The sequence below is a fragment of the Vipera ursinii genome, assembly GCF_947247035.1.
Source record: "Vipera ursinii genome assembly, chromosome: 1".
Classification (NCBI taxonomy): Eukaryota; Metazoa; Chordata; class Lepidosauria; order Squamata; family Viperidae; genus Vipera; species Vipera ursinii.
The window spans coordinates 240,402,696-240,474,784 of NC_139512.1; the positions used below are offsets into that span (position 1 = coordinate 240,402,696).

The 72,089-nt window shown below is 38.6% G+C and overlaps 3 protein-coding genes across 15 annotated transcripts in view; 2 read left to right on the forward strand and 1 right to left on the reverse strand.

Annotated features, from left to right (window-relative positions):
- Nucleotides 1-9,847: 9,847 nt before the first annotated feature.
- CYB5R4 (cytochrome b5 reductase 4) lies at nt 9,848-43,934 on the forward strand. Of its 10 annotated transcripts, none has more exons than XM_083377352.1 (17): nt 9,903-10,015; nt 11,452-11,544; nt 13,204-13,357; nt 16,210-16,310; nt 17,355-17,439; nt 21,336-21,377; nt 29,477-29,531; nt 31,596-31,653; nt 32,145-32,238; nt 33,563-33,595; nt 34,581-34,703; nt 36,115-36,255; nt 36,817-36,969; nt 37,254-37,404; nt 38,883-38,969; nt 40,722-40,886; nt 42,385-43,934. In XM_083377352.1, the coding sequence occupies exons 3-17, from the start codon at nt 13,231-13,233 to the stop codon at nt 42,437-42,439; spliced, it is 1,470 nt and encodes a 489-aa protein (XP_083233478.1). In that variant the 5' UTR covers nt 9,903-10,015; nt 11,452-11,544; nt 13,204-13,230; the 3' UTR covers nt 42,440-43,934. The 10 variants fall into 10 exon arrangements, 9 of the variants coding, with proteins under 9 accessions (XP_083233475.1, XP_083233477.1, XP_083233483.1 ...); XM_083377354.1 differs by lacking the exon at nt 9,903-10,015 and adding an exon at nt 10,194-10,300; XM_083377356.1 differs by lacking the exons at nt 9,903-10,015; nt 11,452-11,544 and adding exons at nt 14,694-14,745; nt 15,357-15,467 and having other exon boundaries at nt 13,332-13,357.
- An 11,510-nt stretch (nt 43,935-55,444) lies between these two features.
- MRAP2 (melanocortin 2 receptor accessory protein 2) overlaps nt 55,445-72,089 on the forward strand; it is a gene marked incomplete at its 5' end in the record, with an annotated part of 869,028 nt that continues 852,383 nt past the window's right edge. The window contains 3 exons of one of the 2 annotated variants that reach the window (XR_014494211.1): nt 55,445-55,574; nt 55,691-55,790; nt 57,448-62,228. Coding sequence is in view for 1 of the 2 variants with exons in the window: in XM_083377688.1 (XP_083233814.1) it covers nt 55,445-55,574; nt 55,691-55,790; nt 57,448-57,814 (597 nt within the window). Of the gene's footprint in view, nt 55,575-55,690; nt 55,791-57,447; nt 64,808-72,089 lie in introns of those variants that run through there. The other variant, XM_083377688.1, reaches the window with a different exon arrangement.
- CEP162 (centrosomal protein 162) overlaps nt 65,281-72,089 on the reverse strand; it is a 41,923-nt gene continuing 35,114 nt past the window's right edge. For all 3 annotated transcript variants that reach the window (XM_083379808.1, XM_083379806.1, XM_083379807.1), the window contains 4 exons: nt 70,922-71,063; nt 69,189-69,287; nt 67,215-67,349; nt 65,281-65,763 (listed from right to left, as the gene is read on the reverse strand). In XM_083379808.1, the coding sequence (XP_083235934.1) occupies nt 65,554-65,763; nt 67,215-67,349; nt 69,189-69,287; nt 70,922-71,063 (586 nt within the window). In that variant the 3' untranslated portion in view covers nt 65,281-65,553. The remainder of the gene's footprint in view (nt 65,764-67,214; nt 67,350-69,188; nt 69,288-70,921; nt 71,064-72,089) is intronic.

The window sequence follows — 72,089 nt, forward strand, 5'->3', positions numbered from 1 at the left end:
AAAACAGATTTTGAAGTAGAATGTTAACTCGTTGTGAAATGACTTTTGTCCCCTTTTCTGAGCTTTCTTGCCACGGTTGTTAAGTGAATCACTGCAGTTGTTAGCTTAGTAACACGGCTGTTCAGTGCATCTGGTTTCCCCATTAGCTTTGCTTGTCAGAAGGCTGAAAAAGGGGATCGCAGGACCCTGGGGAATTGCAACTGTCATAAGTACATGCCTGTTGCCAAGTATCCAAATTTTGATCACCTGACCATGGGGATACCGCAGCAGTGTTAAGTGTGAAAAACTGTCATAAGTCACTTTTTTCTGCGCCATTGTAACTTTGAACAGTCACCAAACAAAGGGTTGTAAGTTGAGAACTACCTGTATACTCATTCTACAAACGGCCCTTTAAGTAGTCTGGTTTTTAATCTTGATGTTGCAATCCTGCAAGCTCCTAAATCCACTTCAGCTGAAACACGGGTATAGGACTTTAGACCAAATTGGTAACTTTTAAATTCAATGATACCTAATTTTCCTTAGTGCTGTGGAAAATGTTTTAATTACAACATCTTTTTTTTAATCTATGTACAGTATTAGTATGGCTGTGAAAGTTGGACCTTAAGAATTGCTAAGCGCCAAAGAATTGAGGCCTTTGAACTATGGTGCTGGAGAAGACTCCTGCAAGTCCCTTGGACTGCAAGGGGTTCAAACCGGTCAGTCCTAGAGGAGATCAACCCTGACTGCTCTTTAGAAGGCCAGATCCTGAAGTTGAAACTCAAATACTTGGGCCACCTAATGAGAAGGAAGGACTCACTGGAGAAGAGCCTAATGCTGGGAAAGGTTGAGGGCAATAGAAGAAGGGGATGACAGAGAATGAGGTGGCTGGATGGAGTCACTGAAGCAGTAGGCATGAGCTTAAATGGACTCCAGAAGATGGTAGAGGACAGGAAGGCCTGGAGGAACATTGTCCATGGGGTCGCGATGGGTCGGACACAACTCGCAACAAACAACAACAACAGTATTAGTTCCACATGACGTTTCAGAGAGTACAGTGGATTGAGTGGGTATTTCTCCTGCACAGACATGCCTCAATATATAGCTCTATCCAATATAACAGCTGAGCAGTGTTTCAGAATAGGAGGGAAAAATAGTGTTTGAGGAGTGTGCGAGGTCATGAACTTAGCACCTGTCAACAGTTCCTTAGAGCAGATGCAGCTTTTCCCACGATCATGTGGCTGCTCTCCACAGGTGAAACATGATACTGTATTCAATTTAAATACTTCCAGGCAAATGCTATAGAGACACTAACACCCTTCAGAACTTCTATTTTGTCTTCAAATCTGAAGTGCTGCAAAATACGGTATTGTTTCCTTCCATTTGCAGTGAGATTAATAATTAACAATTGAATGCATTCTACTCAGATTCACTTAACAACTGTGTTATTAACTGCAGTGATTCACTTAACTGGCAAGAAAGGTCATAAAATGGGGCAAAATTTGGCAACAGAAATTTTGGGCTCAATTGTGTTCATAAATTGAGGACTACCTGTACTTGTGCTCATCTTGTATTTCCAATATTAAAGATGAATCTTTTTTGCTTGATAAATCTGTTGGTCATATAGGGATACATACATTTTGTTCAAACGCATATGCATGTCTTTATGGTATTGATGTGTGCAAACTGTATTAACAAAATGGGGTTGTTAACATTCAACAAGTGCAGGGTATAATAGGAAAACCCCATATCATATAAGTATCCTTCACCAATTTTATACTTTGAACATAAGATTCATACTGAGCTCTTTTGAAATAATTTTTGGCATGACCAATAGACTTAAATCTTTTTCTGAATTAATCTCAATAGCATGATAGGAATATTCTTTAAAACCCTTAACCATTGATTTGTTAATATATTTTAGAGTTCTTGAAAATAACTAATATTTACTAATATCCTAATTTTCATTCTTAAAAATACATGCAATAGATGTTGTATCCTAAGTTGGGACCATAATCATAAATCAAATTTGTTTATTAAAGTACTTAAAGTGCAATATTAAACAATATCCTACTAGCTTACTTAGTTTTGGTTCCAGCACAAACTTTGAGTGTGTATTAATTAAAAGTATTACACTTCTGGCAGAAGTTGTATTTCCATTAATATATACTTAATCATGAGCTTTCCATCCTTTATAACACGGCTTTTCAACCTTTTCACCCATTGTACCACTTTTAGGATATGGCAACATCCGAGTACCACCAGTCACCTAGTAAGGTGTCAACTAGATGACCAAAAAAAAGAAAAAAAGGAAAAAAACTGATGAAGTACAGGTAGTCCTCGACTTACAACAGTTAGCTTAGTGACTGTTCGAAGTTACAATGGCCCTGAAAAAAGTGCCCCCCAAGCCACAGCTGAGCAAGACACCTGCCTGCCCACCCGGCAGCGCTCTTCCTCCTGTCCAAGGTTTTCATTGTTGTGAGCATTTCTGTTGAGGATTGACAGTGGGAGTGGGATGGGGGGGTGTTTGGTTTTATTTCCCCCGTCTGCGGGGTGGTTGCAGCAGGTTTTGGTCACTTCACATGACCCCAGGACACTGTGACCGTCATAAATATGAATCAGTTGCCAAGCATCTGAATGTAAATCACAAGGCCCTGGAGATGCTGCAACATTCCAGGTGATCGGGGCTTCTTCTGGGCTCAGCAGAAGCACCAGAATCAGTGCCGAGCTCCAGCTGGAGCCTGGCACTGATCTTGGCGCTTCCGCTGAGCCCTGACAGCCCTGCAGCTCCAGCCATCTCTCGCTCAGGCTTGTGTGGTGCTGCCACCGGTTCAGCTCATTCCCCTCCCCTGCTACCACTTTTCTAGGATGGTCGCGTACCACCTGCCAGGTGCCAATGTACCACAGGTGGTACCCGTACCACTGGTTGAAAAGCCCTGCTCTATAACAACAGTGCTTTCCAAACCTGGATATATTATCAAAAACTGGGTAAAACTGCTTTTTCTTGGGTAATAACACACATGCCCATTATCCAATCACAACAGAGACATTTACTGTAAGTAAAGAATTTCTGATAAATGGTAAAAAAGAACTTTCTGATAAGCAGTTTTGGATAAGGAAATAAAGCTCGGGGACATTGCTCTAGATCATATTCAACCCACAGCCCACAGGCTGCATGCAGCCCTGACAGCTAGTAATTGTAGCCCCATAACACTCCAAACAATAAGGAAAGTTTGCTATTTATCCATTAACTATATTATATATTTTATATGGGGCCCAAGACAATTCCTCTTCACTCAATGCAGCCCAGGCAAGCCAGAAGGTTGGACATGCCTGTACCTTTTTCTGAGTTTTAGAAGTTTCTTTTAAAACAGCTGCATCCACTTCAATGTTACTCAACTTAGCAGCTATCTATTTCCTTTTTAAAGGATATCTAAGACTAAGGCCTTTTATTTTCTGCACATACACACAATTTTATGGTACAGTAAGTTGGTGGCAGAACACAGTGGTTTAGTTGATCTTCAAATCCTGGGTCAGATCCCATAGACTACCAACCTCCACAGAGGTGTAGGTCAGAATATAATAGAAAAAAAGCATCTTTAAAAAAGGCAATGAAATAACACCTGATACTGTTGCCAAGAAAACTATATTGACAGTTACTATTATTAGATTTTTATCCCACTTCTATATTTACATGGCAGGCCTAGAACTCAGTTTCTTGTTCTTATTAGTTATCTAACATTGCTGTTGTTGTGTATGTAAATAGTTAGCAATAAGCCATGGAAGAGATTGCAAACACAGTGCAGCTTTGCAAGGTTTAAAGCGGGAAAATAAGGTGCAATCATTGGACGCCACAACCAAGGAGCGGGAAAACAGACTGTTTGTATTGGTTACAGTTCAAACGCTTTCTCTATAAAAGGGTTGCAACATTTGACAGTTGACAGTTGACTTTGTGTATTCAATAAACTCGTTCAGTGTTAACCACTCTGAGTCCTCGTCAATTCGAACCAAACAACTGGCGACGAAGGTGGGATTGACAGAAGACCAGAGATTAGGAAGAATTGTCGTGAAGGCGGCAAATTCAGAGCGAGTCACAGTCAACCGAGCGGCCGCGGCAGAATAGGAAAAAAATTCTCCGAATGGCGCAAATCGGGTCACTGAAGGAATTCGACCCTAACTTCCCCGAAGATTGGGAAGAATACATCGGTCAGGTCGAAGGATTCCTGTTAGTGAACGGAATCACTGACGACCGAAAAAAAGCGGCGGCACTTTTGACAATTTGCGGCACACCGGTCTACAGAGTTGCTGTCGGGCTGTGCCAGCCACAACCAGTCTCCAGCGTGCCCTATGCCGACCTCCTCGCAAAACTAAAGGTTCACTTTACTCCCCGAAGGTCCGAACTCTTTTGGCGGCGCATCTTCGAGAAGAGAAATCAGAGACCGGGGGAGTCCATACAGAAATTCGTCGCTGCCGTCAGGGAAGCCGCAGTACGTTGCAAATACGATAATTTAGAAATTAGAATTCGGGACAGAGTCGTGCTGGGCTTACGTGATGAACAATTACAAAATAGAATAATCGCCAAACCTACCGGCGATTTACAGGAAGTGCTCGACGAACTCCTAACGTATGAGTCAACCGGGTATCGCGACCCCCCCCGCAGTAGCATGGCAGCAGCACCCGAAATTAACCAAGAGGGCTATGTGGACTGCGGGGAGGTGGATCAGCAGTGGGAGGAAGAGATCGCCGAAGTCTCCAGGCGATTCGGGAAGATGGCACCAAGACAACTCAGAAGCGAGGGGCCGGAACCTGGCCGCCGGCAACAACCCGCAACACCGCAAAGACCACCAACCGGGGCACAACGACCGTGGCGGGACACCGCAACCAGACCGCGCGACAACGACACCCAGAACCGATGTGGCAGCTGTGGCGGCAACCATCCCCGCGCTTCCTGCCGATTCCGCACCGCCAAGTGCAGGGCTTGCGGCAAGACCGGCCACATCCAGGCCATCTGCAGAAACCGCGTTCGGGACTCCCGTCTGAACGAAGTCGATGTGTGGCCAGAGGGTAAGGTAACCCCCAATGCTAGTGGCAAGGAGACCCCTAGAACCCGGGTGAAATTTCCAAACCTAAGGGAGGTGGCCCGAGTCAATCGGAGACGGCGGGGAAGGGGGCACAATTTTCCGGACGGAAAATTAAAAATCACAGTCCTTCTGCAAGGGGTCCCTTGCAGAATGGAAATCGACTCAGGGGCTTCAGTGTCGATAATTTCCACTGAAACCCTTGAGAAAATTGAACAACTAAGCGGAAAAAGAATTCCACTTAGTCCAACAAATATTCAATTAATGGACTTCCAAAAAAGTCCAATAATCGTAAAAGGAAAGACCAGCCTTAGAGTAAACTTTAAGGGGTTTAAGGGGGTCTTAGATTTGATAGTTACGGAGGGAAATAGGACCAGCTTAATAGGGCTTAATTGGTTTCCTGCCCTGGGAATTTGGATAGGGGGAATAAATTCAGTGATTAGAAATAAGACCCTCGAATCCGTCTGCAAAGAATTTGCAGACGTATTCGATGGATCTCTAGGCAAGTACAAAGGGCCCCCCATTAATTTTAACCTAGACCCCTCAGTAAATCCAATCAGGCTAAAGGCCCGGAGGGTACCTTTTGCCTTAAAAGAAAAAATCGAGGCCGAGCTCGACCGGCTTGTAGGCCTCGGAGTTTTAGAACCTGTTGAGGGCGGTTTGTGGGAGACGCCGATTGTCACACCCCTCAAACCCAATGGGGATGTGAGAATCTGCGCCGACTACAAAGCGACCCTCAACATTGGAATGAAAAAGCATGCTTACCCGGTCCCGACAGTGAAGCAGGTCCTCGCCACGATCCAGGACGCCGCCATCTTCGCCAAGCTCGACTTGGCGCATGCGTACTTACAGTTGACTGTTTCCAAAGAGGCTGCAGAGGCACAGACAATTGTTACCCACAAGGGGGCGTTCCGAGTCCACAGACTGCAATTTGGAATTGCAGCAGCTCCAGGCATCTTCCAAGAAGTGATGGAGAGGACCTTAAAGGGCATACCTGGAGTATGCCCTTACTTTGATGATGTCCTAATAGCTGGAAAAGATGAAGGAATGTTAGTAGAGCGGCTGGAACAGGTACTGGGTAGATTTAGAAAGGCTGGATTAAAATTAAAAAAGGAAAAATGTAGCATAGGGGTTAAATCCACTGATTTTTTGGGGTTCAGGATTGACAAAAGCGGAGTCCACCCTACCCCTGAAAAAATTAAAGCAATAAAAGGGGCTCCTGAACCAAGGAACAAGGCTGAGCTACAGGCCTTCCTAGGCTTGGTAAATTTTTATCACACTTTTGTGCCACATAAGGCTGCCATTGCAGAACCACTGCACAGGCTTTTAGATAAGAAGACCCCTTGGCATTGGCAAGACAAGCACAAAGCGAGTTTCCAGACCTTAAAAGACATCCTTTCCAGTAGCTCAACTGTAACCCACTTTATAGAAAACAGACCAATCTACCTGGCGTGCGATGCTTCGCCTTATGGCGTTGGGGCAGTAATCAGCCATTTAGACACCCAGGGAATGCAAAGACCCATTGCTTACTACTCCCGCACACTAACCAAGGCAGAGCGGAACTATGCTCAAATAGACAGGGAAGCTTTAGCCATAGTGGCAGGAGTTAAAAAGTTCCACGACTACCTGTATGGCAGGAACTTTACAATACTGACAGACCACAAACCCCTGCTGGGACTGTTTACCACAGATAAACAGACTCCCCAAATTATGTCTCCCAGGATGCTGAGATGGTCCATTTTCCTCTCAGCATATTCATTTTCCCTCCAATACCGACCAGGTAAGGACATGGGTCACGCAGACGCTCTTAGCAGATTGCCCCTTAGCACAACAGAGGAGGACCCTGCCCCAGTGGGACAAGTAATGTCCCTACAAGATATTCCTGATCTGCCCCTAACTGCTAAAGACATAGCTGAGGCAACCAATAAGGACCTCATCTTAAGGAGAGTAATGGCCTGGGTCATGAGCGGTTGGCCCAACGCCAACCCGGACGTAAAATACAGTCCATTTTTCAGAAGGAAAGATGAACTATCAGTTCATATGGGTTGCTTACTCTGGGGAACTCGTGTAGTAATTCCAGAAATCCACAAATCAGCTATTCTATTTGAATTGCATGAGGGACACCCCGGAATAGTAAGGATGAAGGCCCTGGCTAGGAGTCACTTGTGGTGGCCAGGATTGGACCACGACATTGAGGAATGCGTTGCCAATTGCCATCTGTGCCAACGTTCCAGGCCTGAACAACAACACATCCGCACACATAAATGGGAGCTAGCTAGGAATCCTTGGTCCAGGATTCATATTGACTTCGCTGGACCTTTCCAGGGGTTAACGTTCCTTGTAGTGGTCGACAGCTACTCTAGATGGCTAGAAGTAGTACCGGTCAGTTCAGTAACGGCAGGCAGAACAATACAGGCATTAAGGGGCCTCTTTGCCACTCATGGGTTGCCGGATTTAATAGTGTCTGATAACGGGCCACAATTCACATCTATTGAATTTCAGGATTTCCTCAAGGCCAACTCGATTAAGCATAAGACTTCTGCACCCTTCCACCCCTCCACCAACGGATTGGCTGAAAGGAATGTGAGGACCACGAAGGACGCGCTTAAAAGAATCATTCGAGGTGACTGGCATCAGAGACTAGCTGAGTTCTTGTTGGCTCAGCACACAACCCCTTGTTCGGCTACAGGGAAAAGTCCAGCTGAAATGAGGTGGGGCAGGAAAATTTTGACCAAGTTGGACAGACTACACCCCGACAGACTCCAACCAAACATTGAATTAGACATTCCTAACAGAACATTTGAAGTGGGGGACTTGATTTGGGCCAGGAACTACGCCCAAGGGGACAAATGGATTCCAGGGGTGGTAACTGAAATCTTAGGTCCCCTATCATACATCATTGAGGGGGAAGGGAATAGGATCTGTAAAAGACACATAGACCAGCTGAGGAAAAGATCTAGTGGGTGTGTGCCGGCTGAGGGGGACCAAAGCTCAGTAAGGGGAAACAGTACAGACAACATTAGGCCAGAAAGTGGTGTAGAGGTTGGGCAAGATGACACATTCCCTGATGCCCAACAACAACAATTCAGTCCAATTGATTGGGAAATACCCCTGCGAAGTAGGCCAGTGACCACTGAATCCCAAACACAACCTAATACAAAAGGCAGTACATCTGAAGCCAGTAACCCTGAGCCCAGGTCTAGTAGTAACCAGCATAGTAACCAGCAGCCAAGCAGTCAACCAGGAAGAAGGGTCCCTAATAGCCAAAGTAACAGATACCCGTCCAGAATACATAGGCCACCAAAATACCTAATGGATTTTGTAAAGAAATGACACCAACTGGGGGGTAAGGGGTGTTGTGTATGTAAATAGTTAGCAATAAGCCATGGAAGAGATTGCAAACACAGTGCAGCTTTGCAAGGTTTAAAGCAGGAAAATAAGGTGCAATCATTGGACGCCACAACCAAGGAGCGGGAAAACAGACTGTTTGTATTGGTTACAGTTCAAACGCTTTCTCTATAAAAGGGTTGCAACATTTGACAGTTGACAGTTGACTTTGTGTATTCAATAAACTCGTTCAGTGTTAACCACTCTGAGTCCTCGTCAATTCGAACCAAACAGCTGTCATCCAAAGCAAACGTGTTATCCGATGCCAAAATAGCTACACATGCAAAAATACAATTACATACTGTCAGTGCTTTTTTTGTAAAAGAAAAAGGTGCCGGAACTCACATGTCATACAACCTGCCTTGCCTACCCTACAAGGTTCCATCCAAAAAAGGTGCCGGAACTCCGTTCTGAGCGTTCTATGAGGAAAAAAGCCCTGCATACTGTACTTGTCATTACCGATTCAAGTAAATCACAATACTTGAATGAGTACATCACGTAATGTCCGCTGCCCCACTCCTGCCCCTTTTTCCTAACAGCAAACATGTTTGAAGCTCAGCTTAAGAGATTTCATTTTAGCCACTGATCCTTTGCAGTAAAAATAAGAGACCCTTCTTACTCCATCCTGAAATGTCAAATAGATCAAATATATTTGGGAGGGTTCCTTCGTTAACTTTGTTGTCACTGCTTTGAAAACAATACGCAACCATTATATAGCAGCCCAAATGTTAGTTTATTATGACTGCCTTCCATTTATTAAATTTATTTTATTTAATATTTACTTATTTTAATTCTTAATTTATTTCCGTTTAATTACTTTCTTCCAGTCAGGATGGGCTCTACATTAAGGAATCTCAAAGCCTGAAATACGATATACAGTTACAGAGGTTAAAAAATGATTTCACATTAAAAATGCAAACACATTCTCCTATTTCGTTCAAAGCCACCCGCTGACAACTGGATTTTAGTTGGGGTTTTATATTTATATAAATTTATATTTATTCAAGGTTTAAACGTAATTATTTTAACTGTTCTTAATTTTTGTAATTGTTGTATTGTTATTTTAAAAACCCTGTGAACCGCCCTGAGTCGTACGGGAGAAGGGCGGTATATAAGTTTAATAAAGATAAAGAAAATAAAGATAAAAGAAAGCAGAAGCGGGTAGCGCGCGCGAAGCAAGCACGCAACAGGGAGGGGCCAGAATGTGAACTCAACGGAAGGCGACTTTCCTGCGCGGCAGCCAACGCCGCCGCCACCTTTTCCTCACGTCAATCAATGAACAAACTCCAGCGCGCGCCCTATCGGGGCGCAAGAGTGGCTGCCACCCGAAACCGCTCGCGCGTACTCCTGGAGCGCGCCTGCGCACTCTCCACCCCGCCTCTAGTCGGGGCTACTTTCACAGCAAGCCGAACCCGGAAGCGGTTTAATCTCTCTCCGGCTCCGTTTTCCATTCAGGGAAGTGGAGGATTGTCGGCCTCCCGTCTGATTGCAGCGGGAAGATGCTGAACGTGCCTTCTCAGTCTTTTCCTGCCCCCGACTCACAGCAGCGGGTGGCCCTCGCGGGACGCAGCAAGGTGCGGGTCTGGGTAGCGGCTTTGGAGTCCCCTACTTGGTGGGCTGCTCTGTCTCACGTCCCACGAGAGTCTGAGGGTGGTGGTGCCGGGTGGATTTGCGGAGCAGCGCTTGTAGAAGCGAGGTGGGGAAGGAGGGCTGTTGTAAATCACCAGGTGGCGCGATTTTGTAGCGGGAGACGTCGCACCTGTTTAATTTCTGGCTGCCGTGGGGAAACGGTCCAACGGAAAAATCGTGTTGGCCAATGAAGCAGAGAAGTTTCTTGTAGCTATGTTGGCTTCGTAATGGTGGGTGCTTTTTGTCGGTCACGGAGATATAAAATATTCACTCTTGCGTAATCAGTCTCATTGGTAAAACAGAAGGAAGTTGCTATATTTCGGCTTGCTTTGGAAGTTTACTGCAGTTTACCGCATCCGGTATTCTGCAAATCCTGATTTACAAGGACAATATCTGGTTGTCTTTCTTAGATGCTTGCAATTAATTTTTTCCCCGCATGTCTAGATTTGGTATTCTTGGGTTAAGTTAAAGTGAGATGGGGGAAGAGGAAAAGCAGATTTTGAAAGTGGTGAAGAAGCAGTATGATTATGTGCCATCAAATTGTTTTTGTATGTGAGAAGATGAGCTTTAATTATGCTATTTATTAATACGGCTGTTGATTTTGTGATTATGAAACTGGGAAGCCAAGTCATTGATCTGATTTGCCTGTAAAGTCTGGCAAGTGGAATAGTGGAGAACATAAGATTTCTTTAAGTAGTTTGATAACTGTACCAATTGTCAGCTGCTTCCATTCCCTCAGAGACTGATGGAGGAGCTCATCAGGATGCAGTTCTGATAGAGTAGCCCACATTGCAGAAAGATCATGAAATGTGTGAAGCCTCTTCTGGGAAAATGGAGTCAAATAATCATTTCCTTTTTTTCCAACATTGAACTTAGAATAGAATAGAGCTGGAAGCGACCTTGGAGATCTTCTAGTTCTGCTTGAGCAGGAGGACCTATACCCTCTCAGACAAGTGACTGTCTAGCCTCTTCTTAAAAATCTCCAGTGATGGAGTGTCCATGATTTCTGGAGGCAAGCTGTTTCCTCTGGTTAATGGTGCCTTTAATATCTTTGGCCCACTCTTACTTACTCAATTTCTGCTCTTTATGTAACACTTACCTTGAAAAGTTGAATTGATGTAGCATTTAGCTTTGTGTGTCAGTTACTAGATGAATAAATACCTGTTATGTGAGCTTTGGAACATTCCAGTATTTTCACAGTTGCTTCATATAAGAACTGAAGTTTATGTGCTGAGAAAAAAACAGACCAAAAACATATTGTAAGGCAATTATATAGTGACCCTTGTATATTCTGAAAACAGCACTTTTTGACCATCCCTCAGTTTCTTCATTTATCTAAATTAGGGCTTTTCAACCTTTTCACCCATTGTACCACTTTTAGGATATGTCAACATCCGAGTACCAACAGTCGCCTAGCAAGGTGTCAAAAACTTGATGACCAAACAAAAGAAAAGAAAAAAGTGATGAAGTACAGGTAGTCCTTGACTTACAACAGTTTGCTTAGTGACTGTTCAAAGTTACAATGGCACTGAAAAAGTGCCCCCAAAGCCGCAGCTAAGCAAGACACCTGTCTGCCCGCCTGGCGGTGCTCTTCCTCCTGTCCGAGGTTTTCATTGTTGTGAGCATTTCTGTGGCAGCGGGGGTGGGGTGGGGGGTGTTTGGTTTTTATTCCCCCCCCCCCGTCTGCTGGGTGGTTGCAGCAGGTTTTGGTCACTTCACATGACCCTGTGAGACTGTGACTGTCATAAATATAAATCAGTTGCCAAGCATCTGAATGTAAATCACAAGACCCTGGAGATGCTGCAACATTCCAACTGATGCTTCTTATGGGCTCAGAAGCGCCAGGATCAGTGCCAAGCTCCATCTGGAGCCTGGTGCTGATCCTAGAGCTTCCACTGAGCCCTGATAGCCCTGCAGCTCCAGCCATCTCTCGCTCAGGCTTGTGTGGTGTTGCCACCGGTTCAGTTCATTCCCCTCCCCCGCTACCACTTTTCTAGGAAGGTCGTGTACCACCTGCCAGGTGCCAATGTACCACAGGTGGTACCCGTACCACTGGTTGAAAAGCCCCAATCTAAATTGTATCTCATTTATTATTTCACTGTCTTTCCCAGTGACGGAGGGCTATTGAGTTTCCCTATGTAGCAGAACAGTAGCTCCAGCTATCATGGCTAGTGGTGTTGGATGCTGTAGTTCAGTTTTATGGAAAGCCTAAGTGTCTTTATTGATGTGTTGATTGATTATTTATTTATTTTATTTATTTATTTATTTAATTGGATTTGTATACCGCCCTTTCCCGAAGGACTCAGGGCGGTTTACAGGGAATTAAAACAAGCAATACAAAAATTAAGAACAATTAAAAAGAATATAACAGTCCCTGAAAGAATTACATTTTTATTGCAGCTTATGTATAGGAACTCGAGGTAGCATATGTAGTGCTTCCTCTGTTTAGATTCAATACTTTCCAATTTTTGTTGGAAAAAGACTACATTGCCAAATGTAAATAAATGAAGACATGGAATTTATACTTTATAAATAACTAATCCATCTTTTCACTATAGCCTATATGTCCTTCTGAAGCTTACTCTCTGCTATTGTGTATAGCTTTGGATTCATTATGTGTAACTTCTCTTGTGGCAAATTAGAACTAAAGAGAAATTGTATTTACTATATAGTGGGCTATATGAATGTAGAGGGAAAAGGGCTAGACCAGGGGTAGGCAACCTTGGCTCTTTTATGACTCATGGACTTCAACTCCCAGAATTCCTGAGTCCCTGACTCAGGAATTCTGGGAGTTGAAGTCCATGAGTCATAAAAGAGCCGAGGTTGCCTACCCCTGGGCTAGACTGATATTTAAAAAATAATTGTGAACCACAAAAGAATAACTGGTGTGCTAATCAGCAGTGGAATGGCAGCATTAGTGAGGCAATGGAGGGTATGGCACCATGTCCTTCAGGAGGGAAGCAGTTGTGAAAATCTGGCAGCAGATCCTTACTTGTGACATTTAGTGGCAGTGGATTTTTTTTTAAATGCAGGCTGAACAAGGCAGCCTGACATGCCACATGTTGTCCAAGCATGCATTGTCTATTTTATTTATTTTGCCAATGTTCTTTTTTTTTCTCTCTCCTCTTTTTAGGTACCTTTGAAATCAGGTCGAAGTCTTATGGACTGGATACGGTTAACCAAAAGTGGAAAAGATCTAACTGGTCTAAAAGGGAGATTGTTAGAAGTTACTGAAGAAGAGCTTATGAAACATAATAAAAGGGATGACTGTTGGATATGTATTAGAGGTGGGCTGTTTTGTTGCCAGTTCTTATAAATACAGTTAGTTCTCCACTGTAACTGATATAGGATAATAAATCTTAGTAATTTGAAAAAAAATATGAGGAATGGAAGCTTGTTAAAACAAGGTACAATATCTTGTATTTTATGCATAGCTAATAAAACATCCTAGCATTTGCTACAGAATCCCATTAGATATCCTTTGCAAAACTTATTTCTGTGCTTAGAAATATTCACAAGATCTACTTTGTAGGGTTGCGCATACTTTTCAAATGATTCAGAAGTGATTCAGTCCTTTGTGAGTAGTGTGGAGCCCAAACTAGCCTCAATTTGGGGACAGATCTTCACTAGCCTGTCAATACAGATAATGTTGCTTTAAGAACCGTATTTTTAATATATTGATTCTTTAAAGAAACTTTTTTTCAAGCTCTTGCAGAAGCTTGAAAAAAAGGAACCGTTTTAATGAAAAAAAGAGATGTGGTTTGCTCAATTCATGGACATCCTGTTTTTTACTAACCATATTTTTCTCTGGTCCTTTTGAATTCCGTCTGAGAAATTGAATTTAGCATGGGTATTGTTGGTTTTGGTGCTTGAGTTCTTACATGTTTGCCTGTCTGGCTTGTATCATATATCATCTAATGTCCTATAAAATATAAAACATAAGTGTAATGGGAGAGGTGGTAATATCACTTAGAATTTTGGGGGGATGAAGGAAAAGCAGATCTTTTTTATTAGATTGAAACCCTACCTTTCATTCGGAAACAATAGATGGCACACATGTTTCATATTTTCCCTATAATAACCATGAGATAGGATGGGGTCAGAGACACTCAGGGAGCTTCTGTGCAGCATATGCAATCAAAATAATCTCTGAATTACAGGATCAGTTGCAGCACTGATAACCGTATAATTAAAATACACAGAGATAGCTGCACCTAGTGAAGTGCCATGATGAAAAAGCTGTTGATAAAGCTGTATGATGGTAAAGCACTGATTCCTAGATAAATAGCAACATACATTGAACATTTCTTCGTTTTTCTTGAATTATTCAGTCATTTATTTAAGTACGGTAGTTAGAATATTTTCTATGATATCCTTGATGGTCTGGTTGTTTGGTGGCAGACATTTCATTACCTGAATAGGTAACATCATCACTGCTAGTGAGTGTGGAGTTTGCTCATAGTTCCTTTCAAGCATCTGCCAGAATGTGTGGACAGTTCACAAATAGGAAGAGAACTGGAGTGTACATAGTTGTCAGCTGCTTATGGATCATGTGGAGAATTGTGCTGGTGATCCAGGTTGTCACAAAATCTTTTCAGCTCTCTCATTGTATTCCATATGCAGTTTGCAGCCTTCAGGTAAAAACATGAAAAGGCTTGCAGTAGATATTGTTCAGGTAAGGTCAGCTGAAGTGAGTTTCAGCTTTTAAAACTTTTAAAATGTGGAAATTTCCTTGATTTCTGTTTGCCAGAAAAGAAGCCAAATGAAGAAGAAAAGACATGGGACATTATCTGTACAAATATGCAGCCAATACTATTCGCCATTATTTTCTTTTATTATCTATCAGTAAACAATATTTTGATCTTTAACCAACATAAAACATTATTTATTTCTTTATTAAACTTGTATGCTGCCCATCTCTCCAAAGGCAAATCTACAGTATTGGCTGTAGGATTAATGACTATAATTTAAGAATAACCTCTATTTGTAAATTACATAGATGCCAGCTATGAGATTGTGAAATAGTTTTTTATATTCTCTGTCGTTATGAAATTACTATTGAACGTAAATCTATAAAAATATAAAACTTTATAAGATTAAAATTATGAAATTCAAATTAAATATATCAAGCATATTTATCATAATAAAGGCAGTCCTCTGTATTAGGAATTATTGTACCATATTATTCCTCTTCGGTAGAGGAATGTCTGCATAGGGTTATCAAGTGAAGTTGCTTCTCCTATATGTGCTCATTTATGTATGTGACAATTTTTTTTTCTTGAACAGACAGGTACACTGATACGTTCTGATGCTTTATGACGAAAGAGGTGATAAAATTCATTTGTCAGCACAGAAAAGTAAATGAAGCTGACCTTAGAGATAATGTATAATGCTAATGTAAGCCGTTTTATATGCAATATAAATATTTTTCACTAGATGGCATTCCTAGTACAAATAGCAAAAAAAGCAAATACTATATAACCATAATCTATAATATTTTTTGCCAGCCTAGGAAACGGGAATATTTTGCCAATTTATCTTCCACTGTTGTTTTCAGACTTAGTTCATTAGGAGGTCATTCTTTTTTTGTTTGTTTTTTTGTTTCTTGTGTTGTATTGTTCCACTTTTTTAACTTTTGTATTTTTGTACTTTTATATGTTTGCCCTGTTCACCGCCCTGAGTCCTTCGGGAGAAGGGCGGTATACAAATAAAATTATTATTATTATTATTATTATTATTATTATTATTATTATTATTATTATTATTATTATTATTATTATTATTATTATTATTATTATTATTATTATTATTACTGTGTGCTGTATGCAGAGCCCAGAGATTACTTGGAAATGAACTGTGGCTTAACATTTTTAAAAATAAATAAATAATAAATGTATACAGGATTATGGTTATGTACCTGCTTGAGGTCCATTGTCATGGATGAAATGTTTTGATAACTATTTTTCGAATGAGTGGGTTTTTTTATGCCATTCAGTTCAGCTAACACAATCAGCAGAGCATAAACAGCTTCATCGTTTCAGTCTGTGTTCAAAATAAACTTGACATTTTATGCCACCTTTAGTTTTCAGCAAACTCCTCATTTAAGTGGTATTTTTAGTCATTGTTCTTTGCTTTCTAGGGCTTGTATATAATGTAACGCCATATATGGAATATCACCCTGGTGGAGAAGATGAGTTAATGAGAGCTGCAGGAACTGATGGCACAGATTTATTTGATCAGGTAGCAGCAAGAGTGCAGTTGGTGTTCAGTTTCTCAAAATATTGTGTTGCACACTAAGCTGTCTTGTTCCCTGAAGAAAAGGCTGCTGCTTTGTAATGTGTCTCATTAAAACATTACATTTTAAGAGATACTAATTAATTTATAGCATAAACTCAAAGCATTCCAAAGGAAGTGAACCAGTGAGGTTCACAATCTTTCTTTCTTTCTTTCTTTCTTTCTTTCTTTCTTTCTTTCTTTCTTTCTTTCTTTCTTTCTTTCTTTCTTTCTTTCTTTCTTTCTTTCTTTCCACAGGCACAGATACATAGATAAACTTACCTACCTTACCTAGGAGACATTCATCTCAGATTAAAGTGAGTCTTGTGAACTGAAGTTCTTTTAAAAAAAAAACAAATTGTACGGCATAGTTATGGTTAGTTTTGAAATAATACATTATATATTTAGAGTTCATGTGAGGAGGAAAGGCGTAATTCCTTTTCTTACGTATTCCTGCTATAAATTAATGTGTAGAATAGGAAATGTTATGTACAGCCCAGGAGTTCTCGATTTACAATTGATTGTGTATCTTATGATCCAGCTTCAAAGTTACGACGGCTATAACCCATCCTGCCCACTCCCAATCACATGATCACATTTTGGGTGCTTGGCAGTTGGCTCACTTTTACATCCATTCGTAGCATCCTGCAGTCATGTATCTGCAATTTTTGATGTTTGGGTTTTGGCTTTTTTGCCAGTTTCTGGCAGTGGGTGTAATGGATTTGCTTAAAAGCCAATGGTGTCACTTAACAACCTCTTCAAAAATAGTTGTAAACTTGGGTCTGGTGGTGCGGTGACCCACTTAATAACCGCAATGAAGTACGACCATAATTCTGGGCTCAATTGCAACTGTAAGTTGGAGATTGCCTGTATGTTTGTTTTTGTTCATTTAGCAGCTGGGTTATTAATGTTTGCTTAATTTATGGGATTTAGAATGTTTTCACGGTTGTTTAGAAATATGTTATCATTGATGAACAGCTGTCAAATATAAGCTTACATTTTTCCTGGCAGGTTCATCGCTGGGTCAATTATGAATCAATGCTGAAAGAATGTCTGGTTGGAAGAATAGCCTTGAAAACTACAGCTTCTCTAAAAGGTACACACTCTTTATTCCGTAAGATGTGCTCAATTTCAATGATCTGAGTCGAGCATTATGGAAGTGGTCTTGTATAACATGTCTCAACAGCAGCAGCATCTGTCTGACTTTGTCTGGGCTTAGAAACTTAAGTTGGCCATTAGGGAGTTTCAGATATATAGACTGGACTGGTAAATGGAAACAATATTCTGCAAATAGACAATGGCAAGCCTCCTTCTGTGTTGTTGCCTGTAAAATTCTATAGGTTTGTTTGTGGGGTTACTAGGAGGTGAACTTGAAGATGTTTTTATCCTTAGAATACATACTGTAGATGAACCAGGATGCCTATCTGTACGACGAAGAATGAATGATATTAACTTTAAATATATGACTGAATGTAGATAAACTCTCCAAGATGTTATTTAGAAGATATGTGATTTCCACTTTATAGTGGGATTTTTAAAATGCTGGAATGGAATATATGGCAATTTATTTGTATTCAGGGTATTGCTGTTAGTACCTACAAGATAATCAAGTAATTGGCAGAGATTTGTTAGTGCTTCACTACTAAATAACTGTGTAGATTAACCTCAATTTCTGCAGTGTTGTTACTATTTTGCTGTATTATATATTTTAATATTCCTAAGAAAGTTATTCAGAATATTTCATGTTTGTAATCTGATTCGTTTCTGATAATCGATTAGCGCATGCTAATCTTGCATTCCACTAGGACAGTGGCTCCCAATCTTTTCTGTACCCCACACTCCTAGAACACTTCTCGCACCCCTTACAAAAGTTTGAAATAACAGCAACGAATTATGCATATACACTATAATTTTGAAAACCCACGTTTTCGCACCCCCTGGAATATCATCTCACACCCCTAGGGGGTGTGAGCACCCCCGCTTGGGAACCCCTGCATTAGGAGATTTACATTTTTAATAAGAAAACTCTAAATAATAATGGAATTTCTAACATGTACTTTCAAAACAGCAAAACAATAATAAAAGTGCAATTAATCAAGTCAGACATTTTAAAAGATTTTTTTCACTTTTTAGAATGGAGAAGGATGGTGGATATTATTAGGGATAAAGTACTGCAGTATGACCATAATGTTTGGAAAAGTATCGGTTTCTTCAGTCATATTTTTTTACATAGTATATTATGCATGGGTTTATTATGCATATATTGGAAAGCTGTGACTTGATGATTCCTAGGGAGGATATGGAAAGCCAACAAATCTCCGTGTCTTTTTTGCATAATAGCTGTGAAATGACCTTTGCAGAAGTACGTTATACTACCTAACAAAGAAAAAAGACAGATTCCACAATGCACATAAGTATGGGTACTTGCTTCCAAGGTGTTCTGTGCATAAAATCGACTTTCTGAGCAATCCTGTACAGTTTCATAGAGCTGAAGCATAAATTCATGTGTGTTGCTACCAATTCCTTGTTTTACTAACAGTTGGCTTCAAATTAATTCCTTAACCCCTGATTTTGTTGAAGAGTGGATGGTTCTGAAATACTTCCTGCAGATGTGTATGAACACCTGTTTAACCTGCAGCATTTGAACACTGTGGAAGAGGGGTTTTGCTGGCTTAGAAATATTTAATGTTTCATAATTAAATAGCATTTTGAAATTTCATGATGTGAAATTATGAACTTTCCCCCTTCCAAATTCTTAATATAATCAGAAAAACATGTGTTTGAAGTTGATACTTCTTATCCTGTGATCATACTGCTGAAATAGACTGTCCTCTTCTTTAAAATTGAATTACCTAATCAATTCAGAGAAACCTCCCAAACTCTGAATTTTGCCCTCTGGGGAATGTAGAATCAATATTTGACTTAGCATAATAATGATTTAATTGCATCAGAGTCATGATCATCAGTTGGTGAACATTAAGAACAACACAAACAGCTTAAAACAAACCAATTTTACCCAACTTTGATATGATAAGGTTCAGGGAATAGGATTCTTAGACAATACTCGGTTGTGAGTGATTATAGTTTGTTTTTTTCTCAGCTGTTGCCTACTTCCCCCTTTAATTGCTTTGCTCTGCATCTGATCCTTGCTCCAAAGCAGTTCTGTGCAATCTTGCCCTTGGGCCTTCTCGCTGACTACTGTAGGATGTTTGAAAGTTTTTATTTTTTCCTCAATTTGTGCTGCTTGTAATGTCATTTCAAACTCCTAAATTAGTGTTTCTCAGCCTTGGCAAATTGAAGATATGTGAACTTGACACTGCTGGCTAGGGAATTCTAGGAATTGAAGTCCATTCATCTTTACACTGTTAAATTAGATTTCCTCATTTTGACTATTCCATTCCTTAATCTGAGAAGAAACACTAGGAATTGTAAGGAATTGTAATGGTGTAGTAGTTTTTAGAAAAATAAATAAATTACATAAATCTCTTTCTTTGGATGCTGTTATTACCCGTTAGGAGGAATAATAATAGTGCATTCCACGCTAGTCAACCGCACAGTAATGTCGTCAAAATTTGTCAGTGTTTTAAAAAGTATTTTTTATGTTGAGGGTACATAGCTTCTGACACTCATGGGTTCTATTGGGGTTGGTAGGGTGTGTATTCAACCCAGTTTAATAGATTGCTTTTTAGTTAATATTTTTCATATTCATATGATTAGAGCACGGGTGTCAAACTACCAGCCTGCGGGCTGGATGCATCATAGCGAAATCGCCCCCACCCCATTGCCAGCAATGGTAAAAAAAGTCGTGATACGCTGTGACACGTCACGTGGCGAGTTTGACATCCCTGGATTAGAGGGTTCTGGTGACCCAAGACACCTTTTTCCGCAGTACAGCTCCTTCTTTTGATATAAAAGACTGCACTGTATTTTTTTCAAGAGATGGAAGAACTCTGAAAAAGGAAGTCATCAGAGTAGATGTGTATGAACATTTTGATTCTGTTTTTCCATATTTTGGGAGGAGATATTAAAGAGATAAAAATTGGTGTCATTAGCCTTGGGGAGTTTTGAGGATAGTTCAGTAACACAAGGCTTTGTAAGGCTGCACTCCCCCTCAGAGCCATTCATCCCTCCATATATTTTGACTTTATCTTCTCTGAAAGGGACTCATTTCATGGCTCATTTTTGCATCTGTGTCCTATTGATGCTTCTTGTGATGTTGCCACAGTAGGACAAACTGTCTATGAGTATCATCTTAACCACGAGATGGTATTTCTGCACCTTTATAGTTACCATCTAAGGGCATAGAGTAAATAATTTTCCATTACTGAAACATAAAATGTTTGTGCTGTTTGACTATCATGATTTTGCATTCTCCAGTAGATACCAAGTATATTTATCATTTGCTAAATGACATCCTTCATATTAGTGGGTAGTGCTGGTATACTTTTTATGGATACAAGCACTACTCAACATTTCATGTACTTAAAATGATTGCAGTTCTGAAGGAAGTATCTCCATCTTGTTAGAAATAGCTTTCTCTTCACTTTAGTAGGAGATATAGGAGTATAGCCAGCCGCACCAACAGGCTGAAAAACACCTTTTATCCATGGGCTGTTAGGCTTTTGAATGAGAAATAACTTGTGTGAATTTTATGCAGAATTGACTTGGGAGGCCGGTGTGTGGTGTAGTTGGTTCACATGATGTAGTAAGATGGAGGGTTTGTTGTCACTGTGTGTTGGGGGGTGGGAGCACAAAGGGAGGCTCAGCTAATCTCAATGTATACATAGTGGTACTTTGACAATAAAGATTCATTAATTAATTAATTTAGTGCTCACATTTCTTAGAGCTGATATTTTGTGTGCTTAAAATTCAACCCTGGTTGAATAAAGCTCTTGGTACTTTTTTTTGCCCAGAATGATTGCACATAGTATCATAATGAGAGAGCTTTTCTCTATTGTGATCACTACAGCATTTTTTTTGCATACTTTACAGAAATTTGTCCCCCTGTAATTGAAGAAAACAGGACCTTGAATGGTAAGTATGATAATATCCACCATTTTTTCCCATACAATATAGAAAAAGAAGTATGTATTCATCTATGGAGCAGCAAAAACTTGTACTTGTTATATTTCACCCCTTATTTCTTACCGCTTTAATGCCATGTTCTAAAAATAATGGCATTATTAAAATGAGAAAGAATGAGAATGTACTGATCTGAATTTTTTGGGCCTTTTTAGAAAAAGTCTGTTCCAATGACACTGATCTTTATTCCCCCCCCTTTTTTTACTTCCATTTATTATATTACTTGCTTGAATATCATATAGCGGAGTTTATTTAAAGCTCAGCTTCTTCGCCACCTCTTCTAAAAATGGGGGGGCGGGAAACTAATACATAGAAATGTCCTTATGTAGGAATGTGACATTGTGGTTAGTGCTGTTTGGCAAAGTTTTGCATCATTGTAGAAGAGTCTTCTAGTTTGGGCTTTCTTTGGATTTCTGGATGGCTTGGTGATAAATTGGTACTAGATATTTCCTAGGTTAGGAGTTTATCTGCTAAACAGAAAACCTCTTTTGTCTTTCTTCATTTATAATACTGCTTTGTGGTGATAAATTGTTGGGGCTATTAATTTAATTGTATTTTAATCTGTATATTGTATTTTTTTAAAATTTGCCCTGTAAACCGCCCTGAGTCCTTCAGGAAAAGGGCGGTATATAAATCGAATAAAATAAATAAATTGTGGCTCACCTCCCTCCTGAGGGAAAAACCATTTCTTGAGCAAACTGAAGAACAGCATAAAGATTTAGTTTTGAAATTATTCCTGACTAGAAAAGGCAAGTGAGAAAACTTGGTGGGACTGCTTCACTTCAGAAGCAATTTCCCATCAATTACAGCCTTCTATAAAAATTTCAGTGCATTATGTGAAACAGTCTTTTCAGAGATGAAGTGGATATTTTAGGTCAGAAAATGGTGGCACCAAATCCCTTAATTATCAATTCACACAAAAAAAAGGATGACTCAGCTTGAAATATATAGTAGAATGAGAAACACTTTTAAAATGTAGACATTCAGGAAGATGTTACAGGTTTATGATTTTTAAACATTCCTTATAGTGCTGAGCAAAATTAGTTTGTAACTGCATTTATATCAATCCGTTTTTTTAAACTGAAGCAGGAACAAATATAAGCCAGAAATTGAAAGTGAGGGTGAGATGGCAGTATCTAAATTTGATAAATCAATAAAATAAAAAGTGCTTATTGTAGAGAAATCTGCTTCTATTCACTATAAACTCCCAATCCTATTTTGTGAGATTCTTGTGATTTATAATATGGGTTTATATTCTGTATTTAAAAGGGACGCGGTGGCTCAGTGGTTTAGGACGCTGAGCCTGTCGATCTGAAGGTCGGCAGTTTGGCAGGTCGAATCCCGAGTGCCGCGTAACAGAGTGAGCGCCTGTTACTCGTCCCAGCTTCTGCCAACCTAGCAGTTCGAAAGCACGTAAAAATGCAAGTAGAAAAATAGGGACCACTACGGTGGGAAGGTAACAGCGTTCCGTGCGCCTTTGGCGTCTAGTCATGCCGGCCACATGACCACGGAGATGTCCTCGGACAAGCGCTGGCTCTTCGGCTTTGAAACAGAGATGAGCACTGGCCCCTAGAGTCAGAAACGACTAGCACGCATGTGCGGGGGAACCTTTACCTTTACCTTTTATTCTGTATTTATCTTGCTAAGTGGGATCTTAGCAAATGGAACTTTGGTAAAAAATTATTTTAAAAGATGTTTTTTCCCAAAGCTGCCCACACAGATGGTTTAGAAGCAGAAGCTATTCAGTAAAATTCATTTAGCAATAAAACAAAAATGGAGTAATTTATTTTCTTTTTCCAATGATTCCTGTGAAGTTGGACAGAGGCTTAGTGTTTTAGAATCAGCTGAAGGAAATAAGTGGTAGGGTTGAAATATTTAGTATTTTTCTAGAGGGAGATGGAATTCGTTGTTTTTTTTCAGTTTCCTTTTTTCATTGTATTTTCCTTTGTTTTTAAAAATCTTTTAGTTTTTAGGTTTTTATTGGGGGGGGTTTCCTTTGTGATTGTTTATGCTTCATTTTCAATTATTTTAAACATTTTTCACAGTTAAGTAAATTATTTTTGCCTTTGACCCGTGACTATAATAACTGGTTAATGTGCATTTTTTGACATATTTTAATCATTTTCTGGAATGTAAAAGGTCTTAGATGCCTTTCTAAGAGGAAACAGATGTTCTCTAAATTAGGCAATTTAATACCTAACATTGATTTCTTTTTCAAGAAACTCATTCTTTCCCAAGAGAAGGATTTTTTATCTAAAATATATTCATATCGATAGAAATTCAAAATTTGGTTGGCAGCATTTCTAAAGAAGCAAAGAATAAGTTATCTCAAAGATTTTTTTTTAAAAAAATGTTTATTAAATAGGTTATAACTTTATTTGTTTATATTCGTCTATTGCAGACCATCCAGTTGTTTTACAGATGTATTTTAAATATCTTTTACATTAACTGGGGGATTAGATAATTAGTGGCTGAATTTTAGATCCTTTGCTAGACCATACTGCTGTTTTAGCTAAATTAAATTCCTGAGCATGGAAAGAAAAAAGAGCCTTGGTGGAGCAGTGGGCTAATGCCTCCTTAAGTAACACCAGCTGCCTGCAATTAGTGCAGGTTCAAGTCCCACCAGGCTCAAGGTTGACTCAGCCTTCCATCCTTCCGAGGTAGGTAAAATGAGGACCCAGATTGTTGGGGGCAATTAAGCTGACTTTGTAATAATGCCGCTTGGGGTGTGTGTGAAAGCCCTAATAAGCAGGCATATACATAGAATGAAGGCTATTGCTAAGCTTGTAAGCCGCCCTGAGTCTTTGGAGAAGGGCGGGATATAAATGGAATTAAAATAAAATAAAAAAAATAAATAAAGGGCTGCAGACATGAATATCAGAGTTTGATTTGGTGATTCTGTGTGCAGAAAAGAACTCCAGCACTGAATCAGAGAAATGAAGCTCCGATCCCTAAGTTTCATTTCTCTGGTCTACTGGTCTTTCTTTCATGTGCAGAAGAGAACAGCACTGAGCCGGAGAAAGGAAACTTTGGATCTTCCCCACAGGAGTTTCCCTCCGTTCTGTGTGCTATTATCATCTTTCTTCCATTCAGTAACATTTCTGGCTAGAAACCTAGTGAACACAATGTTTCTGAACTATAGGATGCAAACTTCTTTTCTCCAGCCCAGTGTTGGAGTTGTCTTCTGTGCATGGAGGGGAGGAGGGAAGAAATGCCAGTCTTGGGCTGAAGAAAAAAGCTTGCATCCTGAAAATCCAGGCTTCTTTTCTGTAGCCCAGTGGAGGCAAATCCTTTAGCAGGCAACAGCAGTTTGAAAACTTCCCTCCTGGCTTCCCCATTGACTTTTTGGGGAAGCCAGCAGAGAAATTGCAAATAGAGACCACAGGTTTACAGGATGTTTGGCAACTGGTTGCAAGTGTGAACAAGTGCCAATGGCCCAAAATGCGATCACGTGACCATGGGAGAGTGCTGCAGTTGTAACTTTGAGGGGGGGGTATAAGTAACTTTTCCTGTGTCTGTCATAATTTTGAATGGTTGTTAAGTGACTGGTTGTTGGTCGAAGATTACGTGTAATGAAAAGGGAGGGTAACCCTTTAAGAGGCCATGCATAATCTGATTTTGCATCCTGTTAGAGAAAGAGAATGTCTTCTGGATGGATTAGCTCTGAAATATATTGGCTTGTTTAGTGTAGTGGTGGATTGATAGTTCAGCATAACTGTCAATTTGAAGTATCCTATATTTTTAGTATTACAGTAATTTATACAAAGAGAGGCAGAAATACTAATCTGAATTTAATCTGATACAATAATATTGTAAATATCCAGTTAGTTTCCAGAGATAGCCAGGTAACTGAATTTATTTCTAAACCTGTTTTATTGTGGCTAAAATCATTAGATGACCTTTTGCTATCTTCTATTTTTCTATCACCATTTTTCTATTCTTTTGCAAAATCTCAAAAAAACACAATAAAATAGAATCCCTGAATTAATCAAATCAGATGCTAAATTTTGTAAAATACTTTTGTTCATAAATATAGGTTTCTTTCCTTTCTTCCAATACAATATATAAAGTACAAAAGTCTCTACGGTATCTATAAATTTCTGTTTCAGCTGAATTGGATAGTAGAAATTAATTAATAGCTTCAGTAATCAACCTCAGATTTATTTTAGAATTCTCATATGTTCAAAATGGGTGAACTTAGAGTTCACTAAACTTGATTTAGGTGAAATTAGAGATTAATTAGAGATGTATAACTAAATTTTGACCCACAAGAGAGAGCTATAATGGAGTGAAAGTATCATTTATATTCAGCTGAGCTATGATTATTAAGATATCAAAGATTTTTGAGATATGATTATCTAAAATGATACTGCAAAAGATAAAATATGATATAGATTTTTCCAAAATTCTAATAATGTGATAATATTTTTTTCTGTATTACAATAAGAAATTAATATTTCCAATAAGCTTTCCATCATAATTTCTGAAGTTTGACTTTGTGAATCAAGTATTACACTGAAACTCAACCAGGCTACATTTACATAAAAGAATACAGAAATAACGATTCAAAGTGATGTAAATTTAAAAAACAGTAACTGGAAAGACATTCTTTTAATGTCGAATGAATGCCAGACTTTTAATTGAAATTGCGAACTTTTTGTACATGAGCAAAAACATAAATTTTAATCAGTAAAAGCTGATATTTTGTAGCTTATATGCAAAAATATGAACACTTAGAAATACTTGATCATTTCTGGTTGGTTAGTAAATGTTATTGAGTCTTCTTGCGTGTTGGGCGGAAGCGTGGGGGGTGCAGGGGGGACCGGCCGCACCGGGCGCAACATGGGGGGGCGCGCTTGCACTCGCGGCTCCCTGCCCCTGCCTGGCTCACTCACTCTATCTCACTGCAGTGCTGGCTGTGCGAATCCGATCCGAGCCGCCGGGTCGCCGCCCACTGTGGAGGGGGGGTGCCAGGCGTGCGGTGCGGAGAGAGTGCGAGGGACTATCTGGGGGAGGGACAGTGCAGACTCGAGTGCTAAAATCCACGGGTTAGGGGGCGCAAATTACTTGCCTTGCCCCGGGTGCTGACAACCCACGCTAATTGCCTTCATCAGAGGAGGTGCATCTGCTGGGGAAGGGGCGTGTTTGACAAGATTCTACTGAAGTAGAGTTCCACTAATAGCAGTGGGGAAAGGGGTTTTTCAGAAATAAAAGAACACTGAATTCCTCAGTTTCTATAAAGAATAAAAGCAGGTCATGGTATACTTAAAAAAACTGCAGTCGTTCATAAGTAGGAGCATCTTTTACTGTGAATGAGGATGTACAGTATTATGGTATATTTTACTGTGGTGGAGACTTTTCTTCAGTAAGAATGAACAATAATTTTTATGTTGCCGGTACTTTTTACTGCAACCAACGTGGCAGGTGTATTCCTTTCTGTGGTGTGCTTGTCTGTTTTCTAAATGGGTTTATTTTGGATTTGTACTTATGTTTGGATTTATTCTGGGCTAGATTATAGACTGCATATTTTCTGGAGAGGAAGAGGAAGGAAGAAGCTTCCCTTTTGACTTCCTTCTAGAAACAAAAGAAAAAGAAATAGTGTCAAGGATCAAGACCAGAAACTTAAGTGTTCTACAGTTGTTCTTTACTAGCAATTGATAGCATCTTCCTGACCCATTTAGACTTCATTATGCCAAAATAACTACAATAAGGACAAGAACAGCAGCTATGTGATACTTTGAAGACATTGTAACCTACTAGTGGAGAAATTGCTTATGTTAGTATCAGAGGTGTTATGAAGAAGTTATTAATAGAAGGTATTCAATTTTTATGATGTACAATACTTAGTTACAGTAAAAATAATTTATTAAAAGTCATTAGAAATAATACTAATATTAATAACATGTCAAAACCAAAGTAAAAGGTTACCTTTATTATCTTTCATCTATATAATAATTAAAACTTAGGTTTGTTTGTCTGTTTATAATCTTCCATTGGGTGAAATGGTGCATCAGAGGGCAACAGTTTTTGAACCAAGGTACCTTGAATGGTCCAATAGAATGTATACAAAATCCCATTCTCCCATTACTTCTGTTGCATTGAAATTTGGAAAAGTTATAGCCGCTTCAATGGGCTGTGCTGCTGTGGTCAGTCACAGTCACATGATTGTTATTTGCAATGCTCCTTGACAGATTCCCACAAGTCAACAGGGAAGTCGATAGGAATTCTAAACCCAGTTATGATTGCTGACACTCCCTGCCAGCTTTCCACAGGCAAAATCAGTGGGGAAGCCAGCAGGAAGTTGCAAGTCCAAGGCCAGCAGGTAGGTTAGTAGCTACTGCCAAGATGGGAAGGGAAAGAGAGGATGTGTAAGAAGGTAAGGGTTAGAGACATTGCATGAGGATGTGAGGGGAGGGCCTGAGAGGAGAGGCAAGAGTTAAATGTGTGAGGGGCAATGCAGATGAGGCAGGTGTGTGACGGTATAGGTAGGAATGATGTGCAGGATAGCAGCATGGATTAGGGAGGGTGCCTAGCGGTGCATGAGTAGCTGGCATGGCACAAGTGCAGAGGGCCTTGGGGATGGCCTTAGGTGGGGAAGACTTAGCCAAGCAACCTGTGACCCCTCCGCATTGACTTTCTGCCTGCCAGGTTCTCACAAGCAAAGTCTGGGGAAGCCAGCAGGAAGTCAGAAATTGTTCCTGCTCCCACTGTTCTTTTGCCCACACATGGTAATTTGGTTGATCTATTTGGCTAAATATCCCACCGGTGGTAATTCTGCTGACCTATTTATCTCTGAAATTATGACACAATTGAAATGATAACATGTCATAGGCTGTCTAGTTCCCTATAATCCCATAGATAAAAATCAATTTCTATTTTTTTGTTTTTCTGCTTTGTTATTTCTTATCCAGGGTTGTTTCTTTAGACCAGCAGTTTCAACAACACATTTGTGCTTATTAGAGCTTTATAATTTCTCTTTGCTGCCAATTTATGGTTGTTTGAATTTTTAGAATCTAGATCTGATAGTCTTACTAAAAGAAAAATATGCAAACACAATTTTTAAGACTCAGAGAAGCCTAAAAGTGAATCTTTATTTGACACACACAACCCCAATACACCAGGACAATGTAGGTTTTTTTCCCCCCACCCCTTTTAAAGTCGCGGCAAACTAAATAGGATTATGTAAGGAAATCCAAGATACTGAAATAAGTTTTGAAAGTTATATTTAGCTGATTATAATAGAAACATTACTAAGTATTTTGGTTTGCACTGGTTTGTCCCCTTACATGTATGTATTGGAGCTACTGCTCTTTTTATCCCTCCACTCAGGAGAGTTTGTGCAAGTACAAATAAGTGCTGTTGTATAGTCAAAATTGCTTTTCAAGGACGTGTAGGTTCTTTTATGGGTTCTTCAGTAAGAATTGCTTGGCAACCTTGTAAGTGATTTCTTATGTTTCTGAATTTGCATCTGCTGTATTCAATATTTGCATATTGAAAGTTGTATTTACAAATTAAAATGACAACATATAACAATTGATATGCAAATACTCATGATTCATCTGATCTAAAAAGAAATTACATGCCAAGTTTTTTCCATTTCGTGTGGCTTTTTAAAAAGTGACCTGCAAGCCAATAATTTCCTCATTTCTGTAGTTCTGTATATTTCTATGTCTGAAAAGGCCACCCAAGACATTTGGAGTGGGCGGTCGTAATAAATTTAAATAATAGTTTAGTGAAAGATGTTCTGTGATGTCCCTCCTACTTCTTATGCTAGGATTGTGTAACCAAATATTTATCTTAAACAGACAAATTTGAAATTGGAAGCTTTGAATTATTTCCAGTAGCCATCTCCATCAGCTTTTATGATTATTTGAACGAAATGATAAGTAACAAAATTAATAGTATTTTTCGTCTAACCCTTTGTTCATGAAAACCAGGAACATATTTCCCCCATTATTTTCCCTGCTGTCCTGAGAAGTGAATTAGGCTGATAAATCCTTAATGCTAGAATAATGTTAACCATTGTGCATTACTGTACTTATATTTTACAGGCTTACTTCCGAAAAAAAAAGATTTGGATGACTGTTCCAAAGAAATAGTTCCCAGGTATTGTCATATTTCAGCATTAAGTGGGATTCTATTTATTTTAAGGAAGGACAGAATGGAAATATATTAGAAGTATATTATATAATTTATTTAGTAATTGGAACGAATCAGACAGTATTGTAGAGACTAATTTTTCCCCATTTTAATAATTTTGTTCTCAAAGTCTGGTCTGCTAATGCTTGGGTGGGAGATTGCCCAGGGCTATAGAATAGATTTAAGAGGTCAGAAGAAAACAAGACATCAGGAAACCATTCTGCATTTTGTCAAGAAAGATACATAAGTATTTTCCATGAGGTCTCTTGGAGTTGACTTCAACTGGAAGGATAATTTTTTTTAAAAAAAAAATAGACTTGTGAATGTTCATGTTGGAGTAGGTAGCTCAGGATTGCATAAATCTATTATTTGCTAGAACACAGAAGCATTCTCCTGCCTGCGGGTATGCCTCAGAATAATGAATAGATAAATATTTGGTTCTTCTGTCCAGGGTTGTTTAGAAAAGTTCTGGTCAAAGCCAATATGTCAGATAAATCAGTCTAAGGATAAACATTGAGCAATGGCAATCCATTGTTTCAGATGCTGCACAATAATTTTGATATAGTAGCATGTTCAAGGTTTGCTGGTCATATACCTGTGGTGATACCAGGATTGCTTCTAGCACTTAGCTGTTTCAGACAATCAACTGAATATGTATAGTTTCAAGCCATTGTCCAGATCTGGGGTTAAGTCTCACAATTTGTAGATTGGCTCTGATGTAAGTAACATTTTTGAGTTTGGTTCTCTGAAGTGTCAATGACTTCTACTGGCTCAGAGTCATCAAAACAGATCTACCAGTCAGAACAAGTCACATAATGTTGATTTGGGACAGAATTAATTCTCCACTCTACCTGTCGAACTTAGTGGGGTATAGGAATCTAGAAAGCCACTTCATACGGTCAGGGTTCATACCTTGAATTAAGCATTGGTTATATAAATAGTGGTTTGATAAGCCACAATTGCCTAAAGATCAGATTGGTTTCTTGTTAAGGTTATGGTTAAGTTGATATTAGTAAAGGTTATAGTTAAGTTGGATATTAGTAAACTGTTATGGTTATGGTTAAGTTGGATATTAGTAAACTGTTAGTATTGTTAACATTTTAGAAAACTCACCATTAGAGTTGTATTTGGTGATACCAGGGATTGAACTTGGAAAGTTTAGCATGGAGAGCGTGTGTTTTACATATCCAAATGTATATAAGTAGTTGGCGATTCTAGTATAACACCTCAGACTGGCCAGCAAAGCAAGAACTTACTGAAACAAACAAAATAGCATTTCTGTTTTATAACTGAGGAATAGTGAAACCCAAGAATAAAGTAATAGCACTTTCCCCCTTCTTCGTCTTTTAAAAATAAGTTATTTCAGCAAGTCACCTAACATATTTTTCAATTGACCTTGATTTACTTTTTCTTTTCCTAGATCCCCTGCCAAAAAAACCCACTCCAAATTCTTTGTTTTCACAACTCAGTTGCAGTTCATAGTACTTAAATACCGTGTTTTCCCCAAAATAAGACCTGGTCTTATATATATTTTTGCCTCCAAAAGAGGCACTAGGTCTTATTTTCAGAGGATGTCTTACCCGCTTACCTTAGGACTGCCACAGCCAGGCCTCCCATGCCCTGACACCTGCCTTGCCTTGCTGGCCCACTTCTGCAGCCACTCGCCATCACTTGTGCGTGTCACCCCAGCCTCTGTTTTGCCAGCGGAGGCCTTCAGGAAAGGCCCCTGCAGTTGAGAAACGAGCTCCAGATTGATGCAGGTGGTGCCTCCCACGGCCTCTGTTTCACCAGAAATGAGCCGAGAAATGAGGTCCAGATTAACTTGCGCAGCGTCCCCCAGCCTCCATCTCAATATCCTATTTCTTTATCAGAATTCTTGTGATGTTTTCCTTCAGTTTAAGAAAACCTAAAATTATTCCTATGACAGTCTCACAATTAAATATATTTAATAAATCACACATAAAGAAAAATCTCTGTGGAGGCACATATTTTTTTAAAACAAAAATTTACAGTTTTCTCAATTTATTTCAGTTATGACTGGTTCCAGACACAAGATTCAGTCACTGTGGTAATATACACTAAACAAAAGGTAAATAAATTCAACTGCTAGAAAATATTTGCAATGTTGTAATCTTCTCTTTTTTCAGTATAGGCTTTGCCTTTGTTTCTTTTCTAGCTCTGTTTTTTTAAAAATATTTAGATGTATCGTACTTCATTTCTTGAGAACACTTATTTATTTATTATATTTATTTATTTTTCATATTTATTAACTGCCATCTCCCTCAGACATCTTTTTTTGCTGTCTCACATGTGTAAAATTTACTTGGACTATTAGTATGGCCCTTCTCCTACTACTGTAAAAATCACCTTTCTATGATTTTTAAATCACCTCCTGAAACTAAACATAAATATTAAATTGAACCAAATATGCATTCTTCACTTAGTTTCCTCATCTTCACTTTCTTCTTGTTGCTTCTTATTACTTTGTGAAATGCCATTGATTGTGCCTAGTGATAATAATGTAGAACAATGTTGTAACAGCTGTTTGTACCCCATCCCCATTTTCCTTCCCTCTGAAAGGATATGAGTTCTGAATTGGTGATAGCAGATGTTCAAGAACATACATTAAGAGGAGAAATAATTGTGAAAGACTTCTCGTACCTTGTACATGTTGGTAAGCTCTTTATTGGCATATTAATTTTGTTCACACTTTATCAGTAAATAAGTGGATTATGACTGCATTAACAACACAAGTTCACCTGATGCCAGTATTATGTACATTTGTCAGCTTTTGTGAATGGTGAAGGCTGCATTTATATCATAAAAACGAGGATCCAATGATGTAAAATGTGCTACACTGTGTGATAGAAGAAAAAGTCTTGGAGCTTTTTTTCTTTGTACTTTTTCCTGTTCTTGAGCAAGATGTTTAAAAAGCATCTAAGCTAAATGAAAAGTCTGATTATAAAAAAGTTTTGAATCCCTCAATACTGAATTTCAGTAACTGGAGCAAATGGAAAATGCATCTCTGTGTTTTTTGCATTAGGCACATCTGATGAGTGGAAATGTAGTAAGCATCAAAATACTAAGATGTATTGTTTGAAATAGGTCAGAAATTTTTATTTTATTTATTTATTTATTTTATTTTTATTACATTTATATCCCGCCCTTCTCTGAAGACTCAGGGCGGCTTACAAGCTTAGCAGTAGCCTTCATTCTATGTATATGCCTGCTTGTTAGGGCTTTCACACACACCCCAAGCGGCATTATTACAAAGTCAGCTTAATTGCCCCCAACAATCTGGGTCCTCATTTTACCTACCTCGGAAGGATGGAAGGCTGAGTCAACCTTGAGCCTGGTGGGATGCGAACCTGCACTAATTGCAGGCAGCTGGTGTTACTTAAGGAGGCATCAGCCCACTGCTCCACCAAGGCTGAAGAAGAAGTCTTATAGTCCACCAAATGACTTCTATAAGAAGCAGCAGTTCTCTAAATTTTATGTTGGAGTGTTTTCCAAGTCCATCTTAATGAAACCATGAATTTAACTAGGAATACAGCATATCTGATCTACCATTGGGTTATCCATTCCTTTGCCCAAGGAAATTAGGAGTTCCAGATATGCTCACTTCTTGCTCAGATTTGATGCTACATGCAAACCTCTGGTTTGCGTATATTTTATCAAAGCTCTTTATTACACATGAGTGGTTGCTGCAAATTTGTTTTTTCCAGGTTAGTGCAAACCTGTTTTACATGCAAAAAACAGTTTTGGAACTAGTACATACCATGGGAAGAGAGGAAAACTCCACAAATCTTAAGGCTCATTCATGTAGTAATGGAATTGTGCCAAATAGCTCATTGTGTAAGTTTTCACTGTACAGATTTTCATAAACTAAATTACAGTTTCACATTTTCTTCTTACCTTAGTGCTTAACAGACTTTATAACTAATAATCTTATGTAAATTAAAGACTTTATTTAACCAAACTATATGCATCTGTTTCAGAACTGAGTTATGCAGTTTATAAAGATATGATAGGTAAGTAAGTTTGTTATTTTGTGGTTCAAACATGCTTTTCCCCCCTTCATTTTGCTAACATACTCAGGAGCTGATGTAATATGAATATTCTGTTTTGATTTTTTTCTAGTATTTTTAAAAAATATTTTAAAATAATTAGAGAGTGAAAAGAGAAAAAAAAACAATAGGAAAGCTGGAACAAAGAATTTATAGAAAGTTTTCAAAATATAAAATAAGGAATTTGCAAAATGTTGAAGCAAAAAAAATTATTTCACTATACTTACAGGTTATATTGGAGCAGATATAATTGTACAACAGTTCCACATTCCAAGAACTAGTACTAGAATCAAGCCAGGTTTTTTTTCTTTCAATTTTTCTTCTTTATTTTAAAAGATAACAAAAAATAAATAATGCCAGAATACACAAGAATAACAAAATCATCAGGCATTGATGATGTTACCTAGTTTGGTAATGAAAAGTCTGCAAGAAAACCATCAAGCTCAGAGAGCACCAAGGACCCCACAATCACAACATTTAACCTAAGATAAACCAACTGGTCAGTCATTTTCTCTTGGTTGTCAGAAGGAGGCAAAGCCAAACCACTCTGAAAAACCTTGACAAGAAGACTGCAGGGATTAGTCCAGGTAGTCACCAGGAGTCAACACCGACTCAAAGGTGTGCACATCTCCCCGCCCCCGAGATTCTTGCTTTATAGTTTAATTTTTTTTATTGTATACATTTGTATTCTGTTACCCATGCAAGGGGATCTAATCCAAACACTGGTTAGTTGTAAAAATGTGCTTTCAAACTGTGACATAACAAATATTTTGGAGTTTTATGTATGTGTAAAAAAAAGTTTCATTCAGTAATACTACACGTCCCGTTTTAAGAAACTGAATGAAATTGCCCTCCAGCAGCCCTGATGGATAACGATTTCTAAAGTTACATTACCTGTGCAAAATGTTGTGGGTATATTGCTATAGAACAATACTATGTATCTTTTTAGTACAGATTTCTGAAAATGTGGGGAAAGTGGAATTTGTTCTGAAGAAGAAAGAAAATTTGTCTTGGAAAAAACTTGGGCAGCCTCTAGAGAATCATAATTCTTTTGTCAAATGTACAGAAAGAGGTAATACATTAAAGTTCATTTCTGCACACCTCCTCATAATTTTAGGGTATAACAGAAATTCCTGTTCTATACATCTGTGGAGGAATATAGAGCTGACCTTCAGGAAAGCTGGGGCAAGCCATTCAGGGGAGAGTCGCAGAAAAGATGACACACTTCCTGACAAAAAGGAGATCGTGAGAAAGAAACTCGATTTAAGCCCACCTTAAGTGTGTTTAGTATTAGATAGGACAGAAAATGCTTTGGGCAGGCTTTTCAGATTCTCTTACTGCATCTTAACTACAGTTAAGATCATCTCCTGAACTCCTGACATACTTGGTTTTTGACCTAGCCCAGGCATGTCAAACTTGCGACGTCACGTGAGGTCACGCAATGTATCGCGACTTTTCCCCCATTGCCGGCAATGGGTGGGCGCGGTTTCAGTTTGATATGCCTGAGCTAGCCTATCTCAGCAGGATCTGAATCAATACTTACAACGATACGCCAGTTTTAAGAGGCGGTCTTTGGTGGAATTGTACATAACCGTGTACAACTGTGTACACTGTGTGTAGCTCAGAAAATCACTGCCTCCAGGCAGTTTAGATTAGTAAAGCAGGATGTCTGTCAAACTTGGGATTTTACTTTGGCCAGAAGCAGAATGATACTAGGGAAGAGAGAGGTTTTTTTTATATTGATGAATGCTCTAACCTCTGAGTATATGAGGAAGTGCCTCTAAAACGAGATGAATAGTGATCGTCTCCTGATTGGGCTTGAGTTTCTATCTACCTTCTGCTTACCCTTGCTTTTGTTAAAGCATTGATTGATTATAACTAGCTTGATACACTTATTTCCGAATAAATTTTCAACAGAGTCTGGATGAAAAAGCAACATGAATGATGATTAGACCATTGTGTGGTTCACTGGGACAGTTTTGTTTGCCACTCTGAGAAAAAGTGGCTCTTATCTGCTACACTGGCATAGTATCAACTTGTAATGATGTACCTTTACATCATTAATTGATCTGTAATTGATTTGTTTTACACTGTAAGACGTGAATATGTGGACCAGACTTCTGGCTAGAAATGTTCTTTCAATCCATATCTCAAGAATTTGAAAATATTGACATTAATATACCAGTAAATATAAATGTTAATATTTTGAGATTAAAATATTAATGTAATATTTTAAAAAAAATAGTGGTGAGCAGAATACAACACTTGTTTGATATTCTTTGTAAGAGGCATAGAATTTCACTGACTCAGATTGAGAATTTTTATTCTTTTCTGTAAAGGGAGTTCAGGTCACTGAGAAATTTCTTTCTGAAACTCCTGAATAGAACAAAGATTTTAAATGTATTTAAAGCATAAATGTTTAACAGTGTTAATACTTGGAGCAAAGTACATTCAGTTAATTCCTTGGGTTTTGTGTTTCTAAGGTTTGTATTACAGGAAATGCAAGCTGTTGTCAAAGACAAACGTCAGTCATGATACTAGACTGTTCTGTGTAGAGTTACCGCCAGGAACACATCTCCAAGTGCCAGTGGGACACCATCTTTACCTCAAACAAACAATTACAGGTAATGGGGTGAAAGTCTTACCCTGCTTCTAGAAATTATTGGTCCTAATTCTAATTTTCAAGGAATGTACAAGTGGTTGATTTTTTTTACTAAGGGAAAAATATATATCTTATGCAGCAGGTTTTTTTGCTCACCAATTATAAGGTATTTTCTGCAATCCGGTGATTTTAACACATTTAATATATATATTTTAGATATTGGTGTTGATCTTTGGCATGGCATAAATGGGTCTCCTATGGGGCCCTGCTACTGACACTCTTTGGCCAAAAGTATCTACAGCATGGATTGGATAGGAAGGGTAGAGACAGCTGATATACCAAATAGGTTGACTAATGTAATAGATGAAATATAAGAGGTAGTTCATAGCATGATCATGCATTGATCTTTGGCTTACTTAGAAATAAATTGGTCATAAGTGCCTTACTTAATCTATGGTTTTTATTATTCATCCAGACATTAATATGTTTGTTCTTAATATTCATATCTTTTTGCACTAAAGCTACTTGTAATATTTAATGCTTATTGTTATGGATTATTTTTTTTTGCACTGTCTTTCCTTAGGTACAGAGATAGTCAAGCCTTACACACCAGTATTATCTTGTTTGGTATCACCATTCAAAATCCCCTCTTCCAATGATAAGGCACATATATTTTTTATAATTAAAATTTATCCTGAAGGACTTTTTACACCGGTGCTGGACACTTTACAAATAGGTAAGACGTTTTTCTTCCTCTCTCAGAGCATCTTAAAATGTATTAGTTTTTCTTTTTCATTTTTAAAATATTTTCAAAAGATACTGTGCATTTTTTTTAAAGAATAGCATTGTGTAGAATGCAAATTGCTCAATTTCATTTGTTCCATTATTTTCTGTAGAATACTTGCGGGTTTTATGAGATTGATGCTAACTTGCATCTATCAGGGGAACAGAGTTATCATGATTTTCTAATCTTTTTAACATTTATTGTACTATATTTGTATTATTTCATTTTTTTAATAGGAGACTATATGTCTTTGAGTAATCCTGAAGGTACTTTTAGAACATCACAACTGGAAGATGTAGAAGATTTGCTTTTATTGGCAGGAGGCACCGGATTCACACCAATGGTTAAACTGCTCAGCTATGCCTTAAGTAATAGTCCTACCCTCAGGTATTGTTGTGTTCTAACACCTAAAAGTTTCCTGTTCATTTGGGGCATTCAAAGCCTTTCCATTTTATTACTTCAAATAAATTATACTGTTCAGGTAACTGATGGAGTGACCAGCTTCCTAATAATGATTGCCAGCATTTACTTTTACATGCCAGTTTGCTCTGTAGCTCTTCCTCCTGTTTCCCAAGATCATTTCCACATACCATTACGACAGCAAAAGGGAGAAACCAGCACTGAGCTGCCTGCCCCATTCCATCAACAAGATCTTTTAAACTCCTTGTAAAGACAAATTGGCACCATGTTTAACCAATGCATGTAATAAATAGTGAGATGCACAGCACAACCCAAGACTGTATCTGGGAATGCACATAGAGGTAATGCTAGATACAGAGGCACTGAGAAATTCACAGATAAGACATTTCGCTAATAAGCCAGCTTCTCACGCAACTTGCTGTATGGTTATAGAACTCAACAAACCAGTCCCTTCTCATGGATGTGCCATGGCAGAACTCAGCATACCTCCGTTATATGTCACAGGGAGCATTGCCTGTAAATACTTACCTTTAGTAAATCTTGTGCTGATAACACTGGCTTTCACCCACTTTTTCTTGGAAATCTAATACAACAATTCTGCTTTATTCAGCAGTGCCCCCTTGAGGGCATCTGGGGAAAATGTTCCTTCCTTCGTCCCATCTTCCATTTTTAGTGACACAATGATTATAGTCTAGAGCAATTGTTTTTGAATCTATACCATCTCTAATGCTGTTTGGTTAGAATAGCAGCTTCCCTGGCATAGCTGAAAATCGCATCATAAACTTCATAAAAGCACATCACCCTTTGGCCCAGATGCCACGAGATTCATTTTTTTATAGCAATCAAGTTGCTGAAATAAAAACACGAAATGACTTTAGTTTAATTTCATTGCCTTTGTTGACTCCTTATAATTCTGGACTAAACCTGGCCCCTGCTTTCTTAAATATAGGCATTCCATATTCAATAATATTGGAGGAATATTGAAAAATGATAGTCTATTTCTATTTTTAAAAGACTAGAATATGTAGTTACCAACCCCATGAAATGAGAAAACAGGTGAGAAGGATTAATTTGTCCTCCCTCCATTCAAGAAAGAGAACAAAGTGGAATGGGAAGGACTGTCTCAGTGGATATAGATGCGGGCACCATTTTTCTCAGTAAGTTTATAAGGGACTCAGTTCTTCTCCCAAAATACCATTTATACAGGGTGCTGTATTTTCAAATGCACAGAAGGAATATGAACAAAGAAGGGGCAAACAGAAAGCTGGAACCATCACATCTTACTATTTTTGTGTGTTTCAGATATGCTACTAGAGTTTAATAAGTGGATTAGCTAAACATTCTGGGAATTCTTACTGAGGTGTTCGGGGTTGTGTTTTTCAAAGAATACTGTTTGTTCACAGATTTTTAAAACTGAGCATTAAATATTGAAATATCCCTTTAAGGGCAGTAAAAATGATGTTCTTCAACAAGACAGAAGATGATATACTTTGGAAAAGTCAGCTGGAGCAGTTAGCCCTTAAGGACACAAGGTAATTAATAGTTTCCAGAAACTGATGTATACCATGACTTTTTTTTTTTAATCCTGAAACATTGAAGCCCTGTCTGCTGTTCATATAATGTGATACAAAAGCCCAAAATTTAAGCAGGGACTTCTTTTGGGGAAGAATCAGTGGAGTTGGAAGGGGACCACTTAGGCTGCCAAATCTGAGTTCCTGCCTCACTCAGAAAATCAAATTAAAGCATCCATGCTAAATCCACCTGGGACAGTAGATTTAGACAGAAGGACTCTGCCTCTCTTAGTATTTTGTTCTACTATCAAAATCCATTGTTCCATGTCCTCCCCTCCAGAATAATAGAGACATAATCATAATTGTTTTTATTGTTTCCGAACTGTGTGACCACATTCTATGTCTTTTTGATATCTCTAACATACAATATTTTTATTTATTAAATTTGTTTGCCGCCCATCTTGCCACAAGGTATATTGTATATATGCTGATATGTATGGAAGCATTCATACAATACAACCTGTATGCTAATAGCTGTGGCAGTCTGGGGTTGTTTGAGCTAAATAAGTGAATTGCCAATGTTGGGTGAAGGTGAGACTAATATGAGCAGATGATACCCTCTCCTGTATGCAAAGGTAACAGGTTCTGCTTTTAAGTTTTTTTTAATAGATCATCAGTTCTTAGAAGCATAAGGCTAGGAAGACTTGAGAGCAAAGTTCATTACCTCCGTAGTATGTTCTAAAAATAGACAGCCAGAATATTTGAAAATGGTTAGTACTTCAAATAAATGGCTGTCCTAGCACATTATCTTAATAATCAACTTTTCAATGGGCATCCAGAGCTTTTGTGAGCAGTCATTCACTCTGATTGGCTTAAGGAAGAGAAAAGGATGTAATTTCCTATTTGTTGGTTTTCTTGATGTCCTTAAAAATCTACTTCAGATTACACACACTCTAGAACAATGTGACGAGAAAAACTGTTTGTCTTTTAGTAGTGATCTCAGTCCCTTTGGCTGATGGAAGGTCCAACTTGTTGCATTATTATACAGGAGCCTTGGTGGCGCAGTGGGCTAATGCCTCCTTAAGTAACACCAGCTGCCTGCAATTAGTGCAGGTTCGCATCCCACCAGGCTCAAGGTTGACTCAGCCTTCCATCCTTCCGAGGTAGGTAAAATGAGGACCCAGATTGTTGGGGGCAATAAGCTGACTTTGTAATAATGCTGCTTGGGGGGGGGGCGAAAGCCCTAATAAGCAGGCATATACATAGAATGAAGGCTATTGCTAAGCACATTGATTTGTGCTTAGATTGTAAGCCGCCCTGAGTCTTCGGAGAAGGGCGAGATATCAATGGGATTAAATTAAAAAATAAATAAATTATTGTGCCGGTAGTGTAGAGTATAAAGCAGAACTATCCAGGATCAGGATGCTGGTTCAGTTTCTCACCTACAGATAGTCCTCGTTTAGCAACTACAATTGGGACTAGCAACTGGGTCATTAAGCAAAGGTGTTGCTAAGTGCTTATGAGACCTTATTTCAGCATTTCTTTTGCTCTATGGAGCCGTGAAGGTCCTAAACATCAGGACTGGCAATAAAAGTTACTTTTTCATCACCATCTTAATTGCTGAAGTCACTGTACAAAGCAGTCGCCAATTGAGAACCACCTTTCTGTTATGCATGAATTACTAGTTGCTTGAGGATGATGGAATGCATATGGATTTCTAAGGATTTGAAACGTGTATTTTAAACATTGGTGTCTTTAATTACTGTTTCTCAGGTTTGACATTGAGTTTGTTCTCTCAGAGCCAAAGAAAGAATGGCCAGGCAAACAAGGAAAAATCTCCCTCTCTCTGCTTTCAGAATTTGTGAAGAGAAGTCAACACGAGTCTAAAATACTTATATGCATTTGTGGTCCATTACCATTTATGGAACAAGGAATACAGTAAGTGAAATGGAACAGGAGATAAATACTGCATATTTTGTACATTGCATATTTGAAACATTTGAAACATTCACTCTCACGCCTTACGTGAAATGTTTTGAACACTGAAATGTTTTGAGCATAAGTAGGAAAGAGTACATTAAATATAGGTATAGTATAGGTATAGTATAGGTGGTACCTTGCTCAATAGTAGTAACTGTGAGAGGGATCTCGGAGTCTTAGTAGACAATCACTTCAATATGACCCAGCAGTGTGCTGCAGCTGCCAAAAAAGCCAACACAGTGCTAGGCTGCATTAACAGAGGGATAGAATCAAGATCAAGTGAAGTACTAATACCACTTTACAATGCTTTGGTAAGGCCACACCTGGAATACTGCATCCAGTTTTGGTCACCACGATGTAAAAAAGATGTCGAGACTCTAGAAAGGGTACAGAGAAGAGCAACCAAGATGATTAGGGGGCTGGAGGCTAAAACATATAGGGAATGGTTGCTGGAATTGGGTATGTGTAGTTTAACGAAGAGAAGGGTGAGGGGTGACATGATAGCAGTGTTCCAATATCTCAGGGGCTACCACAAAGAAGAGGGAGTCAAGCTATTCTCCAAAGCACCTGAAAGCAGGATAAGAAGCAACGGATGGAAACTATTCAAGGAGAGAAGCAACCTAGAACTAAGGAGAAACTTCCTGACAGTTAGAACAATTAACCAGTGGAACAACCTGCCTCCAGAGGTGGTGAATGCTCCAACACTGGAGGTTTTTAAGAAGAGACTGGACAGCCATTTGCCTGAAATGGTATAGGGTTTCCTGCCTGAGCAGGGGGTTGGACTAGATGACCTCCAAGGTCCCTTCCAACTTTATATTATTATTATTATTATTATTATTATTATTATTATTATTATTATTATTATTATTATTATATTGACAAATTTATATCACAGTTTGCCTAAGCTCCTGTTTGAATCCTTGTGGGCTCAGTTGCATTTTGTCCATGCCAGAGTACATAGGAATGCATGATTTTTGTTAATTGCTGTTGATTAAGCCATGGCTCATTGGACAAGCCATCTTTTGCCACATAAAACTCTTAGTTTGACTGGCCAGACTGGTTTATAGATACGTTTACCAGTATGAATCAATAATTACGACTAATATTCAAAGTATCTATTTGGAAGTAATTTTCAATAATCCTTGCACCACTAAATTAATATAGGACTCAGAATAGAGTTCTAGTCAAAGACTGTTTTTAAAAGAACCACGTTTATAGTTCCTATTGAACTTTGATTTAGTGTTCAATTGTAAAACAAGCCAAATAAAAACTTTAAACAAAATTAATATAGTAAATGTGACAAATGAATGTTCTCTTCTTCATTCCATACACTAAGAATTCACATCCCTGCGAAAGTATATACTTTTAATAATCTTTTAGCTTGTGAGGAAATAAAAACATTTTTTTACACAAACGAGATTGGGGTTAATTTTCCATGTAATACGTTTTGTTTCAGGTTTTTGCAAACTCTTGGACACTCGGGTAATGATGTACATTGTTTTACCGCATAACAAAAAGAACATTGGAACTCCTGTATATATATTTCATCATCATATTTATTACTTTCATTTGAAGTCCAGCAGGAAAATATTATGCATGAATAATGTTCATTTTAATATAAGTACTTGAATTCTGTATTCTTGGTCAAGAAATAATTTTATATTCTGCTTATTTGTAATTATATTTATCTTTGCTACAATGTGAACTGAAATATTTTAGATAAATTAGCTCATTTTATATGCATTGAGCAGATACGAACTCTAACCTCCACCAAGTAAGGTTTAGTAGCATTCCTTTGCACTGATAAGCATCAGATACCTTTTCTTACATTATAATTTTGTTACTGTAAAATATCTTATTGGCAATATATTAGAAAAGTACATACAAAGTGGTTAACTCAGGAAAAAGATTGGTTGCAATATAATCATATTAATATAAAGCTCTAGTGTTAAAAATGTTAGCTTTGTGTTCTAATTCACAATACATGAATTTTATATAATGAATTACTTTTTTGTATAAGATTAATAAAACAAAGAAATGTTGCAATAAAAGGAAATATTTGTATTATTTCAGTCTTCTGTTTTGGCTTTAGGAGATTAAGAATTACTTGACATCTTATATTCTGGAAGGATTGGTTTCTGAACATTGGTATTTTTCAAACACAGTCTTCCAGAGAAAAATTGAAGGTCTTATTTTAAAATACCCAAAGGATGCTCACTCTGGAAATCTTGATCAAGAAACTCTATTACTGTTTATTTGTTAGATTTATAGCCTCCTTTCCTCTAGGAGCTTAAGTCATTGTGTACAATACCTCCTCTTCTGCTTTTTCACAACCACCACTCTGCAAATGATTGAAATTGGACATAAGCCTACAATATCTTGGTTCTTATTTTACATCTTGACATTAGCCTTTTGTCTGAAATATATCTTTGACTGTTTTGCGTTGAAGTATGAAAAAAATGCGTTAACAGTATCACTAAAATATAATTTTTAATACTATAGTTAAAAAATTGGAAACAGTAATAAAACGTAGGAACAATAAGATTAGCAAATGTATACCTGTAACACAATGAATCTATACCTGCATTTCTCAAAGGGAATCAGTTTTACTGAATTCCATACCAAGGTTCTCCCTTCCCTTCGAGATCTCCCTTCCTCCAAATTGTTCCCCTCCACTCTGGAGGGAAGAACCTGGGCTATGTTTCAAGTTGCTTTAGCTTCCTTGACTGAAAACAGGAAGAAAATTCAAGGTTTTTTTTTTCAGATTATACTAAAATATTTGGCCTCTCTTTTCTTTTTGTCAGAGAAAATCTATTAATATGAAAAGAATCTTACAAGATTAAGCATGTTGAACAAATTACAAAATAAAGAATTGGAAGTGGTTTGTTTAAAGTCCAGTTGTGTTTTCTAACCATTGTGGCGGTTCAGTGTGAAGTTAACCCCAGCTGTAATGTTCGTAGATCAAGGTTTCCCAAAGATTGAGGTGAACCTCCCTTAGGGAGGTGGAAACAGAATCCAGAGGAAGTGTGAAGAACCTTTTAGTTGCATGGTTATAATAAATTAAGCTTTCCCAAACTTTCAGTGTATTGTTTTCATTGTTCCTTTTGGAGTTTGGAATTTTAGAGGAGGTGTGGCCATTAAGATTACACTAAAGCAGACCTGGGAATTTTATGGCCCTTGGGCCACAGCGGGCCCTTTGGATATCCCTGTTTGGCCTGCATGAGGTCAATTGGAAGTTAGAAGATAAAATGTAAATAAGCATGCCACAAGGGGCAAGAGAAGAAGCCGACTGTGCTCTTTAGGCAGCTGGTGAGAGAGAAAAATTTCTGGGCCTGCAGCAGAAGAGCAGCAGCTGGGTTAAGGTGAGGTCATGCCCCCTCCTTCCTCAGTATGTGGGCGCCAGCAGCAGAATTAAGTTCAGCCTATTGGTTCGGCCCTCCATGACAGTCCCAGTTTCTCAGGTGTCCCCTTGGGAAAATTAATTGCCCACCTCTGCACTAAAGGGCGGTGCGATGGCACAAAGTTTAGGAACCTCTGTCCTAGACTAGCAATGAAGGTAACAAAATGGTCCCCACAATATATGTGTCTCACCCATATCACTGATAAAAAATGGTACTAGTTAAATACATTAATACTCTTTGACTTGAGAGAAGCAAAGACATGTTTTAAGAAACTTAACAGCTTGCTCCAGATTGGCAAAATATTACAGTCAAACAGGATGTCCACACAAAAATGCAATAGAAAATTAAGGGAAAAAAAGTTGCTGTGTATTTTCAAGCTAGGAGAGATTGAGCGCAAAGAAGATTAGCAATATCTTTAAAACATGTAGCCCTGTTCTGCTTATCTAAAAGGAGAATTCTTAGAGCTTACTTTTGAGATAACTGCAATTGGATACAAACGTTTGGGATACAAAGTGGGGCATCTAGGGATGGTTATAGAATTTTATTCATTCACAGTAAATGCACAATTTAAAATAGCAATGCTGTGGGCACCAGTGAATAGGACATTTTTTTTCTGAAATATTATAAATAGTTTAGTGAATCCAGTGAAATTTAATAGAGAAGGTATTTAATTAAGGTACACTTTTTATGCAACTTTTGTTGTTAGCTGCAAAGTGGTGTCTGACCCATCGCGACCCCATGGACAACATTCCTCCAGGCCTTCCTGTCCTATGCAACTTAACTGGAGCTTAACTGCCATACAGTATTGTGATAATACCCAAAAGCTGTAAAAGGGCATTAGATAAACTCATGAACATGACTGTGGTTGCCTGAAATAAATAATAACAAAATAACCTTTTACATTCAGGAACACTGTCTTGGGTACCTGATACTGAGAATTAGGAACAAGATGGGAATAATAGCTTGGTGTTTGTGCCTTGCTGATAGGATTCCCAGATAGCTGGAATCTTGAATCCCCCCCCCCAGCATCAGCTTATATTATCTCTATCATTCCCAACATAAATCTTTTTTTTTCCTTTGAAGAGTACAAGCACAAACTTGCTCTAGAGTCTCCTGTTGTCATAGTAACAGACAAGGGAAGCAAACCACTGGAAAATTACCTGCTTCTTCCAGAATTGAAGAGGATGCAGACACAACTTCTCCTTTAGTGGAATAGAAAAATCAATGTGAGATCATTACTTGGGAAAAAAAAGGGGGTACAACTTCCCACAGTGCTTTGCAGCACAGAGGGAACATACTAGTACATACATTTTTGATTCATATAATTCCCAAGATTGCATTTTCTTTTTCCTCCGTCTTAAATAGTTGGAAAAGTATTTTAAAGTAATGTCTTGCAACTGCAGAAGGGTATTGAAAGCTGCAAAATTGCATGAGACAGATTCAAAAGATTAGAAAATTGGATCTGGATCAGATCTGGGCGTCTCATTATATACTAACCGTGTTAGCCAAGGCAACAGTGTATTATACTATCACTTAATAATGTTTCTGTATTCAGCTTATATGCTGAATATATATTGAGGGGAGCGTGGTTGGAATAAGTTGAGTGTGGTTTGAAAACCGGAAGAAGAAAGATCAATAACCTGTACTATGTTGATGACACTACTGATAGCTGAAAATACCAGTGACCTGTAAGCTCTAGTAATGAAAAGAAGCTTTTGAAAAAACAAATATAAAGAAGCCCAAAATAATGACAATAAGTATGACGACCACCCTTTGAACTGAGTGCGGTTACTGAAGTGACAGATAGCTTCTGCCCGTTAGAAATATGTCCTAGACTGGCCCTTGTTGGGATAGCAATGAAAGGCCTTGGAAAACATACACAGATGCTGTGATGTCTCTATACCTACATACAGTGCTTTTTTTGTAAAAGAAAAAGGTACCGGAACTCTCACATGTCATACAACCCGCCTTGCCTACCCTACAAGGTTCCATCCAAAAAAGGTGCCGGAACTCCGTTCTGAGCATTCTATGAGAAAAAAAGCCCTGCCTACATAGATTAAAATCGTGTGGGCAATGTTTGTTTCTGTGACACCATGGTAGCATGAAAAAGCATGATAAGAGTATGAGGCTTTCTTACTGGTGTGGGAAAAGACTCCAGAAACTTGACAAGAAAACAAATGGATCACAGGAGAAAGCAATCCAGAATTCTCCCTTGAGGCAAAAAATGACAAGGTTCAAAGTATTATCTTATATGAGAAGACAAGGCTGCTTTGAGAAGTCCCTAACACCAGGAAAGGTGGAAGGAAAAAGATGACCAGCAGCAAGGTGGATGGACTCTATCCGACATCTCATTATCTTAATTGCCAAGACTAAGGCTGATTGCCGGACCTTTTTGTCCTCATTTTGGTTAGAACAGACATGTCAAACACAAGGCCCGGGGGGCCAGATCCGACCCGCGAAATGGTTTCATGCGGCCCGCGAAACCATCCTGGAAACAGTGAGGGAACAGCCCCCACTGCCTTGGCCCTGGCCCAGAGACCCTCCTTCTGCCAGAGACCCTCAGATCTCTCCCACTCCTGCCCAGGCCCCCATAGGCACCCTTGATGCAAACAATGTAGAGCTGACCACGCCCACCCAGTAGGCCATATGCATTCTAGCCACGCCTACCCGGTAGGCCACGCCCACCCTGACCATACCCACCGGGCCCCCTGAGGGCAACCGCAATGCTAATGCGGCCCTCAATGAAATTGAGTTTGACACCCCTGGGTTAGAAGTTTACAGCAGGGGTCTTCAAACTTGGCCCTTTTATGACTTGTGGACTTCAGCTCCCAAGAATTCCTCAGCCAGGCACGCTGGCTGAGGAATTCTGGGAGTTGAAGTCCAGAAGTCATAAAAGGGCCAAGTTTGAAGACCCCTGTTTTACAGAGTCTTCTTGTTGCTTGCCCACCGGCTCCGGGTTGCAATATCCGGACCTCCGCCAGAGGGCAGCTGAGAAACGCCGCAGGACACTCCAACCGGCTCAAGAGGCGCCGCCGTTGCTGCGCGACGGAAGGCGCCAAGGCTGTAGCGCCTCCCTTCGGCAGGCGTCCGTTCGAGGGAGCCGGTTGCTTCTCGACGGCGCGGCGCGGCGCGGCGCGTCTTATGAATGAAAGCTGTTCGGCGAGGGGGCGGCGGACGGTAGAGAAGGTCGCGGGTGCGCGCCTGGCAAGTGGAGGGAAAAGAGGGAAACATGGGAGGAGGGTAAGTGCAATCTTCGGGTCAAGGAGCAGAGGACGCGCAGCTCCGGAGCCTGTTTTGTCTTCGTGCAGAAGGCAAGGGAGGAGCTGTGGGTTGCGATCGTCTTTCGGTGGGAGACGTGAGAAGGCGGCGAGGTGCTCTTCTCAGCGATTTTGGGATCTCTTGAGCGTTGCCGGATGCGATTTCTTTTTTTTTTGAATGGGCGGCAGCATGATTTGGGCACTCCCTCGTCTGCTTGCCAAATAATTTTGCAATTTATTGGGGTGGGGGCGGGGGGGCCGGCGCTGTTTTTAAAAGACTCCCGAAAGGTTGCACAGATGTCGCCCTGGGTCGTAGGACGCTTTGATCCGGCAGCGTATTGATTTCTTAGGGGGGAGGTTGTGTGTGGACAGTGTGCGGGGTGGCTTTATGCAAATGATTCCGGTCCTGTATTAAAATAGATTAATACTCAGTTGGGAATTCTGAGCTGTAAACGAGGAAGGAAGAAATAAATGACTCCCCACCTTACTTGAGGTTGATCTTACCTACTCCGGCGGTGTTAGGGAAGGGATGACGTCTCAGTGCCACTTGGCTGATAAGCTGAAGTTGCTGCCGATCTCCAGTTGAGCTACGGCAGGCGTTTATTTAGAATATTTTCCCGTTCTTCCGATTTTTCGAACAGATTCTTGTAGATGCAAAAAGAAAAAGGTATGAAAACATAGCATACAGCTTTAAAAAGTACATAACGCCCGAGATTAAACAACCAGATAAAATAGGAATCAGAGCAAAAAGCGAACCTAGGAAGGGTTAGAGTCAAAAAGCAACAGGCCATAGTTTTAAATGACCCAGGCAAACGAAACGGTCTTAAGCTGTGCACCAGAAGTCTTTTCTGGGAACTGCAGCATCTTGTCCTCCCTTCTGAGCGAAGTGGACTTAGACAAGAACTCTGAAGATCCTAACAGGTAGGCTGGTGTATGGAGAACAAAACAGCCTTTTGATGATTTGAAAGCTGTTTGAGGGGATTGAATTGTGCAACGTTCAAGAACAGGTTGGTAGACAGGGTTCTTGTTTTAAACTAGAGATTTTCTCTAGTCACGGTAATATGGCAGGTACTGATTGCATCAGCTAACATATCCAGTTTCCTAAGGCCCCCAATCTTCCATTCCATATTCCATTACTTGAACTACATGGAGGAAATTAATTCCTAAAAGTTGGAAATATTAGATGCATAAAGGAAGAGGGAAATATCCAAGATTTGGTAAAAAGTATGCTGTTGTGGTAATTACTGTAATGTATTTTGTGTTTCACAGCTCTTTGTCCATCCTTTGCAGCTTTCTTTTTGGATAGCGTTTTCCCTGTTTCCTTTCAAGTATTGCTCCTAAGCCAGAGATAGGCAACCTTGGGTCTTTTATGACTCGTGGACTTCAACTCCCAGTATTCCTGAGCCAGCCGTTCAATTCCTGAGCCAGGAATTCTGGGAATTGAAGTCCATGAGTCATAAAAGAGCCAAGGTTGCCAACTCCTGCCCTAAGCCAAGATTGAACAATCCCAAGAGTCTTGCTTCATGCGCTTTGCTAAAGCATAAATCATAATGGCCAGACAAACAGTATTACAGCATGATGTGGGAACTCGGCAAGAGTTCAAAAAGCCACATCTCTTTTAAAGAAAAGTGATTTTCTTTAATTTTCAGAAAATTCAACAAGTTCCAGTTATCGTGAAACAATTTTCTTGGCATAATACTATTTAGTCCCTTCAAAAAAAAGATAGAATGGATCAAGTGAAAACAGTGAAGATCTCTTCAAGATGACTCTTGAAAATATACGACAACAAGGTTGCATGCTGTGCAATCACTTTTATTGAGATGGGCAGCTATATAAATGTGACTAATAAATAGTTTTCCTCCTCTTTTCTTGTTTATCTGAACTCAGATAGCCAGAGTACAAAATCTGGGCTGCAGTGAAATTTCAGTAAATTGTAAAACCCATCCAGAAGCTGTAACACATTAAGTAAATCACAAACCTTATTGTTTTCAATGACTCTGCATGGTGTCAAATTATGTTGGTTCCTTGGAGGAAAAAATTAGAAAGCCACGAAAAAAGATAATACTAGGAGCAAACCACAAAATGTCAAAGAAAAGAGAGAAGGAGAAAACGGAAGGCCTGAAAAATGCCTACCAGATGTGTCTAGACTACACATCCGATGATCCTAGGGAGTAACACATCATATCAGGAGATCACACAATCTGAGGAAGGCTGAACAGGATAGCGTTCCATCTGCAAAATGCAGTTTGCGGTTCAGGTAGTGTTTTGAACAGCTTCATTCAATTATTTGTTGTTAGGCTCTAAACAAATTTCTAATTGCCTCAGGCACCGCTGAGAATTATCTCCTGTTCTTTTCAGCCTCTTAAATTTGGACAAAATTAAGGAACAATGCTTTTAAAACCTGGGTTTTCTTTTTTTTCCGTCTCCTGGATAATTCCCTCTAATGAATTTATTCTGCAGTGTTTGTTCCTAGTCTATTTTATTGCTGTGCTTTAGGGTTAGAAAGCTGCTTCCTCAGGTCCTAATTAACTCGTCTTTCCAGAATATTTTTCTTCTACAGTGGCCTTTCAAATAACACAAGAGATCTTCATGGCAAGTTATTTCTCATGTAACTAAAATTTTCAATTCAGTGTACTTTCTTTCCTCCTGCTGTGTATTTGAGATGCCGTTCTCAGCAATGTAATACAGTATGATTTCCTAGTTTAATTCCTTCTTGGACAGGGGTCATAGCCTAATTCAGCCATGTTTTTTTGGGGGAATGTGTGAATCATAAATAATTACTCTAACTAGAGTAGAATAGTTGAAATGAGTTTGAGAGGTCCCTTCCTGTCTTCCAGAAGGAGCTAAACCTGAGTTTTGTGTTGTTGTTTTTTTAATGTCAGCCAAATCTTACATTAGCAAACCACAGGAGAACAAAATATTTTTTTTGTAGAATAAAGTGAAAACCTGAAATCAATGTGATTGGAAGCTGGCCTTTGATAAAGATCATTTCTTGTTTTATGCTTTATTCTGACATTGTGGCAACAGTGTAGCAGTAGGAATTGGGTATGTAGAAGTGGAAAAAAACAATAATGCTAGATATATACCATAGGCAAAGCAAGGAACAGCTCAACTAAGCTACAGAGAACTTTGAAGGCAAGCTTAGTATTTGCTGCAGTGTAGGCAACAATGACACGATGCTAATTCATTTCATTTAATTGTTTTTAAACATTTATACCCCACCCCACCCCTTCCATGCTGGTTTCCAAGGCAATACATACTTAAACAATAATTGGACTGAGCCTTTCTCCTCAATGTAGGTTTATCAAAAGAATGATTGCAGGTCAGAATGTTCCAAGCGTGGGCGAGAATAAATCAGACATTGATGTCCATGTTTTCATCAAGAACTCAACAAATGTATTTCTAATCAGATGGGATCTAATAGCTTTATATTCTGTGGCAGAACCAACTGTGGGTGAAAAACACCGAGGGAGGAAGCAGTGATTCTTGAATTGATGCAGCAAGAGTCAGCATGAGGTCAAGAGCCAACTTTCTGCACTGCTTCATGCCTCTATTGTTGGCTGAAACTAATTGTAACCCTTCTAATCACTTTTTTAAATATTAAGAATCTCAGATTATTACGTAGTTGTGTCAGTGAAACTTTCTAGAGTAAATCAAATATGTTTGTGGCCAACAGACTCAGTTTGCAGGCAAAGCAGTCTTCCTTGAGCTGTTGCCCTGCAGAATTTCCAAACTGGATTTTTTTTTTTTGAGAGTTGAAGTCTAATAGATCTGGAATAAATCCAATTGCGGAAGGCTGCCCTGTAACTTCACTGGCTAGGTGCTGAATCTGCAAATCTGTGGAGAAGAAACTTCTTCTGTGCTTCAGCAGCCTGTCTGTCACCCAGGAAAGAAACTGAACCTATCATAAGTCCTTAAATGCCATAGAAAGAAGCCTATACTCACACATGTCAAAAATAACAGGCATCAGCCTCTACCAAGTGGAAATTGCGAAGCAATTCAGATCTCGGTGAAGCAATCTTAAAGGGAAATGAAGACTAGCACCTTGGAGAGCTCCATGTGAAGCTCGGTTTGCTAAATCATAAAAAATATTTTAAAACATGGACAGATTAAAGAAGCTGTTGCAACACAAGTACACCCCCCCAAAACAGAATATTAAAACTGAGAACAAGATACAGTTCAAGGGGGGGGGAAAGTCAGAGTTTTAAAATGTTGTCAATGTAAAACAAATACCACAAAATCAATACGTTTTATGATGGAGGAAAGAAAATGTGTGGCCAAAGTCTGCATTTTAATAAACATATTCAATGTGTGGCCTGTTAGCTGCAGCTTTCTACTTTTTTAGATTTGAAGTATGAGATAAAATTCCATGCTCTCCCATGCCACTCATTAATTAATGAAGCAATTGCCTTCTTTCAATAAGCTATTGTATTTTATTTCGGCAGCTGCAAGTTAACAATGAGTATTTATACATTAACTTAATAATGTATCACTTAGAATGTCTGAGATTTTTGTTCTGGAGAAACCTGTCTAGACATCTATTCTGAACTTGGTTTCTGTATAGACGCCTAAAATTCTTTCATAATGTTGCATTCCTAGAAACTAGATACCTGATGTGTAAATTCAGAGAGGATAGAACAAAGCAGGTGGGAGCACTAAATAACTTACTGATCAGAAGGTTGTACCAGTAATGTCAGAAATAGAATTATCTTTACTGAAGGACCTGCTCAGGATTCCATTTTTCTTAAATATGTGAGGCTTGTCTAATGCAAATATTATTCAACAAGTCTCAACCGTTTAAGAAAAAAATATTTGCAATAGACAAATGGATATAGAATTTTAACTGTTTATTCATACAATGGCATATATTTGATTTTTTGGGGGGTTGTAAATTTCACAACAGAAAACAGCTTTGTGATTTAAGAAGTGTTTCATGAAGAGAGTTGAAGAAAGGTGTATTTTTGTTTTTATTTTTTTTCTATGGTTTTAAAAGAGAGGTGTATTTTCTTATTGAACATGTTCTGGTCTTAATGTCTAGAACAGTAAGTCTCATTCTAAGAATGTAGAAGAGGTCCTTCTGCATCAAAGCAGAAGAATAGGGATAAACTTGCTTGTGAGAATTCCACAGCAGGGACATGACGATAGTATCTCCTATTTGACCCCTAAGAACTGGTCAGGGACATCTACAGAAAGCTGAAATTTCCTCAAAATAACCAAATGCACACTCTCATGTCACATTGCAAGTTCTGCTTCTTATGTAGTTGCATGCAATGAACAGTCCATCGCCTCCTCTCCTTTTTCACTCTGCCACGGTCACTCACGCAACTGTCATTGACGGATATGATTTCTGACCCTGAAGGTTATAACCCCCCCCCAAACCATGACCTCTCTGGCTTGTTCTGGCAAATGCATCGGTTCTTAATTGCTTTTCTTTTGGCTACCATATGCTTCTAATTCTCTAAGGTAGTATGAAGAAAGAAAACACTACAGATTTCATACTGTGTGCCACAGTATGTTGATGTTGCTGAATTACTCCCTCAACCTTATTGGGATGCCTGCAATGATTAAAGAGAAACAGAGAGGGAGAAAAAGAAGACAGTCCTCTAGCACTCTAGATCAGAGGTCCCCAACTTTTGGGGCACCAGGGACCGGTTCCATGGAGAAAGGTTTTTTCGCGGACCAGAGGGGCTGTGGTTTTGCGTGCTGCCTGCATCCCGCGGATGGGGCTTTGCTTGTTTTCACAGACCGGTTTCTGGCATGCTGTGGATCGGTGCTGGTCCATGGACCAGGTTTTGGGGACCCCCTGCTCTAGATGACTGTCCATTCTTATATAGGACTAGCCTATATAATAGGTTACACTCCTTGAATGGAAAATCCAAATAGTAGAAAAATAACTTTAGGGTGTTTCATCATCAAAGCGCTTTTCCCTTAGCCTGTCTTCTATTGATGACTCTAAATATATGTATTTCTTTTACATATATTTAATTCCCTTTCAATAGTTAGGCCTTTGTGAATTTCTGAGACTTTTTTTTTAAAAAACCATTTAACATGCTTTGCTAACTTGGATTATATTTGGGAGGCAGATAATTGTGGCTTTATATCACCTGAGAGGGAATCTTATTTCCCTTTTGAATTAACATTCTAGCTCTGCTGCCATCCCATCTGAACTACTGCAGTGTAGTTTAAGCTCAGGTGTCAGTTTTTATAGAGGAGTTTACTACTTGCTGTCTGAATAATTTATTAGCTGTTTTACAGCCTCTGATTGTGGATGAGATATTGCCATGATGGTTAATTATTTGGTTTTGAGTAATGCTATTTTTCATCTGCCTGATTATTTTTCTTTGGCAAGAATCCATAGACTCTTCATGAGGGCAAATTTCTGACTTATTCCTCCCACCTTCTTCCTTATCACACTATGTTGTTCCTATGCTAAGAAATGGACAGGTTGAGTTAATAGACCACAATGCATAAGCAAATCCTCTTCATGACTCTTATTAAAATGGATGGGCGTTGCTGAAGAAGCATTGTAAAGCCACATGAAGGCACACCTTTCTCTATTTATTTTGATAAGTCATGTGTAGCATATCTTCCAAAATAGTTGTGCCACAGCAACACAGATATATTTAGCAGGAAGGCTGGCAAATTGTCATTTAGATTTTCTTCATCGGATGGCATGGGGGACCCTGTATCAGGGCAGCATATGATTAGTTGACGTTGTTTGTGGGCATACGCTTCCAATATAGACAATGAAAGAAGCTGTGTCAGAAGCACTCAGGGAGATGGATGGTTCAAAAATGTGAAAAATCAATAAAATAAAATGATTCTTACTTTGCTTGGGTATAATTTTATTCTGCAAAAATGCATTTTGTTAGAATACAAGGACTCCCTCTGACCCAATCTGCTCTTCCTATATTTTTCTCAGATGTAGTTGAGTTGATACATAGCATTGAAGAAGACAACTGGTAATTATTCCCAAACAGCAAGCTGCTATAGCATGCTAAAAACAAGTTTGGGAAAAGAGGACAAGATCATCTGATATATGGAGAAGTGGACTAAGGCATCAATGAAAGGAAAAGGTTGAGATAACCAAAAGAGGTGATGCTGTATTAAATTAGAAAGATGCCTACAGAGAAGAAAATAATTCTAGATTTTTCTCCAACACTTCTTTTCCACTTGAACGGGTTCCACTCGAACCTGTCTCTGATGAAAACTGTGAAATAGATGAGACTGCACGAATATTCTGTGACAATCTTACAACATCTGCCCTGTTCTGCTTCTCCTCTTCCTTCCACAGTTTTTTCTCCCTCCCCTGCTGAGCATTATAACTGCTTATCAAATTTCAGAAGCTCAACTTTGCAACTAGAAGATTTGATGATCTTCTGGTAGAAAAAAATAATCAATTATCTGACTTTGCATAGTCCATCATTCATCTGTAAGTAAAAAAAAAAAACCAGCAAAAGAGAAAAGGAGAGAATTTCTGTCAGATTATCAGGATTCATTTGTGAATGGTCTCTTTTCTGATTTGGTCTAGTTTGAAAGGCTGATGTAAATTCTTCACAACTCAGAATGAATATGGCATTTAATTTTATATGTTGAGCACTGATCTGCATCTCAGTTTGGACATAAAATTGGCCTTGGGAATCACCTATTCTGTAGCTAAGACATTGCTGATTTTAGCTATGTTAGCAATAAACTGGAAAGAGGTAGGTAAACCCTAATCTTTGCAATAAGATAGAATGACTATCAGTCATTGCAAGTAGTAGATAGAAATATGAGATACCATAGGATAAAGCAGGTTGACACTGAGATTGCGTTATTCTGAAAAAGCTTATCTCATTTATGTATTGACAGTCTGGAGATGACGGAACCTCACTATATTTCCAACAAAACGTCCCAACATGCCTTATTATCTCATTCTGATTATACGTGGGAATATGAATATTACGAATATGGCCCAGTCTCCTTTAAAGATCTCAAAGCTCACAAATGTAAGTCTTAGCTGGATGTTTTCTACTGTATGTCCAAATCCTCTTTTGCCCTTTCTCAATTATAGTTTTTAAGATGCACATTTTGAAATCAGGTTTTTTTCCTCTCTCCATTACAGATTCCATTGTGATTGGATTTTGGGTTGGCCTTGCTGTGTTTGTCATTTTTATGTTCTTTGTGCTGACCTTGCTGACCAAGACAGGAGTACCACATCAAGAGTAAGTCCTGCTGCAGGCACTGAAACGTCGTCCCTTTTAGCTTACTTTTCTTGAGCAAGTGGCTCATTTCTGTGGACCAAATAGCCAATTTGTGTTACTATTTAAGAAGAATCCCCCAAAATATACTGCTAATGCCAGAAATGCTACATGTTCACAATTAAATCTAAATATTTCATAACAAATGTATGTACTTTGTTCTACATGAGAATGTAAGAGTTGCCCTCGGTTATTAGGATTTATTGAAACACATTACTGATGTTGGCATAGCTGAGCAAGAAAGACACTTTTCACTCAGAATGCTAAGAATTGCAAATTGATAATATTTGAGAAATATTATCGATTTTCATTGCCCACGTAGTCCTTACTTATCAACTGTAATTGGGATTGGGAACCGTGTAACTAAGCAGCACAATTGTAAGGCATATCATGTGACCATGCCAACCTACAATGGTAGTTCCAGCAATCTCAGTTGCCATAATTAGGCAAATACTGAACAGTCGCAAGAGACTTGATCGCCATCTATGATTTCTTGCTGGCTTTCTCACTGACTTTTGTCAGAAGCCAGTAGAAAATGGTGATAATGCAGGGCCTTGCAACAGCCACAACTACAAGGAACCATTATACGTATTTCTCATTCAGAATTATCAGAACTTTGAATGGTCATTGAATGAGTGCATATCAAATGAGAACTACTGTTTAAAGTAGGAGATCTTTAAGTTCATCCTCAACCATGGAAGATCACTGACATTTTGGGTGAATCCCTCCATCTTAGCAGACCTCCTACCTCACAGGATTGTTAGTGGAAAAATGAAGGGAATGTGTTAGAGCAGGGGTGTCAAACTCAATTTCATTGAGGGCCGCATCAGCATTGCAGTTGCACTCAGGGGGCCGGGTGGGTATGGCCTGGGTGGGCGTGGCTAGAGTGCATACATGTATAGCCTACTGGGTGGGCATGGCCAGCTCTACATCGTTTGCATCAAGGGTGCCTATGGGGGCCTGGGCAGGAGTGGGACAGATCTGAGGGTCTCTGGCAGGAGGAGGGTCTCTGGGCCAGGGCCAAGGCAGTGGGGGCCATTCCCTCACTGTTTCCAGGATGGCTTCGCGGGCCGCATGAAACCACTTCGCAGGCCGGATCTGGCCCCCGGGCCTTGTGTTTGACATGTCTGTGTTAGAGCATGCAGTCTTATTGCGGAAGATAACCCAAGAGTAAACAGGAACAATATACATACACTTGCTAATACAGCAGGAACCAGCAGGAAATGGAAGAGAGAGAACACATCAGCAGAGACTTCCCTTTATACAAAGGCTCTTAAATAGGAACAATATACATACACGTGCTAATACAGCAGGAACCAACAAACCAGTTATAGCAGAAAACAGAAGAGAGAGAACACATCAGTGAGAGACACATCCTGCTGAGTCATTTCCATTATTACATCTTAAATTTTACATTACATAAGCTGGTTAAGCTGTTAAATCAATACCTTGATAGAATGTGATATGGCCACCATGAGTTCCTGGAGGAATGGCAGTGAATAATTCCAATTAATTAACAAACATTAATAAATCTGTTTTGGCATATCCTATTTCAGACCATGCACATAAATGACACTGTACTAAATTTCTTATCCATTGTTCTTCACTCCTTGTTTTATAGGCGTATAAGCTCTTCTGAGAAAAGACTCTGCACAAACAACTTTGTAGCTGATTTTGAACAGCCACTGGATTCTGAGCAAATTTTTTCTCAGCAACTGTTTCTCCATTGCTACATCAATGAACTGGAGGACACGAATAGAACCAAGCAGTGTCATAAGGTGCCAGTTAAGGACACTAGCATCCACTTCCAAGAAGTAATTGAGAATGGTGGACGATTGGAAGAGGAGGTGAACTGTCATATAAAATTCAACATTCCTAACTTTGTGAATTATGATTCTCTGGGTGAAGATGACTTGTTAATTTCTGAGCCATCTATCATTTTGGAGAACAAACCAGTGAGTCAAGTCTCTTGCCAGATTCTTGACTAAAGAAACATGAGCAAAAAGTTTAAGCTTGCAAGTTGGTAGCATCACTCTCTTTGGATGTCTATGAAAAGAGAATACTTGTTTTCTTGCATTCCCATCTCATCCTACTTTTATGGGTTTCAGGACTTTGGCTATTGAAACATGCTTTAGTGCATGACATGGGTTTGGTTCGGAATGCATTTCCTGTGGGTTCTTAAGGTCCCGTGTTTTTACATTTATACATTTTTTTCTTTAGAAAAACAGGTTTGAAGTTGCAATGAGATTCTATTAAGCTCTACACAAACAAAAGTGTTCTATCAACTTGTCTGGAGTCTTTAAATTCCACAGTTCTCTTAGAACATACATGCTGAATTTAAACATCAGAGTAGAAAAATCTAATGTTGAAGAAATTGGGTGCAGTCATATTTAGAAATAAATCACCACGCATTTACCGATTTAAGGCCTGTGTTAAGTGCTTGCATTCACTCTTTTGCACTGATGCAGGTAATGTTGCAGCAAGCTGGCATTTATAAAGTACTGTGATGTGACGGGATCAAATGTTTTTATGAAATTTAGTTTTCAATGTCTTAGAGTCATATCCTATTTTATAGGAATAAATGGATGTCTGTTACTGAGAATGAAACTACGAGCAATAAAACAAAGATTGTACTTATTCCAGTCTACAGCTTTTGACTTTTTATTAAAGAAGAATAAGAAACCCTCTACATGCATAATTATAACTTATAGCAGGGGTGTCATACTGGCGGCCCACAGGCTGGATGCATCACGGATAGGGTATTCCCACCCCAGCTCCGTAAAAGCAAAAACTGTCGCGATACGTCATGTAATGTGATCGAGTTTGACACCTGTGACTTGCAGTATATATAACATCTCTCTTAATTTGATGGCTTCAAAAGTACTTGATTTTTACTTATCCTTTTCTTTTTTAAAAAAGGTTTTATTATAAGGATGGGAAGGAAAAAGGAGGGGTGGGGATTGGGGTTGGAATACAGGGAAGGTTGGGATAGGGATTGGAGTTTCCCCCAATAACATCCAATGTTTGGCAAACAGCATATTGTCTGGGTACATATATATAAATGAGAATATTAGTTAATGATTGATATAATAAATATAGTAAATTATAATAAAAAATATTAAGTTTTCAATCCATAATATTTTTCTTACTAGAATACATTCAAAAATACATATCACCTTCCTTTCTCTCTAATTCGGTTATATAGCCATTGATAAATTTTAGTCCAAGTTCTATAGTAAACTGAATCCTCTTTCTCATTAATCTCTCACATTAATCTATCTTTCTGCACAGTCTAGTATTTTCTTTATTAATGCTTCTTGAGTCGGTAAATTTTCATTTTTCCAGTATTGGGCATAGATAATTCTCACAGCTGTTAATACATGTAATATTAAATAACCGCTCTTCTTGTCATAGTTAGGACCTATCATTCCTAGCAAGAACAATTCTGGTTTAAATCCTATTTGTTTTTTAATCACCTTCTCCAACCATAAATGTATCTTAATCCAGAATCTTTTAGCTTTAGGACATGTCCACCAGATATGGTAGTAAGTACCAGGTCTTTGACTACATTTCCAACAAGCATTTGAGGTGTTTTTAGACATTTTCGCTAATCTCACTGGTATCATGTGCCATCTATAGAACATTTTATACAAATTTTCTTTATGATACAGCTTTAGTTAGTTTAATATTTGTGTCCCATAACTTTTCCCATTCTTCAAGCTCTATAGAATGTCCAACATTTTTTTGCCCAAGTTATCAGTTTCTTTGACTTGTTCTTTCATCTTTAAATTAAGTAAGTCTATAGTCTATATGATCAGCTAGTCTATATGATCAGCTTTTCATCTGTTTTTAACAATATAAGATCTAGTTCTGTCTGTTCCTTGTAAAATGCTGTTATTTTCACGTCTTTTTCATATCTTGTTTGAATATGTAGGTATGGCCCCTATGCTAGGTGAATACTTGTGCTGTAGATCTTCTCTAGATTTTAATTTTCCTTCATTGTCCAATAAGTCTTTATATGTTACAAGTTTCTCATAGTTAATCAAATTTGGGTAAGCGAAGGTTTCCATTGTTGAAAGCCATTCAGGTATCTTAATATAATTTTTTAATTAAATTTTATATTAAATGAACCAATATCAATGATGGAGATTACAGAAGCTATAAAAAGGTAAAAAAAAGATAAGACTGCGGGGCCAGACGGACTACCTGCAGAATTTTACACTGCGTTGCAAGATGTCTTAACTCCAACCTTGAAAGATCTCTGTAATGAAATTCTCCTGGAAACCAAAATACCAAAGACATGGACTGAAGCTAATATTACCTTAATACCCAAAGAAGATAGAGACTTGACACATATAAAAAATTATAGACCAATATCATTATTAAACATAGATTATAAAATCTTCACTTCAATAATGGCAGAAAGAACTAAGAAATTTTTGAATGAACTTATACATACAACCCAAAACTTAAGAACAATTTTGGATGTTTTAGAGTACTACGAAGCCCATCCAGGGAAACAGGTGGCGCTGATATTTCTTGATGCACAAAAAGCATTTGATAATCTAAATTGGCAATTTATGTTTCAGCAACTCATTGAAATGGACTTCGGGGAAAACTTTGAATGCATTCATACAATTTATGATAAACAGACTGCCAGAATAATTGTAAATGGAGACTATACAGAAAATTTCAGTATCAAAAAGGGCACAAGACAGGGATGTCCCCTATTTCCACTACTATTCATATTAACCTTGGAAGTACTGAATAGAAATATTAGACAAGACTGTGAGATTAAAGGATTAGAGATTAAGGGTGAAAAATACAAATTGCAAGCATTTGTGGATGACTTGGTTTTTATATTAGAAGAACCTTTGGAAACAAGCATGAAATTGTTGGATACAATAGAACAATATGGTGGGTCACAGGCCTGATAATAAACAGAAAAGACTAAAGTTTTGACAAAGAACTTAACAGAAAAACAAAAAACGCAACTTATAAGAAAAACAAATCTTCAAATAGTTAAAAAAGTTACATATTTGGGGAATTTATCTAACAGCAAGGTGTATAACAGCAAAAGAGGATAACTATATAGTTATTAAAACAAATTAAACTGGATTTAGAAAAGTGGAAAAATATTCAACTGTCAATGGTGGGGAGAATAGCTACAATTAAAATGAATATTTTACCGAAATCACTTTTTCTATTTCAAACCATCCCGGTAAAATTAGAAAAAGCCTTCTTTGATGAATTAAATACTACAACATTGAAATTTATTTGCCAAGAAAAAAAGCATGAATCAAAGTGAAAATGCTACAGGACATTAGAGAAAGGGGAGGATTTGGACTCCCAGACTGGAAGTTATATTACCAAGCAGCTATTTTAACGTGGATCAAAGAATGGATAACACTTAGAAATAAAAGACTATTATATCTGGAGGGGCATGACTTACAGATTGGCTGGCATGCCTTCTTATGGTATGGGAAGAACAAAGCACATAGATACTTCCAGAACCACGCTATAAGAAATGCCCTTCTTTTAGAATGGGAAGATTCTTACTTATTCTTTTAAGACTGCTCAAGGCAAGCGGTAGCTTAGGTTAAAGTGAGATTTCAGTGGCGTTGCATTTAGTGCTTGCTAAAACACCAAGGGCACCTCTGCTCACTTCTACCAACTACATTAAGACAAAGCTTTAGCTACCATGCTGGGACAGTTGAACAGAACTTCCCACCAGCTTATCCCCAACAGTCTGATTCCATCCTAAGCAGTGGCTCCCCTCTGACTGGTCACTCTATGGGGTTGTCAGTCAACTCCTTCCTCTATGTTGCTGGTTACTATTCTGGGGATTCTGCATTGGAAAAGAAAGTTCCATATAAGCCTGATCCCCATTGTTTTGTGAGGCAGTTCTCAGACATTACCTGGGTTTCTTCAACATCATTGATAAGTAGTACTATGAAAAATGGACTCTTTCTTTAACCCTACTGGCAGGCTGGTGAAATGTTGACTTTTTAACCATTTGCTGGTAGATAAGTGAAATAATGATTATTTACTTGTTTGTTTGCTTGTTCATCCCATCAGAGTGGAGCTGTGCCAGGCTTGAAGTGACCTGGCATTCAATTGCCTAAATCATCTGCAGCAAAATCCTTGAGGAACTTCTGTTACTAACGGCTCCTTCCAGAGCTCCGTTAGTGAAAATAAGTGGTACAGATGTACAATGAACTAAAAGCAAGGAAATGGAGGGACAGAAGGCAGGAAGTGATTGGTGGTTGTGGGAATAGCAGGGCAGGATCCTCTGTAGGTATTTAATATCAGGTGTGAAAAACCAGATCCATACATGAATATTCAAATTAATGGATTTATTGTTAAAAGTTTATGCACTTCTCAACTAAAGTCAGCACTCTTGTGGCTATGTAATGAGCGCCAAAGAATTGAGGCCTTTGAACTATGTTGCTGGAGAAGACTCCTGCAAGTTCCTTGGACTGCAAGGCGATCAAACCGGTCCTAGAGATCATCAACCCTGACTGCTTTTTAGAAGGCCAGATCCTGAAGTTGAAACTCAAATACTTTGGCCACCTAATGAGATGGAAGGACTCACTGGAGAAGAGCCTAATGCTGGGAAAGGTTGAGGGCGAGAGAAGAAAGGGACGACAGAGAATGAGGTGGCTGAATGGAGTCACTGAAGCAGTAGGCGTGAGCTTAAATGTACTCCAGAAGATGGTAGAAGACAGGAAGGCCTGGAGGAACGTTGTCCATAGGGTTGCGATGGGTCGGACACGACTTCACAGCTAACAACAACGATTTTTAACTGATGCCTCTTTTAACTCCCCCCCTGCCCCCGCTCTGCTAGCCCTTCTCCCACAGTACAATCCCACAGTACAAGTATAGCAAGGAACAAGCAAATCTTTTCCTAACCACAAAAAACAAAAAGAACAAAATTGAAATTCTTTGTCAATTTTTCATGTTTTTATTGTAAGCTACCAAAATGGATAGCATATTAAATTAACAAATAAAGAGGGATAATTCTCCCTCAATCCCCTCCCTTCTCTCAACATCACAAATGGATACTGGACTTCCAGTTTAGAATCCTGTTATGTTTTTGGTTTGTTGACATTCTGTTAGTGGGTCTTGCTAACCAAATGCTGATGGAAAGTATCACTTTGGGTGGAGCTGAAAACTGAGTGAAATGACAATAATGGTAAAATAAGGGTGTCTCTCCTCACCTCATTGGTACTTTAAGGGGGAATGAATGGCTTATTGTGAGCAAGAAACTCCTGCAAGGAGCAGGAAATTGGACTAGATGACCTTGAATGTCCCTCCCAAATATATGATTCTGTAATACCGTCTGTCTTTAAAGACCCACCCATGAAAAATGACTGGTTCTTGCTTTCTGAGTGTTGGAGGTAAAGAAGCAGGGATCCCAAGATTGGAGCCAAGGAAACCATGAGCAGACAGAGCACCTGGCTAGCATTTTAGCCAAAATTTAACATCCAAGCAGTGGCTAGGCTGGCTTCATATCCAGCTGGTATCAATCTGGTAGACAAGAAGCAAAATGCTACAATGTGGAATTGCCCTAAGGCTACAAGCTAGTGGGAGTCAATGACACTGCCTTGGAAATGTGGCATTTACATTGACTAAATAACATGCCAAGAACTCTGATCAATAATGAAATATATCACATTTAGTCATTACAAAAAAAATGTAGCTAGACCAGAAAGATGATGGTCACACTTGGCTCTCAACATCAAACAGGTCTGAATGCCAGAATTTTTGGGGAGATTGCAATTCAACACACCTTAGAAGGACAGATTACTTCACATTTGCTTTTTGATATGTATGTAAGTCATTTTGATCCCTAGGGACAGCATAGATTTTCTCCAAGACAACCTATTCCTAATCAGTTCTTTCAGGTCCCTTAATGACATACTCATCGCCACTGTAACTGAGTCCACTGACAAAAAAATTTTTAGCCACTGGAAGTGCTTGCTGAACGAGTTTCTAAATCCCGAAAAGCCTACTTCCTTCCCACCTAACATTAAGGTTGTGTTGGCCGTTGCTTCTATGCAACAACTAGATGAGTTTCATTTATCAACACCATCTGGCCATACTTCAGTCCTAATATCGTTCCTTTCCCATTTAATGGGAATGCTGCTTGCTGATAGCATTATCTGGAATCTTTCCATGAATCTCTTCCTTTATGTTACTCCATCTCTCTTGCCAATGGACCAGGGAGTGGGGAAGCGCAGAATTGTTCTTTCCTAAAGGCAGTGGCCATGTCCTCCCTGAAGTCATCTGCCTCTCTCTTTCCTTCTCCTGTACCCTTGGAGGCAGCAGGAGAGGGTTGCTTTACTCTAGGAGGGACATCCCAGATTGCAGGATGGGGTTCCCTTCTAAAGCAGGGGTGTCAAACTCACAACGTGACATGTCATGACATATCGCGATTTTTTCCCCTCCATTTACGGCAATGGGGTGGGTGCGGTTTCGGCATGACGCATCTGGCCCGTGGGCTGGCAGTTTGACACTCCCCTGTTCTAAAGGAACCTGAAGAAATTCTAGGCTCAGTCCTGCTTTCTCACTTGAAGAAAAACCACCTGGCAGCTGAGATTGACAATGCTGTCATTAAAGTAAGGAGAGAGCTGTGAAACATCAGCGTGTGGGAAAGAACTGTGGAAAAGTGGGAAAGAACTGTAAAGGGAAGATTTGTCTGTCAGGAGAGCAGGTATAAAGAAAGTTGATGTTTTGTTACTGAAAAAAAAGCCAACACAACAGTTTTCAAATATTTTCTAAAAGCCAAATAAGATTCAAGAATATTGTATGAATTATTCTTATGCTAACTATTCTTTGTCCAGAATGCAAAAAACAGTATCGTTATATGACACTTGGATGTTAGCAGTCTTAAAACTTGCTTACCCCTATTCAGTAGACTTTGACTGCAATAATTGTTTGTACCTTGAACGAGCTGCATTAAGTTACATAATTTTACATAGTTGGCCTTTGACCATAAAGATCTAGGTCGGGGGTACGCAACCTTGGCTCTTTTATGACTCCACGAGTCATAAAAGAGCCAAGGTTGCCTACCCCTGATCTAGGTTATGCAATTAAAAAGGGAAGATATCCTATTCTTCCTCCACATCCATTCAGAAAACCACCATGCAGTGCTCTAATTAGGCAGTGGATTAGGCCACAATCAGCTAACCCAGCTGTGATATCGGGCATTTAACAATACTGCATAGGACAAGAATCCAATTAGAGATTACAAAACTGAGTAGGGTTTTTCTTCACTAAATATTTTCAGAAACAAAAATTATGCCTCAGAGATTTTACTGCAATGATTGGAAATCATTTTTTTTTTGCTGACTAAAATAAAAAAGCAAGACTCGTGAAAGCAACCATTATCTTCTCTCCCTATGGTGACCAGTGCCTCATCACATCCAGTTGCTGAACAATCTGTCTCTGTCATCCAACCTTCCCAGAACTCTGGTAAGGTTAAAAAATTGGTAATGTTTACAAAAATCTAATCACGTCTACTAAAATATTTACTAAAATATATTTATTTTAAAATATGAAATTTTTAAAGGATTAAAAAAAATCAGATTTAAATTCTAGATTTAACTCCATTTTTACAGCAGAAATCTGGACCGAGTCAAAAACACTAACCAGTGACCTTTAATGGAATTTCAGCATATTTCTATTTTTATTAGAGCTCTCAGTCTCTGATTAATGCAGATGTTTAAATCTTCCAATAATTTTCTGGCATATTTGAGCTACCTGGTGTTATAACAACACCTTGTTTCTGCAATTGCCGTAGAACATCTAACATTGAATCTAGTTCAATGCGAAATTTTTCCAGTTCTTGATTCTTCAACAGAGCAAGTTTCCTCCATTTCTCTGTTTCCCGAAGATGTTCGACTTCTGCATTATATCTTGCTTGTTGTATTGCCTGTACAGTATGAGAAGAGTTGTTTCAAAACACATGCTCATCAATATCTCCAACTCTGTTTTATTCTTAGAGCATTTACAGCAATTATGGTAAAGTTTAATTTAAAAAAAATTCTTGCAGTAAGGGAGATGCCTCAGATACACTCACAGTATCAGTCCATGGGGTATAAGACGTTTCTCTGAAAGAAACCCATGACTTGTAATAAATTCAGTTCATGCATACTGAAGGATATTGCCCACGGGTACCTTGGTAAAATGAAAAAGATGGGGTGGCCCACAGATTCTAGAATAATAGCAACTTGGCAACATGTGAAAAGGCCGTGAAAAGTAATTCTGAGAATTAATTCTTCACACAAAAAATTCTATGAATCTTTGAACTGCTTTTAGCTCTTAATTCTAGACCAGGGGTAGGCAACCTCGGCTCTTTTATGACTCATGGACTTCAATTCCCAGAATTCCTGAGTCAGCTATGCTGACTCAGGAATTCTGGGAGTTGAAGTCCATGAGTCATAAAAGAGCCGAGGTTGCCTATCCCTGTTCTAGACTGTTCATTATGAAGAGAACTTGCAAAAAATTTGACAGGGAAAGATGTGTATTAACAAATTTATAACCACTGCCACAGATGATTTTGTTTTCTTTCGTCAGAAGCTAGAACTGAGAAAAGACTGTGGTTCTGGTGGCAGAGCCAGCACTAGCAAGGAGTGGGAAGGGAGGCTTTCTTTCCTGACTTCTGACCTCTCATCTGGAAAGGCCTTAATTCCCTTGTTGTCCAAATGCTCATTCTCGTGTCTAAGGAGGTAGGGCAGGATTAAGAAAGCACCTTTCGGAAGCCTTAGTTCACCCTACTGCAAGGGCAGATGCTGAATCACAGGAGCCTGGCAACAATTCAATCCTTTACTCCTTTTTCAGAATCCAGTGCTGCAGGCGATCTATAATTGAATCTTTTAACCTTTACGTTAAATCAAAGAACCAGAAGGGGTCTTTGCAGCATTCTCCATCCAATCTGCGCTTTTAAATAACAATTTGACCGCTTCTTACTGTCTGGAAGTAGATTACATAGACATCAAAGAAGACCGTAATTAAACCAATCTCTTTTTGCTGCCATGGGAACTACTAAGTGCGATACTGAGAACCTTCAATTTTCTCTTGATTTTTCTCCCAAGGCTGCCCTGGGAGTTTTCCAAACTCTCCAACGCAAACTTAGGGGCTACTTGGGAGATGAAAAATGGAAGTGGGAAGAACGTCTTTCCACTACATTGATAGAAGGAATTCTATCAGTAAGATAAGTTTATTGCATAACACCATAAACCCATAATACTTTTAACGATTTTTCAATATACAAATTAATTATATCGGCATGCTTTCACAACAGATTAGAATCCTGAAGCCAGAAAAGTTACAAAGTTACAAAATAAGTTACATTTTAAGATGAATAATTCCTTGTTTTCTTACCTGCTGAAGTTCTTGCTCTCTCTGTTCATAACTGGTTTCCAATTGTCTTATTTTTCGTTCCAGACACGAAAAGTGTTTCAGCTCAGGACTCTGATTCTCTCTAGCTACTTTGAGCTCTTCCAACAACTTCCCCATCTGGAAGGGCAATTTATGTAATGATCCAGCATTTGATTAAGAAAGTATTCAATTATTTTGCTTATACAAACTTGCATCAACTATATAAAAGCATGATTCTACTTCTGGGAGAGTAAAGGATGCAACATTTATGTTTATCTTTTGTGCTCTTCTATGTATCATACACTTACCATACTTACTCAAAGTACATACATTTATCCTCATACAATAATGGTAATTGGGACCATGACTATGCCATTTTAAAATGGCAGTTGCAGCAGTCCCAGTTGCCACTGTTAGGCAAATCACGTGTGATTGTAGCATCCTGCAGTCACACGATTGCCATTTGTGACTTGCTGGTTTCCCCACTGACTTTGCTTGTGGTAAACTGGCAGTGAAAGTCACAAATGGTGAACGCATGACTAGGGCATGCTACAATGCTGTAATTGACAGCCGACTGCCAAATGCCTAAATTGTGTTCATATGACCATGGGAAAGCTGTGATGGACACAACTATGTAAGTCCCTCTCATTCAGTGCCATCGTGGCTGTGAACAGTGGCGATACATTGAGGACTACCTGTATTTGCATATAATAATATGAATAATATAATAATAATACGTATTATTTCTTTTATTTGATTCCTATAGTGCTTGCGCTGCTTTTTCTTGAAAGAACTTAAAAGTATATTGTTATTTTCACACATAAGGCAATGAACATAGCCAAGAACCCTTCCTCCTCCTATTTTTCCCCACAACAACAACTCTTTGAAGTGAGTTGGGCTGAGAGAGAGAGTGACTGGCCCAAGGTCATCCATCTTTCATGGCTAAGGCAGAACTTGAACGTACTGTTTCTAACTTTCTAGCCTGATGTCTTAACTACTGGACTAAACTGACTAAAAATTTATAATTATTAAATATTTTCTACAGTTTTAAAAAATATTTGCACATTTACAGGTAAGTATTGCAATTCTAGAAATGCATATTAAAAATAAGTCTCACTGCTTTCAGTAGGGCTTAGTGGTATGCATGGTATTGCAACTTAAATTTGATGGTACAACATTCTAGACAACATGGGGCAGGTTGAACGTTTGAAAACTTCTCATACACAACACCCCCCTCCCCAGAGCAGTACCACATAAATTGTATCCTTTTCAAGAAATTCTCTTTGAAATAGCTATTTTTAAAATGAAAAATCATTCCATTATATCTACCTATCTCATCTATCTTCTCTATCATCCATCCATCCATCTGTTCAGTTCTCACCAGCTCAAGGTTGACTCAGCTTTCCATCCTTCTGAGGTCGGTAAAATGAGGACCCAGATTGTTGGGGGCAATAGGCTGACTCTGTAAACCGCTTAGAGAGGGCTGTAAACCACTGTGAAGCGGTATATAAGTCTAAGTGCTATTGTTATCTTTCTGTCTGTCTATCTTATTTCTATCATCTCTTCTTTCTCATCTATCTATCATCTATCTATCTATCTATCTATCTATCTATCTATCTATCTATCTATCTATCTATCTTCTTTACCTACCTCCCTACTTACCTATGTACCAACTTTCATCTGATGCTCTTAGCGTTCAGTGAAAATGTCTAATAAGCCACTCTCCCTCCAGTTTGAATTATAACAAACTGGTGAACTAGTTAACAAAATAGGTTTAAAGAATTCTGGCACAAATGCTGAAGCCAGCACACAAGGCAAGAACAGGTGGATAAAGGTCAAAGTATAGATATCACAATCATGATAAAATGCTATCAGGACCTATTGGATAAAACACACCAATTTACGAGGGCCATTCAGAAATAAACCGAATTTACAAACTGCTGTAATAATCTTAAAATACTTTAGATTTCAATTTACCTCCTTCTGGAGAATGGCTTCCCTCCTTTGTGAAACTGCCAGGGCTCCCTCCTCCTTTTGCAGTTCATGAACCTGCTGCTGAAGGTACTTAATAAGGCTCTATGGGGAGGACATAAATATTCTTGATGGTTAGATTAGGTATTCTAAAATATGACACACTTCTTTAAAGGTATGATGGTGTGTGGCTCATCCACTTCAGTAATCAGAATCTGCACTGATTAGGACTAGGCAAAAGAGAATTGTGTTGCACTAGCTGTTCTACTTAAAAGCAGATAACATGCAAAGAACTGTTTCAATTTCATTTTTTAAATATTATTTTCATTGAGGAAATTTTTAAGAAGGTTAAAACACTGTAAATATTAGAAAACAATGAAAATATACTGAATAAGAGAACAGAAAAAGAAATAGAAAAGAAAAAAAGAAAAGATTATAAAGAAATGGCTTCTAATCTTTTTTTATACTACTTATACATGCGTTTATATTTTACTCCTCTCTATAAGGCTATATCATAATTTCCTTCTTTCCATAAATTATCTCCTCTAATCCTAGAAAAATTTGTAACAGTTTTTGAAATGGGATGAAGATGACATGGAGGCAGAAATTAACAAAGTATATAGAATCAATACACAAACCCATAAATCATAGGTTCACTTTTCTCTTTTTCAGCAAAATGTTCACAAGGAGTTTCAGTCACTGAAAAATGTAGTTATTGATATTTCTGTAATCAAATTAATTTTGCCATCTCTGCTAGTTCTGTTATCCTCACAAAGCGTTCTCCCATTATGGGTGTTTCAGAATCTTTCATTTTTGTGCATATCTTGCAAAGGTCTTGCAAAAGTAATCATATATAAAAACAATCTTCCATGGCTCTTTCTAATTATTTATTGAACCCAGAATGAAAGGTTCTGGTTTCAGTTGAAGACTGCTCTATAAAATTATCATTATATGCATTTGAACCTAGAAATTTCTGGCTTTTTTTACAAGTTCTCCAGGCAAGATAAAATGACCAGTCAAAAAGAAGTACTCTTTTTTTGCTCAGTTTTCTAACTGGGATTTCTTTAAGTACAATCACACCTACATTATTAATCTTAAATCTATTAGTGAAATGCTGCTATAAAACTTGATCTCTGCTGTTCTTTCTGACAAAGTGCAGAAGAATATCCTTAGTATATTTCTTAAGTTTTACAAATTGTGTAAACACATAATTTAGGAGTAATATTGTCAGAACTGCCATCTTACGCCTGCACTTTGCATTCACTAGCTGCCAGTCCACTATGAACTGAGGGGGAGGGAGAAGGATGGGAGGGGGGAAGGCTAATGACTCAACGTACGTTCAAGGTCCCATGGTTGGGAATGGCATGGTGCTCCGCACCACCCAGTCTACAGTTGAAGACACGTTCCCAAAACACTTTATTTGAATATGGTTGGAGAAAGGCCAAAAAGTGAATTGGGAAAATTTTGGCATGCAAACTTCAGTTCTGGCTTGGCTATACCGTAACCCACTTGGCTTTTAGTAAACCTTTCACACCGAATTGAGTTGAGAGTCATTCTTACTTAAAGGACCAAGCTGGAGCAGGACTGACAAATATATAGTACAGTGGTTTCTATGACAGCTCATGGAATGAAAAAACTACTTGCTATAATGGCAAGTATGTCTGCAAGATACTGTCTATTTGTAGGGGTATGTTGTGGTATGGGTGTGTATCTACCTCTCTCTCTCTGGCCAATTTTACCTCTTGAGATGAAATCTTGCTGTTCAGTTCTGCTACTTTGGAAATAGAATATTCCCTTGCTTGCTGACAAAGAATTCTCTCCAGCTCCTTCTGGTGTGATACTTTAAGAGTAGCAATATGACCTTGTAACTCTTCTTTTGCCCTGTAAGCAGAGAAAAAAAAAGTAACACTCCTTGCTGTATTGATAGTAAGCTACATATACCCAGTTCTTTCCAAGTAATATGAATATCCCATCTGGCTTGTATGTACTATATTTTTCAAATGTTTCTGCAGCTGTATATTAACCATAATTGTTCTTCCCATTGTTCTTTTTTTACACCACTCTTAAACATGAGGGATAGGGCAGAGTTCCCCAATCTATCTGGCTTTCCAGTGGGGGGGGAGGGAAAGGGGATGGTTCCATGCATGTAGCCGGCAAGTGCGTGCATGTGCAGCTCCATTTGCGCATGCATGCGCTTGCCCGCTGCTCACGCACGTGGAGATGTGTGTGTGCATTTACACTTCCGTGCCCAGTTCCAAATGGCTCCCCGGGGGTTGGGGACTCCTGAGATAGAGGACAGAAAGGAGAAAAAAATATGTCTGCTTTAGGACCAATCTTAAGAAGAAATATTTAAATCTTTTAATTCTAATAAAGCAAGTACCAGCATTAGCATTAATGACAGTGCAAAAAGGATCAAGACAGAGCCAAAAAGGAAATGAACTGTGGTATTTCTCTCAATTTTAAATGAACGAGTTCATTTTACAAAATGAAATAGTTTGTGCACTAAACAAACATCTTAGGAAAATTATTCACTGTAAGGAAAAGCAATATATGTGTGATTTCTATTCTAACAATACATCTCTTCAAAAGATTCTATGTAAGACTGGCTGATCAAAAAGGGCTTGTTTAAATTTTTTTTTAAAAAAAAACACTTAAAAAAAAACCTGTGTAAGTTTCTTCGAGTGGTCCAATTAACTGCAAGGATCATGTGATAAAACTCCATAATTTATTTAAGGGTAGAGTGCAAATAATACTATACAATTGTAATTTAGATTGTATTTGTAACATCACTGCATTAAAAAGTAATGGGAAAAATTCAACAAATGCCAGTGGAAGCTTGACTTCAACTGCAAGGAAAAAGTTTTAATTTAATCTGGCCCGGCTGAGGAGAGCTGCTTCGAATGAACA

Excerpts from the sequence above, each read along its gene's own strand:
- CYB5R4 (XM_083377349.1), top strand. The coding sequence starts at position 9,941 with ATGCTGAACGTGCCTTCTCAGTCTTTTCCTGCCCCCGACTCACAGCAG. Across the intron at positions 33,596-34,580 it reads AGTTTATAAAGATATGATAG|TACAGATTTCTGAAAATGTG; the intron begins GTAAGTAAGTTT and ends GTATCTTTTTAG. Across the intron at positions 36,256-36,816 it reads CCTCAAACAAACAATTACAG|GTACAGAGATAGTCAAGCCT; the intron begins GTAATGGGGTGA and ends GTCTTTCCTTAG.